Raw genomic sequence first — 72,089 nt, 5'->3', positions numbered from 1 at the left:
AACGAATGAGTTCATTATTGCTTTCTGCTGGGTTTTGTGTTGACTTGTGAGGAGTTCATTGTTGCATATTTGTTTTTGTTAGTTAAACAAATGTAGGACAACCCACGTAAAACCCCATGCCTAAACGAATGCAAAAGCTATAACAGTGTTTCTGGGTTGAGATTTTAAGCAGGAAAACTCTACTATGGAAATTCCCGGTTTGGGTGAACTAGAAAATGAATTTTCAAATATCAAGGTGGAATTTTAGCCGGGATTTGTGTGCTCCAAATCCTAGTTAAAAATTACACCTAATGGGGAGTCTACATGAACAAAGGTATTAGATTATGAGGAGTTTATTTTAAAATAAATACGACGTGACAAGGGATTTCAAGCACAAGGTGGTTATGTAGTGTAATTCACAAAGCAAAAAAAAAAACGGTGGTTATGTAGTGTAGATAACTCGCACCAAGTTCAAACTCCTCTAAGTTCTCTCTATTTTGGTCTCTACAAGAGAAAAAGATAAAGACTAGAGAAATTATAAATTTTGTTCGAGTGGAAACAATGAGTACTTAAAAAATGACAATTCTTTAGTGTCATTTCTTTAGCTCTCGTTTGGGAGGAGAGAATTGAATGAAATGGAATTTGAAGTATAGAATTTATTAGAGTTCTATAGACAAGAAGGTGTTCCAAGATTCGTGAGATCATGAGGAGGAGGCTCATAAGACAAGCTAAAGATCAGGTTTGTGGGCAATGTAATTGTGCAAGATATATAGAACCTAACCTCCATTTAATAGAATTGATGTTATAAAAAAATTGTGAAAATTATTGTCCCTAACATTGCCCAAAAACATATGCATAAAGACATTATTTCTTATTTTAAATGTAAAGCCACTAACCTAGATTGACAAGTACTTTTCTTTTACCCTAGCTCCTTCCTAACCTACAAAACTCTTTTTATTAAAACTTCTCACTGTAACAATTAAGCATCTTCAATTTCTTCTAAACATTTGGGCGAGTCAACTGACTCACCCTAAGTACAACCATTGTGCTATTGAAGTTCCTTCCTACCCACTATTCCCCCCAATTCGCACATCTAACTATTGTACAATCATCAGCTTTAGCATCACTCCTATGGACAAGAATTTCTCTAAGCCCATCTTATCTTTATTCATCCTGAAGAGATAATTGGTAATGTACTAATGACCCTTTTGTAGAAAGCAAAGTGCCACCGCAAGACAAATATAAAATTTCTTTTAAAAAATTAGGTTACTTTATTAAAGTTGGTCAATTAATAATCACTATCAAATCCCTTTGACAAGTAAATCTCACACTTATACATTGTCAAGACATAAAATACAAACTGCTATAAAAGGGCTATAAACCTATAATCCCTTTTGTAGAGATCATGGAATGTAAACTTGTTCAAGTGTTGTTATAATTTTGAGTGTGTGAGTGCCTGAAAATTTTGTAATTGGTATAAGAGCCTATATACTTCCCTTATCTGATAAAAATTCATAGGTCTATTAGTAATCTTAGGCTTAGGTTTCAAATTAAAAGGCTTTAATATTGAATGCTACATTTTAGAATGCCCCAAGTTAGAGTTCCATTGTTTTTAAGTAGTAATAAAATTACAATAACATCTCTATTCGGTCAATGGGTTCTAGTTAGCTCAACTAGTAAAGACTTTGATGATTGAATAAGAGATCTGGAGTTCAATCCCCACTTACACAAAAAAAAAAAAACGATTAGTGTCTTGGTCTAATGATAAAGAGCTATTATTAGGAGCAGATGCCAATAAGTTGAAACTCTCTAAAAGAAAAACATCTCTATTCGGTCACCATCATTTTTGTCGGAGCAGTTCCAACAATTCTCTCTAGCTATAAAATTTAGTTTGCAAGGGGGAAAAATACACTTTAATTTTATTCATTCTAACCAAATAGCTTATATAGATTAGAAAAGCCATCTTCACATAGATGAATGAAAATAACAATTTTTTTTTTTTTTTTTTTTTTGAAAATACGAAGTATTTTAACACATAAAATACTTGTCTGCCTATGATAGCTAAAACAAAAAATTGAATATTTTTTAGAAAACTCAAAATAAATGCTCTGACTTTTTGGACAAAATAACACATTAATCTTTTGAATTGAAGGGAATTTTCGTTCAAAATCATGGGCTCTATTTGCTGGACTTTAAAATCATCTTGGTTAGGCTTTTGCATCAAATTGGGCTGGCTGAAGCTTGCGCCACTCCGATGTCAAGGAGGCAAAGATTTGAGACAGGGGAACCCATTCTCACCCTATCCTTTTGTCATTGCCATGCAATTCTTCGCTAGAATATTGCAAGAGAAGATCAAGGAGCCCAATCAATCCATATTTCATTTCCATTGCAAGGAGTTGAAAATAACACCCCTAAGCTTTATTGATGATCTTTTAGTTTTCGTTGCTGTTGATTTTTCCTCAATTAAATTGGTAAAATAAGGCCCTGAAGAATTCAAGCACATGCCTGGGTTTTCTATTAATCCCAGCAAGAGTGGAGTGTTTTTATCTGCTATTCCTCAGCATCTAATGAAACAAATTCTTGAGCAACTTATGGGCTTCAAAGAAAATTAACACTAAAGGACTGCTATCCATTAATAAAGTTCAAGGTAGAATCAACTTATGTGCTTCAAAGAAACTCACATCTTAGGGAGATTGCAACTCCTAAAATGCGGGCTCATTATGGGTAGCTTGGGTTCATTTGAACCTTTTGGAGGCTTTCCGGTCTAAGAAAAATGAATATACATAGGTGCACGCACACAAAACGTGTTTTGGAGGCTATTGGACTCTGATACCGTTAAGGTTTAATCGATGATTATAGACTTTTCTTGGCTCATTGATACAGCATCAGATGCACCATTATTTTTCATGAAATAAATGAATTACGAATTTGGTTGTAAATGAACCAAGCTGTTTGTAAATAGTTCGAACTTAGGTCAGGAAAAAGCTTCTTTATTTTTGTTTGTTTAGAAAACAAGCAAAGTTCAAGTTTTGAGTTTAGGCTCATTTATTAAACGAGCTAAGCTCAAACATAATAATGTGTTTGTGAACAAGCTCAAGAACACAATGGCTCAATTTAACTATATATAGTATTATATTTTATATGTAAACTTGTCTGAAAATATATTAATATAGACTTAAAATTGAATTATACAATTTTGTTAATAGGTACATATGATAATAAATTATTATTTGTAATTTATTGATAATATAAATAGTCTATTCGTAGTAACTTATTGATGATATAAATAGTTTATTTGTAGTAAAAATTCATGGAATTGTGAAGAAGTAAAAAGATTTTAGTCATGATTTCACAATATATAGGATAAAATAAATTAATCATGTAGCTAGTAAACAAGCTCGAACTTGCTTGACAAGAGAATGAGCCAAGTTTGAATATAAAATCTTGTTTGATAATGAGCTCAAGCTCGGTTCGTGTAAGAAAAAAAAAAGAACAAGTTTGAATTTTTAATACTTGACTCGACTCATCTCGTTTATAGCCCTAGTAGTGAATTCATAAAGAAAAATAAAGAATAAAAAAAGGTGTTGCCGATACATTGGCACATGTCACTGCACAAACCATAGACTTTTTTTTAATTTAAGAAAAAGAAAAGTACAAATCTTTAATTTTCAAAAGTCATAATTTCGTGATTATTGGTGTCTTTTTTTAGATTTTTAAATTGAAAATGGAAAATTATATTTTAAACCAAATAATTAATTTATGGTTGGATTTAAATTTAATCCACATTTTCATAAATTTTAAACTATATTCTACACTTAAAAAAAAAGTTTTAATTCAAATCATATGTACATCTATTTACAATGACATCATTATTGGACATTAGTTCATTCTAAGCCACACGATTTCTTTTTTCTTCGGGTAAATTGCAAATTACACTCCTAAATTTTGGGGGGTATCTAGATTTTACATCATAAAATTTCAGAATTTAGATTTTACCTTTTAAAGTTTGGGAGTGTTTAGATTTTACACTCTCAAATTTTGAAACTTCAAAGTGAAAAATCCAAACACCCCCAACTTTAAGGAGTAAAATCTAAATACTTCTAAAATTTAGGGAGTAAAATCCAAAATTTGAAAATTAGGGTTTAAAATCCAAACAACCTCAAACTTCAGGGAGCAAAATCCAAATTCTGAAATTTCAAGGTGCATAATCCAAAACCCCCCCAAATTTTAGGGGTATAATATGCAATTTACCCTTTTTCTTTTATAGAGCCACGTATTATGGGTTTATCACTAGCAGAATGCATATTGCTATGCTAGAATAAGATAAAAAGATAGGTCACAAGAGAGGTTGAAGATGAAGCTAATACAAGGGACACCATGAGTTGAGTGATGAGATACATGGAAAAGACGAATATCAATGGAGTTTTGAGGAAAGAAACTAATGCGAGATAGTGAAAGTGACCGTAATAGTGAACAAAAGAAAGATAGGAGTAAAAAAAAAAAAACTCGTTATTTCAATTCTACCATGAATCAAAATCTTCTGTCCTATAGATTGTTGTTTAGAGAAATTACACTTTACCATCCTAAACTATACCACATATTATATTTTACACTCTAAAATTTTCAAATACACGTTTTGTACCTCGAACTATGAACTTTGTTATACTTTGCACCTTGACGTTAAGTTTGCTGTTAACTTGGATGAAAATTCAAAGTTTAGGATGCAAAATGTAATTAGGAATATAGTTTAAGGTGGTAAAGTATAATTTCTCTTTTATATTTAAGAGATTAGGAAGTGAGGCAATTAAGTCTTTTCATACTTTTCCATCTAAATTAACAGCAAACTTGATATCGGAGTGCAAAGTGTAACAATGATCATAGTTTAAGATGTAAAATCGTCCATTTGAAAAGTTTAGGTGTGCAAAGTGTAATTGGGTATATAGTTTATGGTAGTAAAGTATAATTTCTTCGTTGTTCCATTCCAAGTATCACTAATACAAAAAAAATAAATAAATGACACTTGGCTTTTTTCCCTTCTCAACTTAAAAAAAAAAAAAAAAAAAAAAAAAAAAAAAAAAAAAACCTTAATAGGAGAAGCAAACGTTAATGCCTCAAGTTAGCACGTTAATACGTAAGTCATAGATAGTTCTCCCTCTCTCTTCTATATATATATATATATATATATATATATATAAACTCTCCCTCTCTCTATTTCTCGGCTCCTCCACTTAGCTGAAGCGTTTGAGAGCATCTCTAGCAAATTAGACAAATTTTTGTACTGTTTAGAGAATGATCAATGACTTTTACCTTTTAGCTACCCACTTTTTCAAATACACTTTCTTACAGATTTTTTATCTCATTTAAATATTATTTCTTCATTCATTATTTATTCTTTTTGTAACAACTACACATTTTCCAAAAAAAATTTATTCAATACCTTATTATTATAATTAAAAAAAAATTTGAAGAATGAACAGTAGCCCATCAGACTTGATGAGCTATTGTTCATGAGCCAAAAAAAATTCAGGATATAGAGAGTTCATTGGAGAATGAACAGTAACCTATTTTGTGGGTTTACTCTCTAAAGTAGAGAGCATTTTGTGTATAGCTTTCTTATTGGAGACGCTCTGATAGATGCTAATTTTGGGGTTTGTTATGGATTAATCTCTTTTGGGGATAACTCATTTTGATTTTTGTTCAATTAGGTATAGGGTTGGAGAGAAAAAGGTTTATCTTTGTTGGGAAAATTTTTGTTCCTAACCATGTGCAAAGCAAGAATGAGTTCATATTCATTCCTGGGTAACCAAATCTGAGACTTTGGAATTTGAAATTTTCAACGATTTCTCAAACAACAACTTTATCTAATTCAACAAAATTCAGGTAAAAAGGTTTAAGATGCGGAGTTGTATACCAATTTCAACCAAATTTAACTTGGAAGCTTTAAATAAATTTCAAATAGATTTTTTCTTTTTTTTGGGTTAAACAAGATCACGATATTAAGAAACAGCCAGTCTATTACAAAAAAGCTCAGTTTTATTAAAAGTCAGTAAACTTTCCCACAGAGGATAGACTGAATAGCATATAAACAAGTACTCCTGCATCCAATTCTAAATTAATGTTCTCAAGGTTCAATTGCCGAGCCAGAGAAAATGCCATCTTTAAGGCCCATAGCTCAGCCATAGTACCGGAGATACTTCCAAGTTCCAAGTTTCCTTTCAAAACTAGAGATCCATTCCTCATTACTACTGTGCAGTACCCTACGTCCACCTGCCTTCTTAGGTTTCCCAAAAATAGATTCATCCATGTTGAGCTTAACCCAGCCTGGAATGGGTTTTTTTCCATTTAACTTGGACCTGGGCTCTATTTGGTTTGTTGGAGTCATCAGGAACAATAGCAAAGAATTCGGCTCCTTTCTTGATACAGTGAGAGTATGTGTTTGGGTCAATTCTTCCAGATTGGAAAATAAACTTATTTCGTTGGAGCCAGATTAGTCATATAGCTTTGGGGGTACGCAATCTTCCAATGCAAACGACTATACGAGGCTGCGAGAGAAATGAGACTCGTAGTTATTTTTTAAACAATCCAACAGCGGGATCCCAAAAAAATCCTGCCTTGCATCACTGATGCCCAAGTTCCTACAAACATGGCTAATTGACTCAGCATACATACCACACAATTCACAAGTAGTATCAAGGTTAAAACCCCTTGAACCTAAAACTTCTCTAGTAGGGATGCTATAGTGAGAGCATAACCAAAGAAATTTTTTTATCTTGACATAGTTTTAGAGTTCCAGATCCAAATTTTAAAAGTATCCAGGTTCAAAGGGTTTAAGCCTTCAGCAATTAGATAGACCGATTTGAGAGAGAAATTTCCATCCTTAGAAAAAGTCCATATGTGTAAATCTTCCTGCAATGGATTTGAAGCAAGGAGAATCCCTTTAATTTCCTGCATGATGTAATCCGGTAAAACAAAGGAAATCCTTAACAGAGATGTTCCCTTCCCCATCCATTAGAGGCACTTCAATTTGTTTCCTAAGAGGGCCTAAAGCCAACCAGAAATCATCCCAAACACTCACAGCTTCCCAATTGGAAATTGACCATTTTAATCCTTGGTTAAGCACTACACCCCCTTCCTTACAAGCTGCCCATATTCGAGATGCAGGTAATCCCCTTCCCCTTTCACTAATTCTGGAAGGCGTAAGATATTATTTAATAAGCATTTGAGCCCAAGATGCATTTGAGTTCATAATATTTGCGTGAATGGAATCCTTAAATTAGGCCATATAAAATTGCAGAAGGGATTATCTTTTTTGTTTGAGAGATGGTTGACATATTAGCTGCAATAAGAAGTTAGGAATTTTTTTTTTTTTTTTTTTTTTTTTTTTGAGTTAAGGAAAAAAATTTGATCTAAACAAATAGTCACTTGAGGGAGAGTTACACAGTTTACCAAAGTTATCTTTGGATGAAACATGGACGTTATTTAGAAGTGTTCACCAAACCGCATAAACCGTAAAAACTATACCAAAACTGTCTGCAAAATAGCATAACTGCATCGCACTGCAAATAATAGTGCACTGCACCGCATGGTGCAGTGTGGTTTGCGATTTTATAATAAGAAAACTGCACAAACCGCACCATACCCTTTCTATATATTAATATATTTATTTATTTTTAATATTAAATATATTATTAATAGTCTAATAACCCTAGTTTCAAAAAAAAAAAAAATGATAACCCTAGCAAGTGTTGACCAGGAAAGCTAGCCCAAAATAAAGAAAAACTACCTCAATTGTTTAAAACTTGGCCCAAAATAAAGGCAAAAATTAGTTTTGGGCTGGGTAAAAAAATGCCAAAATTTGAAAAATATATTGACTTTAAACAATTCAAACCACATCTTATATACCACATCGCACATGTGATCACAAAAATGAAGTGCGATGCAGTTATGGTTTTGGCTAAACTCTAAATTGCACCGCATTGCACATGTGACCGCAAAAATAAGGTGCGGTGCAGTTATGATTTTAGCTAAACCACACCGCAAAGTGCAGTGCTAAAAATAGCCCAAAACCGCACTGCACTGCACTGCAAATACCCCTAACGTTATCTAAGGCTTCCCCTATTTGGAATTTTCAATTTCGATGTCCAAAATACCCTCAAATTTACCAGTTTGTAAAGCTTAAATAGTAAGATTAGACATGTAAAATTAATATTTTAAAAACTCCTAAATTTTAGACAAATTTGAAAAAAAAAACATTGCCTACAAAATGAGAACACTCCCACTAAGCCACTTATTCTAAACAACCGTACCCTTTTTTTTTGTCATTTAAAAGAAAATTAGAAAAACAAGTTAAATAACACATGTTTCTAATATTTTATTTTTTATTTTTTAAAAAAACTCATCTAAATAGATATACACATTTGATTTCCACTCACCCACATTTAACTCCTATAAAACTCATACAATTTAAACTACTCTTAAATTCAAATTTCACTTTTTTGTTGGTTTTTAAATTCAATCTAAATTTTAAATTAATTCAGTTAACAATTTTAAAATCTTTATTTTTTATTTTTTACAATTTGTTTAGCATAGGATTCTAATAGCTCACTGCCCACTAACCAAAACCTCTCTAAACTCTAATTACGATTTTTCTTTTTTTCTAAAAAAACACCCCCACGTTTTTTATACCATTCGTTTAGTATAGGATTGTAATAGCCCACTAAGCACAACTTCCCCTAAACTCACTATCTCTAATTTATACTAGCCTTTGAGCGTGTGCTCAAAGGCTCTTAATTTTTTTTTTTTTTTTTTGGGTAAAGATTAGTTTTCATTTATCATAATTTGGGATTGTTACATTTTTCAATCACAAAAATTCTTAGGGATGTTATGAGTGTTATGCATGTGTATCTATACTACTATTAAAGGAGCTTTCTTGTTTGGACTGGACATTTTTTTTTGTTCCAAAATACCCATACACCCTAAGTTTATGTAAAGGCAAAACTTTAGGATAACACTGTAAAAATATATCTCTAACTTGCACTAAACATTTCCTTCAAAATAGGATCACTTTCCCATTAATTCACTTCTTCAAAGCAACTATATGTTACTATTTTTTTTTAAAAAAAAGAAAAAGAAAAAGAAAAACAAGTTATTAGCCTTTATCAAAAAAATAAAAGAGACTCTTAGCACGTGCTCTCAACTAAGTGTGTGTTTAGAGGCCAGTCTCACCAAGGTTTTGAGCAGACTAACATTCTTCAGCCTTTTTATGTAGTAAGTTAGACAACGTTTGAAACAATTTTAGAAAATAGCATCTCGAGTTTTAGAAAATCAAGATCCACTTAAAAACTCGACCATTAAATACTCGCTTTCCATTATTTTCTTCTGACTGACGTGGACAAAGTTGCCACCTAGATCTCAAGTCTTTGAGACTCGAAATCCTTGTATTTTTAAACAAATTTTATTTAACCAAATTTATTTTGTGCAGGTGAAGCTGTGTAATTTTATTTGGTGGATCTCGAGTCTTAAAGTCTCGAGATCCACTAAATAAAACTACACAACTTCACCTGCACTAAATAAATTTGGTTAAAAATACAAAAGACTCGAGATCCTAAAAAAAAAATTACCACCTAAAGCTACAGCACTTCACGTGCACAAAATAAGTGGGCTTAAAAATACAAGTAACTCGAGTCTTATAGACTCGAGTTCTACTGGGGAAAATTATTAAAACAGAACACTCTTAACACTCAGCCCGTATAACACACTTTCTAACACTCTACACAACCTTCTCACCCAAAAACAGAGTATCCTCACTGAGTCTCTCAGCCTCACTAACTCTTACCCTTACTAACTCTCACTCACCCATAACTCCTACACCACATTGCCTCTCACTCTCACTCATCACACTGCCTCTCTCACTGCTCTTCCCTCTCAACAAATTGATATCTCAGGTAAGGGTTTGCATAATTTGATTGTCATTGTAGTTGGGTATTAGTTGTCTATGGGTGTGGGTTAAAGAGTTTGACTAATTATTTTGTACATAGTTGACATAACTTAGTTAATTTACCAATATTGTGTGTTATAGAAGTTTGTTTTGTTAGTGTTAATTTTTTGAGTATTTATTTGCCCATTTTGTGTGTTACAAGTTTTTTTGACTTTATTCATCATTATTTTGGGTATGAAATGGGTAGTGATTGAATGGAATGAATGGGTATCATATCATAATCATGACTGTATAAGGAATTGATCATTATTAAAATAAAAAAAGTATAAGAATTGGTCATTTTGGAAACGATTTGGTATTTGGAAATGACATTTGAGAATTATTTGATCTTTTTATGTTGATCATGTTAGTGGAAAACTAAGGCTTGTTTGAAAGCTAAGAAATATAAGTTTTATTTAGAATTGTACGGACTATGGTAAAGGAATTAGGTGATATCATTTGTTTTCTGCCTTCGATGAAAATCTTAACATTGGAATTGTTATCATGACTGAGCCTTATGAATAATCATAAACAGTTTAGAGTAATGCTCATACCATGTTTTTAACTTGTATTATGGTATATTACTTGCCAAGCGATGGTCTAAGGTTTTGAGTGTGGTAACTTATATTTCTGTTCTAGAGTCTGGATCAGAACCATATGTTTACATAAGATCTACCTTAATTAGTTTGTTGAGTATCAATAGGCGACTCCAATGTTTTGCAACTAAGGTTGGGTGGTTATTGCTGTTGTCTAGACCTGTGGGCATGTACTGGTGAAATAACTGGATGGTTCGTTAGCTTTAATTGTCTGTGTGTGTTAGTTGATTAAATTGTGTTCTTGTTATCAAAAGGTACTCTGGTCTTGTTAATTTAATATGTTTTGTTAATGCTACATCATCTTTGTAAAGTCTTCTCTCGTTCTATGTATTCTTTAAATATATATATTTTTCTTACCTTTTATTTTTTGGGGTTGCTCCACTAGATATGTTTCAAATTTGCTTCTGAAGCCAAACTTAGAACCATGGATACCACAAGTTACATAATGGCTATAAAACTAGTAATTACCTATGAAAATTCTGGCTTGAATATGTTCAGCCTTAAGATCGCATTACTTTTTTTCCCCCACTTTACGACTATGTGATTTAACTAACTAACATAGTAACTTGACTTGAACAAGTTCACAATGCCTGAAATTGATATAATCCTATACCACGGTGGTCCGCTTAAGAATGTCAATGCGAACAAGGGATTGCCATTTGAAGGGCCGGGTATAAAGACCTATTATACCCAAATTGATCGTAGGTTGAAGACCCTTGACAAATTGAAGAAGATTATCATGGAAGAGTTGTGTGAGAATCCTGCTATACACAACATACAAATTACTTATCGTATGCCAAACGAAATCTTGAAGCATCGGATTAATTACAAGTATATGGTGATAGAAACAGACAAACATGTAAAGATCATGTTTGACAAGTTGGAAAGAATAGCTGAAGTAACTAACATTGAGTTGTACATACAATTGGAGCCGCGTGCAGTTTGGGAAGAGGATATCCAACAAACGACTACAAGCTTACAGGTTACGGTTCCAGATGCTCAATATGAGTATTCTACACATGTAGAGGATGATTATGTTCATGCCGATGGTGATGTTCATGTTGATGGTAATGATGATGATGATGATGATGATGACTATGTTGATGAGACTACTGCCATTAACAATGATGATGACGATGATGACGACGACTATGTTGATGAGAATATTGCCATTAACGGTGAAGATTTTGTGGATAGAGATGAGTATGAAGACACGATTGGCAGAGACCTTGGGACTTTGAGAGGGACATTGATGACGATCAGACATTGGATGGTAGTGGACCTTATGTAGACAATGTCATTAGTGTCCAAAACATTACAAATACAATCCCTGCCTACGCACCTCCTGCATTGTCATTCTCTGCAAATACTTGGGAAAGTATGGTTGATCCTTCACATATTGATATGCCATTTGTTTCTACTTGGAGAGAGGGGATGAATTTGTGCAAAGGGTTGACTTTTGCCAATAAAGAGGAGGTGAAGCACGTATTAACAATTTGTGCCCTCAAGGAAAACAAACATTTTACGATCATTAGGTCGACAACGAAAAAACTTTGTGCGAAATGCGTGCATGAGTCATGCAAGTGGTATGTATGCGCAGTTATGAAGCCCGATCTCCACCAACTATGGATGGTCACCGTGTATGTGGGTCCTCACACGTGTATACCGATTGGGGTGTGAAATGATGGTAGAATGATGAGTTGTAATTTTATTGCATCAGACATCCATAAGTAGTTATGTGAGGATCACACTACCCCAGTTAAGCATCTCAGATCTATGATAGAGACGAAATATAGTGGGCAGAAGCCTTCTTACTACAAGGTATGGGATGCGAAACAAAAGGCGATTGCGAAGATGTTTGGGAATTGGGAAGAGTCTTACCAAAGGTTGCAAAAATTGCTAATGGCATATATTGATCAGGACCCGACTACGCAAGTGTTCTATCGTATCACATCCACCGATGAAGATGACGCCGTATTGTTGCATTATGTGTTTTGGTCTTTCAGTCCATGCATATCAGGATTCAAATACTGCAAGCCGGTTATCAATATTGATGGGACCCATCTGTATGGTAAATATCAAGGAAAGTTGTTGGTCGCAATGGCAACTGACGCTAACAACAAGGTATTCCCTCTCGCGTTTGCTGTTATGGATTGTGAGTCAGGGTCCAGTTGGAGGTGGTTTTTACAGTGCCTCCGAGATACGATTGGCCACGTGATACCTAAGGAAGGCATTTGCATAATTTCTAACCGACATCTCAGTATCAAAAACGCCATTGCAAACTAGCCTAGAAGGGAAGATGGAAGTACACCAGTATTTCACAGATATTGCCTTTGACATGTTGTTAGCAACTTCAACACCCATTTTCAGAACTCAACTCTAAAGTCAACGGCGTTGAAAGCGGGATATGCTACTCAGGTAGTGAAATTTGATGCCATAATGAAGTCCATTAAGCAGGTGGAAATTAAGGCCATTAGGAATAAGAAGAAGGTGACGGGGAAGGATGGCAAGGAAAAGAATCAAGATTATCTTCCATACACATACCTAATGGGCGAGTCTGTGGATATGTGGAGCCAGTCACATGATGGTGGGAGACGTTTTGGGGCAATGACAACCAATATATCAGAGTGTTTCAATGGTGTACTGAAAGGTGCACGAGGTCTTCCTATTGCCGCATTAGTTGAGTTCACTTGGAACAAACTTGTTCAATATTTCCATGACCAACGCAAAGAATATCATTTTGAGTTCTCAGAGGGTAAGAAATAGAGTGAATATGCCTTCTCCACGTGGGATGGAAATAAGCGTAAATCTCAGAAACATTATCTCAAGCCATTTAGCAATGAAGAGCTGATATTTCAAGTAGTTATCCAACTCAACACATGTAGCGCAGGAGGGGGAAACCACAGTTATGAAGTTCGGTTATAGGAACATAGGGATCCCCTGTTCACATGCAATTAGAGTATGTGACTATTTACATATTGATTCGACCACATATATTCACCCATGTTATGGTTTGAACAATGCCCTTAACACTTATGAGCATGCATTTGTGATTCCAAAGTCGCAGTCGTTGTGGCGGGATCCCATAGGGCCAAAGTCGTTGCCTAATCCAGCATTGTTGCGGGCTAAAGGTCGACCAGTGAAGTCAAGAATAAGGAATGAGATGGATGGGGTGAGGAATAAGGATCGAGAACCGGGATGGCGGAGGGAGGATGCAGATTTGATAGAGAGTCAACCCAAGCAGACATGTGGACTGTGTCATGTTTCCGGGCATAACCGCTAAAAATGTCCGCAGTCCCGTGATGCTTCCACCAGCGGTCATGTTCCAAACTAGGTAGGTAGATGGCAAAAAGTTATGCATCGGTTAAATAATTGTTGTTCATTCCATGTTTACCTATTGTTTACTATATTGTCTCCTAACGTGATTACTCTATGTTTTTCAGGCATGCTTCCATGGATGACATTTTTGTCATGCGGACCAACGATCTTAGGAAAAGTGACTACGTTGAATTGGCTATGTGAACTTTTTGGTTTTTGTTGAATGTACTTGTAATTCTTAATCCAATGTACCTTTATGAAGATTGTGATTTGAGTAGTATGGTTAGAACTGCAAATTAAGCGTGGTTGGGCATGTTTAGAATGTTGATATTAAGAATGCCCTTTTGCTGCGATGCAGGTGCATTTCCATTGTAAAACCCTGTTTATGCAGAGATTGTAAAATTTTCTATAGTTTGGTGCCTATTGAGAGCACGTTTTGATGTAATTTATGTGCATTTACATTCTCGGCTTCTCTGCCTCTCAATGACTGTTTATAGATCACATTCTCAGCAATTTCCCCGTTTCTGCTTTACCTATCAGCAGTTTTGTATGTCCAGGGGAGTGAAAAAAAAAAAAAATTCCCCAGTGAAACTCGAGTCTCTGAAACTCGAGTTCCATTGGGGAAACTTTTTCCCCAAAATACTCTGTTTAGGCCGAGAGCCTACAAAAACAGAGGATTTGGAGAAAAAAAATTTCCCAGCTGGAACTCGAGTCACGTGAAAATAGATATTTTCATAAATTCTGGTTTAGCATTTTGAAAAATGATGCCTATGATGGAGAATGGATAAAATATCCTTCCACAGAACATCCAAGATTTACAAGCAAGATTACTTCAGCAACTTTGATTGTTAAGCTTAACTCCAAAAATGATGTTTGTACAGAAGGACTTTTCTACCTTGCAGAAATACAGTGGCTTACCAATCCAGATGGCACTTTACACACACATCAAGACCCATCTTGGGTATCCTGTTACTATGCTCTCACACTGACAGAATCTCTAAATAAAGGGATCTTATCTCAAGCAGTACCCATGGACCCAGAAACCTGTAGAAAGCAATTACCACATGCAGACCATTGGGAAATTTCATACAAGTAATCTAACCTATTTGCAGTGGCTTTTCGAAGGGAAAGATCAAAAGCAGGTTTGGTATCAATGACTTCTGAAGATGAACTTGCCATGATAGTTTCTTTCAGATAGAACTGTTTACCAAAGACCTAACAGGACTAAGATGCCAATTTTAGGCTGAAACGTCCGCAAGGTTACTATTGGAGAAGCAGATTCTTTAAAATCTTTAAGAGCAAACCCCTTAGTGTTCTATTTGATTATCAAATCCAGTGTTCTGATGTGATTAATACAGAGGATCCACAAATTGTGGCAACTGTAAATCACAGAGCATACTAATCAGGACAATAATCAAATATACTAATCAAAGGAGAGTGAAACTGATCACAGGCTTTGATACCAGCTATTAGGTCAAAAGAACGAAAACGAAACAGAAGCTAGAGGGAAGATTGAAAAAGGGTGTAAGAAGATTATGAAAATTGGTTTACAAAGTATACAACTAAGAAGAGATAAAAGATCACACGAAAATAAGGAATGGAACACAGAACTAAATACAGCAAACTTAAGGATATTATTAGGCTTAACAATTTTTTTACATTGGATATGCTGGTGGACATCTTACAGGGATTCTTTTTTCTTTTCTTCACTCTACTCTTTTACAAAGCCCTTTAGGGGCTATTTATAAGGAACTCTTACAGAAATATCTTACAATCAGAGTACAATAATGCTTGAAGAGAGAGTAGGGGCTGGCTCCATGTTGACACCTGGCTAAAGGGGCAGAAGCATACCTTCCTCAATCTCCTACTCTTCTTCATCTTCTCTCTCTCTCTCTGACTCTATTTTTCTAGACTCTTCTTCTATTTACAGATGTGGTGGAGTCTCTCAGCTCTGCTTCTCTTTCAATTTTCTTCACAACACAACCAACACATATGATTAAATCTAAGTTAATCAACCAACTAACCAAGCATTAGAGATTCAAATATGAGAGAGGGAAATTAGGGAGAGGCATGGATTTAAGGTTTTTAATTGTAGCGTTGTTGATGTGCGTAAATGGAGTGAGGGGTTCGATCCACGAATACAGAAACGAAGGGTTTATTCCACAGTCAAATGACTCAAATGCTTTCTTCTTCCATGGCGGCAATGAAGGCCTTTACACTTCTAAGGTCCTCCACTCCTCCATTTCCCAAGATACTAGCAACAACAATAACCCTACCCTTAAGGGCAAGTCCTTCATCAGGTTTGAAACTGTTACTTTTGTGAGGACGGAAGAGTCTGCTAGTAAGCAGCCTGAGATGCAACAGAACACGGGGTTGGTGGAAGCTATCATACTTGAGGTAAAAGACAAGAAAAGGATTGGAGGTTCTTTCCTAAACTCCAATTTGATATGCTGCAACCCGAGGCTTGCAGATGCTGGATCCTGCAAATTAGGAGAGGTTATTATACAAAAAAATAAGGATAATCCTGACTGGCCTAAACGCATTAAAACCTTCTTTGCAGGAAATAATAGAGAAACTAAAGTAGATACCACAGATGTTGAAATAAATAGTACTGGAATGTACTACCTTTATTTTATGTTTTGTGATCCGAATCTTAAGGGCACATTAATCAAAGGAAGGACTGTGTGGAGGAACCCAGATGGTTATTTACCTGGGAAGATGGCTCCATTGATGACATTCTATGGTTTCATGTCTTTAGCTTACCTTGTACTTGGTCTACTCTGGTTTCTAAGGTTTGTTCAATTCTGGAGGGATATTACACAATTGCACTACCACATTACAGCTGTAATTGCTCTAGGAATGTGTGAAATGGCCGTCTGGTACTTTGAATATGTCAATGTCAATTCAACTGGACGTCGACCTATGGGCATTACTTTGTGGGCTGTAACTTTTAGCTCTGTAAAGAAGACTTTGTCTCGCCTTCTTCTTTTGGTCGTATCAATGGGCTATGGTGTGGTGAAGCCAACTCTCGGTGGTTTAACCTCTAGAGTACTTCTTCTTGGTGCAGTATATTTTTTTGCAACGGAGGCACTTGAGCTAGTTGAACACTTGGGGAACATTAATGATTTTTCTGGAAAGACAAAGTTATTTTGGGTCCTACCTGTCGCTTTCCTGGATTCCTGCTTTATTCTATGGATTTTCTCATCATTATCAAGAACTCTAGAAAAACTTCAGGTAAGGAGAAACACGGCTAAACTGGAACTCTATCGCAAATTTACTAGTTCTCTTGTAGCGTCTGTGCTGCTCTCTATTGCTTGGATTGGCTTTGAGCTATACTTCAATGCAACTGACCCTTTGAGTGAGCTGTGGCAAATTGCCTGGATCATTCCAGCATTCTGGATTCTACTTGCGTACTTTCTCTTGGTGGTAATATGTATCCTCTGCATGGATTTGGGCTTGTTCAAGAAGTTTGGCCGCTTTCTCCTTCTTTGGGCAGTTTTTTGCAAAATGTCCCGGTTTTCTGCATACAAAGCAGACTTTTGAAGTTTTTCCTTTAAACTGCTTTCGTCGAAGAAACTTCCAATTTTTCTTTTTTGAAAATCTTTTCTTGGGACTTGCATAATGTTTTTTCTTCCAGGAATATTTCTTGAAATGATCTCTTCTCTTTGTTGAACAGGAACAATTCTTGTCATAACACTTTATCTGCAAATCCTTTCTTTTGCAATTATCTCTGAGCTTGCTATGAACCTTGTCTATTTCTGAAAGGAATTTTCTCTGGTTGCAGAGTTTTTCAAGGGCTATGAGAGCATGCTGGTAAATTTCTCCCAAGGAGGCTTGTTACAGAGTTATTTTCTGAAGATTCATCATGCGAAGTGTCTCATCCCCTAATGGTTCTGGGAGGGAATTGAGGAAGGTATGCTTGGCATTGACATCATCCATACCATTGAAAGAGTAATATCTTCTAGACATCTTGTCAAAATGTTTCTCCAAATCTTTTCTTTGAAATGAGCAACATTTCATCAGCAAAAATTCTTCTCGTGCTACCTCCTTATAATGAGTTGGTGCCCCCAAAAATTCATTATGGACAATTGTAAAGAAATCCTCCAATGTATTACATTGGGTTGCTTGTCTCTATCTGTATTCTCCCAAATTGATCCACCATTCTCGTAATCTTCCTATAATTCTTGCAACAAACTTGGCAATAATCTGTGAAACAGTGGCATTTGGAGTTTGAAGTTCAGCTATGCACCAGGAGTACATATTAAAAAACTCATCATGCCATTTAGAGGGAGGAACATTATCAAGAGTAAACAAATGTTTTGAATCTGTAGTTGGTGAGTAAGACAATCTGGTTTGGTGATCTGGGACAAAAGGTGGTGGAGAAAAGATTGGTGGCGGAGATGGAGGCCTTTGGGGACAGAGAACATCATCCTCCTCTTCTTCTTTTGGATCAGTCATGAAGATTTCCTCCAAACCAAGATCAGACAAGTCCAAGTCTGAGTCTTCTATTATAGGAAGCACAAAAGGTTTTTTATGATCTTCAAGAGTGAGAGTTCTGAGAAATGAACAGATTGGGTTTGGGGGATCAGGATTTATGGCTAACATATTTATGTCTGGAGGTCTTGAAGAGGCTCCTATGGTTGGATCTGGAGATCATTTCAAGAAATATTCCTAGAAGAAAAAACATTATGCAAGTCCCAAGAAAAGATTTTCAAAAAAGAAAAATTGGAAGTTTCTTCGACGGAAGTAGTTTAAAGGAAAAACTTCAAAAGTCTGCTTTGTATGCAGAAAACCGGGACATTTTGCAAAAAACTGCCCAAAGAAGGAGAAAGCGGCCAAGCTTCTTGAACAAGCCCAAATCCATGCAGAGGATACATATTACCACCAAGAGAAAGTACGCAAGTAGAATCCAGAATGCTGGAATGATCCAGGCAATTTGCCACAGCTCACTCAAAGGGTCAGTTGCATTGAAGTATAGCTCAAAGCCAATCCAAGCAATAGAGAGCAGCACAGACGCTACAAGAGAACTAGTAAATTTGCGATAGAGTTCCAGTTTAGCCGTGTTTCTCCTTACCTGAAGTTTTTCTAGAGTTCTTGATAATGATGAGAAAATCCATAGAATAAAGCAGGAATCCAGGAAAGCGACAGGTAGGACCCAAAATAACTTTGTCTTTCCAGAAAAATCATTAATGTTCCCCAAGTGTTCAACTAGCTCAAGTGCCTCCGTTGCAAAAAAATATACTGCACCAAGAAGAAGTACTCTAGAGGTTAAACCACCGAGAGTTGGCTTCACCACACCATAGCCCATTGATACGACCAAAAGAAGAAGGCGAGACAAAGTCTTCTTTACAGAGCTAAAAGTTACAGCCCACAAAGTAATGCCCATAGGTCGACGTCCAGTTGAATTGACATTGACATATTCAAAGTACCAGACGGCCATTTCACACATTCCTAGAGCAATTACAGCTGTAATGTGGTAGTGCAATTTTGTAATATCCCTCCAGAATTGAACAAACCTTAGAAACCAGAGTAGACCAAGTACAAGGTAAGCTAAAGACATGAAACCATAGAATGTCATCAAAGGAGCCATCTTCCCAGGTAAATAACCATCTGGGTTCCTCCACACAGTCCTTCCTTTGATTAATGTGCCCTTAAGATTCGGATCACAAAACATAAAATAAAGGTAGTACATTCCAGTACTATTTATTTCAACATCTGTGGTATCTACTTTAGTTTCTCTATTATTTCCTGCAAAGAAGGTTTTAATGCGTTTAGGCCAGTCAGGATTATCCTTATTTTTTTGTATAATAACCTCTCCTAATTTGCAGGATCCAGCATCTGCAAGCCTCGGGTTGCAGCATATCAAATTGGAGTTTAGGAAAGAACCTCCAATCCTTTTCTTGTCTTTTACCTCAAGTATGATAGCTTCCACCAACCCCGTGTTCTGTTGCATCTCAGGCTGCTTACTAGCAGACTCTTCCGTCCTCACAAAAGTAACAGTTTCAAACCTGATGAAGAACTTGCCCTTAAGGGTAGGGTTATTGTTGTTGCCAGTCTCTTGGGAAATGGAGGAGTGGAGGAGCTTAGAAGCATAAAGGCCTTCACTGCCGCCATGGAAGAAGAAAGCATTTGAGTCATTTGACTGTGGAATAAACCCTTCGTTTCTGTATTCGTGGATCGAACCCCTCACTCCATTTACGCACATCAACAACGCTACAATCAAAAACCTTAAATCCATGCCTCTCCCTAATTTCCCTCTCTCATATCTGAATCTCTAATGCTTGGTTAGTTGGTTGATTAACTTAGATTTAATCATATGTGTTGGCTGTGTTGTGAAGAAAATTGAAAGAGAAGCAGAGCTGAGAGACTCCACCACATCCGTAAATAGAAGAAGAGTCTAGAAAAATAGAGTCAGAGAGAGAGAGAGAAGATGAAGAAGAGTAGGAGATTGAGGAAGGTATGCTTCTGCCCCTTTAGCCAGGTGTCAACATGGAGCCAGCCCCTACTCTCTCTTCAAGCATTATTGTACTCTGATTGTAAGATATCTCTGTAAGAGTTTTCCTTATAAATAGCCCCCAAAGGGCTTTGTAAAAGAGTAGAGTGAAGAAAAGAAAAAAGAATCCCTGTAAGATGTTCGCCAGCATATCCAATGTAAAAAAGTTGTTAAGCCTAATAATATCCTTAAGTTTGCTGTATTTAGTTCTGTGTTCCATTCCTTATTTTCGTGTGATCTTTTATCTCTTCTTAGTTGTATACTTTGTAAACCAATTTTCATAATCTTCTTACACCCTCTTTCAATCTTCCCTCTAGCTTTTGTTTCGTTTTCATTCTTTTGACCTAATAGCTGGTATCAAGACTCAAGTTCCAGCTGGGAAATTTTTTTTTCCCCAAATACTCTGTTTAGGCTGAGAGCCTACAAAAACAGAGGAATTGGGGAAAAAAAGAATTTCCCAGTGGAACTCGAGTCTTAAAGACTTGAGTTCCAGCTAGGAAATTTTTTTCAACCAAATACTCTGTTTAGGCCGAGAGCCTACAAAAACAAAGGAATTGGGGAAAAAAAAATTTCCCAGTGGAACTCAAGTCTTAAAGACTCGAGTTCCAAGGGAAATTTTTTTTTCCCAAGTTCCTCTGTTTTTGTAGGCTCTAGGCCTAAACAGAGTATTTGGCTGAAAAAAATTTCCCCAAAGGAACTCGAGTTTCAAAGACTCGAGTTCCACTGGGGAAATTTTTTTCCCCCAAATGCTCTGTTTTTGTAGGCTCTCGGCCTAAACAGAGTATTTGGGGTAAAAAAAAAAAAAAAAAATTCCCTTATACACTCGAGTTCCTATTGGGAAATTCCCCCCCCCCCCCCCAAATGCTCTGTTTTTGTAGGCTCTCAGCATAAACAAAGCATTTGGGGGGAAAAAAATTTCCCACTAGGAAAAGACTTGGGTTCCTACTGGGAAATTTTTTTTTCCCCAAATGCTCTGTTTAGGCCTATATTATCGGCCTACACAAAGCATTTGGGGGAAAAAAATTTCCCCAGTAGGAACTCAAGTTTTAAACCCTAGCAAAAACCCTAGCTCGCCTCATCTGCTATAACGTTTCTATTTGAAGGTGGCTTGGTTCCGGGTTCTCGGGTAGGGCAAAGAAACAAGCTTGTATTCTGGGCAAAAACAAGATATTAAATTTTTTTTCCCAACTCTTGTAATTTATAAAAAAAATATTTCATTGGTCCAAAAAAGGAATCGCAAGTGTGTTTATTGCACCGAACCTACTTAAACTCAACTCATCATAGTATTGGGTCATCCGCACAACAATGAGGCTTGTCACTAGTCGAATTTATAACTCTCGACCTTACAAGTATGATGAGTCACAAGAACTTTTTACCACTAAGTTAATCTTACAAAGAATTTTGTAATTTTTTTATTTGCCATGAATTTCACTTTTTTATAATTTTCTTAGATTTTGCATCAAATGAATGTTTTATAACTCCTAAGTCATTACAAACTTTGTTAATGAACCCTACTTGAAATGGCATTTTTTGTTCTTTTTTTAACATAAAGGGTGAAATTGTGGATTCAAATCAACTAAGTATGAAAATGATATATTAATTAGAGCAAATATCTTAACATGTATTATTAAAAAATCTTTTGGGTGGCAATCGCGACTTCTTGGAGAAAAGTGCAACATTCTTGAAAGTGGTTGGGGGCATCAGGGGTGTGGCTAGTGACCTAGCCACACCGCTGAAGTTGAGAGGGTTTTCGAGCATTTCATCACCCCAAGAGATGCAGCCGTTGTGGATGCCAACATAGAAGCCACTTATGGTTTGTCAGATCAATGCTTTGATAGTGGCAGGGCTGGGGTGAAAGTAAGTGACAACGAGGGTTGGGGAGAGCAATGTGGTTAGTGTGATGAGGAAGAAGAGGGAGAGCGTGAGAGTGCAGGAGAAAGAAAGAGGTCGAGAAACAATTATCAATTGAAAACACATTAAAGAATTTTTTGTGTTTTGGTATTTGCATAATAAAAATAAAGTGAGCATTTCTAAGTTTGCGTAATTGAAATGACCTGGCCAAACTTTTTATTTTTTTTTATCTGCCTACGTATAAGAAAATAATCTTTCACTCTATAGATGAGTTCGGATGATTATGTCCTGCAATACTCTCCACACATAACCCATAAGAATGTCCATGTGCAAAGGAATGAAAGGATACATACTATCTCATTCACCATCAAAACCAAATTATTAGTTTTTCCTTCTTTCATAATTTCAGGAAACCCACGTTTGATGTTGAAATTGGACTTATATAGTAATGGTCTAACAACTCGAGCAATATATATATATATATATATATACATATATATATATATATATATCTTCCAATTTACCCTTGATCACTATCTCTTCAAGTAGCATGTGAAGCACAGGAGTCAGGAAGCAAATATAAAGCCAACAATCATCTTCCATGCTGTAAATAAAGCTCACACAGATTCGCATAAAAATTGGTAAATAAATTAAAGAATTAGTGATCATCACATAACTGGGTTAGTAATTTTCCAGGGTAAATATGAAGTGTATTTGAAAGCTTAGTTCCATACACCAATGCATTCATTAACAGAATGGTGCAACAACTAGAGTTTCACCACTTGCATTGCTGCTGACAGCATAACCATGACACTACTCATGTGACAAATACAAATTTCCCGTAGCTTGGAACACTTCTGAAACATTTCGCCTTTACACACATTAATTATCAACGAAGCCAAAGTCTTTAACCAAAAGCTCCTGCTCTTTCAAAACCCACGACAGAGAAGCTAACCGAACCTAAATAATGCTACTTCCAAATCCAGAGTACCTTTGACATATGAGTCCCTCTGCATGAAAACAGATTCATATTCAGAAATTTTTACCTTGACTCATAACTAGCTGTTTATATCAAGCATTAATCTGATTTTTTTTTTAAATTGTCAGTTTTTATCTTGAGACATGACTAGCTATTTACATCAAGCACTACACATTGCACACGCAAACCTTGTGCACCAAAGCCACCACTAAAATATTAACTTTGCTTTAAAGGGAGAAGAATGTTTAATGCCAAATGAAATGGACCAGGATATATTTAGAAAGAATGTTGATGATACCATTAACTTCCCAGCAGCCTATTTCAGTCTAACCAGGCATAAATATCAAAAGGAGATTGTTTGGCACAATAACTCAAGCATATATCATTCAACCAATATATCAGCTATGTTGAAGGTATAGCCAGTAACACATTGAAATTGAACACTTAATATAAGTTCAAATAACTTACGGATATCTGGCATCTCCAACCTTCCCTGTGTACTGAACCTGCTGGCGTGTTCTCCTCATGACCAAGATTAAAAGCGGTGTATTTGTATTTAATAATGGACAACACCTTGATTTCCATATCCTGCAGATGAAAATTATGAATAATCAGAATGTATAAGCTTAAACTCATGGGGGAACCAACAGCACAATGCTGCACTGGTTAGTTCAATCCTCAAACCAATAACGTACCAAGCACCACGTCTAGGAGAAAGCAAATAATTTTGAATTATTGCTATGAAGGCCCAAGTCAGTTGACTGGCTTACTAGAGCAAACAATCATGCACCTATCGCCTTCAGCTAGGCACATGGCTACCCTCATTTTCTCAAAATTACATTAAGTATTATCCAATGTCACACAAAAGTTACAGATATTCAGCAACTAAGTGTACTTATTAATATAGCATAACAACTCAAGTGCACTCTTATACAATATGCAAATGTTAAATCAGCATATGGAAATTATCATACAGAACCTAAGGTATGATAAGCAGGATAGCTATAGCATCAACAAGAATGTCAAGCACTTGTCAAAATGAAATGGGAAAAACTGTACTAATTCAATTAAAAATTTAGATTTATTGACCTGAACATCGATATTCACTTTCATCCTTGCTGAGTATGAAGTTTTCTTTAGCTTTATCAATAACTGACCATCACAAAACATTCTGGATGCACCTCCATACTTTATTGATCCCACTCTTATACCATAAACACTGGGAATATTTTCAAACTCTCAATTCTTATGGAAAGATCAATCGAAGGTAGTGTAAAGAAACAAATCCTGAGATCAATGTATCTATGGGTCATTTAATACTAATATTGTCACCTCATTTCTAATTTTTGATTTAATAAAGCTATATTTACCAATACGCTATCTTACTCTTGCTTATCCATTTTTTTTTTTTTTTTTTTAATTACATAGATGGGGAAGGGGAGATTTGAACCCTTGATGTCTCTGCTGGAAACACTAAGCACCTGACATGTTAATGCTAGGTCTCAGACTCTCAGCAAGCCAATGATTGTCATTTTAATGAAATCAATTGATAATATCAGGGGAAGTAAAGTTTAAGCATGTAGAGAAACAGAAAAAGAGAGTATTTAAGTCAGACTCACACCTTTTGCATCAAAGAGAAGAGCTTCAAATCACTCCTTGGGACTCCATATGCCAAATAAGCCTGTCCAAAGATTGCTTTTAGAGCAGCATTTTAACTTTGTATATGAAACTTCACATTTTATTAAAATAGCTTTACAGTGCCTTGTGTATCATTTTTTATAATTCACATGTAAATGTAATAGAATAATGCAACCCACATGCATGATCAGAGCATTATATAAGTTGATCCAGAAAGCAAGCTTCTCATCGCAGCTCAAATGGATGGTGTTCACTTTGGCCAGTTGCTCAACAAGCGTTCTGTTCTCAAAACAATTAAACAAAACAGCAGTGATCAACTCTAGGTCGAAAGAAAAATTCAAGCATTCAAAAGCAAGACTTCAAGCTTATCTAAGTATTCAAATTAATTACATTTATTCAACCTGCACAACATCAGAAGACACAAAGAATTAAATGCAGGACCAGGGGCATTTTAAAGTAAAGATCCACTTTCGATGGTAACAGCTTCAGCAGCACATTGGGTATGCCTTCTATATTAATACACATTCTCTCACCATGAAAAGAAGATTGAACTGATGAAACACATAATTGGAATGTGTGAAGGGGAAGAAGGCATGTAAGTGGTGGGTATACCAACAATGCGGAAGTCAATGCAAACATAAAGATGACAAGAAGGTACATGAAAATAAGATCAGAAGTAGATCAAAAAGTAAAACAGCCACATAGTGAACACAAATTCCAATACATATTCTAAATTAGTGCTTTTAATGTTTCTCTAAATTTTTATAATAGCAATTTCTTGGTATTTTGAATCTTCATATAAGAATAGTCTACCCTACCCAAGAGACTAAAAGAAAAATCCAAAACACAAGGATTGAATGAAATTTTACCTGAACCTTCTCAGTGCCCCTGCAGCATATTCTAACTGCTTCTTCCCAACTGACATCCAAGAAACTTCAGTTGCTAATCCATAGTTTCCAACGTCTGCCCAACTTAGTTTTCCACGCACCCTATAGGGATCACATGCATTCTCTGAAGCCAACACTTCAGAGTTACTCTTTACATCAACTTGCGGGCTCTGCACCCATGATGAAATCATTGACCTCTCAGATGATGACCACCAAGATAAATTGGAAAGATGCCCACGTGGTGATAGAGGTGAGCAGTGGCTCTCTGACACAGATGATTTGGATGGTATAGCAGAATCCGCCAAAGAAATGAATATATTTTTCATACATTTCATCATCTCTTCCGATAATTGATTAGGATGATCCCAAAGGCCCTTTGTTGGCATCCCTTTAGGAAGCTTCCTGAACTCTACAGCTTGAACAGATTTGGAATCTATTTTCATAGACATTTTCTTGTTGTGGTAAAGTACAACAGCATCTACTCCATTCTGATGCAAAGTATCACATGTTAAGTTCCTACTATCATTGATTATCAAATTGAAAGTTGTAATCAATATTTCCATATTTTTATTGAAAAAATTACAAGGACCAAGTTCCGACAAGGAATATGTAATACATATGCGTTTGGGACAAACATAATTCTCATGGATTTCACCAAAGGCATCAAGTTATAAAGAAGTTAATGCTATCTGTAAGAGGAACTCTAGACAGGTACCTCTATCATTGACTCTTCATATTTGTCAGTAGATTCCAATGGTTGATCTTGCAGCTCCTGGCTGGAGTTATCTTCGCGGGCATCACCCACTATAGAAATGGAATGCTTTGAACACCTCAAAGATGGTGAAATCTGGGTAATGAAAGAATGAGTTGATTACATTGCACAAAATTGAACACATACAGGATGACCATATGTGTTCAATTTGACATATAGGAGACAACCATGTGAGTTATCAAATCCTTATTCACACAGCTAGTTAAGGATGGCTACATAAATCCTTTTCCAAATTATTGAGGTCAGCTACAACTATCTTTCTAATCCACTTTACCCTAGCTAAGGCCAAACTCTTCTCACTTCTAGATTTATCAAATCCTTCTTCACAGCTTCAACAAGTTTAGGCTTCTTCCTAGCCCTTTTCAACTGCAAAATGATTTGACCTTTGAGATTATTTCTTGATTCTAATGGCTTTGACAATTTTCATCTATTTTAAATAAATAATCATCCAATATTTGTGTAGACAAAACTGAGAGGCTGAAAGTGAATAATATATTTAATTCTAGAATCTGTTTCCAAATTAAAACATGCGTAGCTTTTAGAATTAGGCCAAGGCCCAGTTTCTTCATGCCAGTGCATGGATATTATCTGACAATTTATATTTCTTTTTGGTTGTATCACTGGGCTATAGAATAGGAGGGCAGCCTTCCCCCTTCCTTAAACACCTATGCCTGTTGTGAGCAAGATTTAATCCTGGAAATTGGTACCAGGCTTTACCAGCTAGACAAGATGCCACCCACTGTCTAAATCTTGTAGGAGGAAACAAATAGGAATTTTTTATTCTTAAAAAAAGGCTAAGGTTGAAGTCGTCTAAATCTTTATTTAAAAAAAAAAAAAATTGATACATGCATGAAGGAATTACTATTTAGTTGGGAATAAAAGCAAAGAGCATACCAATTTATTAAGAATATCAGAGGAGCAACGGGGTATTGATGGAAAAGATGAATGCCTCAATCGATATTCTGCAAGCCTCCGTTCATTTCTTTCTTGGCTAAGTTGGAAATGCAAAGACACCATGTCTTGTTCGAGTTTTGAAACTGTGACCTCCAATAATGCAATATTAGACAGGAGCTCTTGAGCCTGTATTAATATGAAAAAAGGACATCACAATATTAAATCCCTACTAAAGTACAAGAATGAAAAACTGGTAATTGAGCCATTAGAGAATGATGTATGTATGTCTGTTTGAGAATAGCTTATTTAGCTTTTTGTTGAAAGTATGCTAAAATATACTTGTACATCGAAAAAGTAAGAAAAAGTGAAGTTTTAAAAAGCCGTACATCAATCTAAAAAGCAAAAAGCTAGCTTATAATCTAGACCCAAACACACGTCTATCCGTTTGGGAACAACTTATTTAGCTTTTTGTTGAATTTTTTTTGTTAAAAGTATACTAAAGTATACGTGTACTTTGAAAAAGTAAGAAAAAGTAACGTTTTAAAAAACTGTACATAAAAGTTAAAAAGCAAAAGGCAAGCTTATAAGCTAGCGCAACAATACATGCAAGATTAGTTAATCACGTAACCCATGATTCAATGTTTCAGCCTGGTACAACTTGAAAGAAACGAGGGACAGAATGATGCACTTAAATCTGATTCTCAGTTTATGATGTCCATTGGAATGTAAAAAGTGAAAATGTATGGTATAGGTAAATTCCTCCAAAGTTTTATCAAGCTGTTAATTGTTTATTTTTTTTACAAACGCCTCTTAGAAATTTCTGCAGTCCCCAGGACTCTGTTCTGCTACAAAAGGCATTCTATGGAGTGGACCAATTATTATAAAAAAAATTGATAATAATTTGCGCAACAATCAAACTGGCCTAGAGTTTGAGCAACAACAGAGTTTAACTAAAGATATAACAGAGACTTACACTGAGCATGCCCAAGTTTATCAGTAAAAAGATAAGACAAGCAATATTAATGACAAGACCAAAAGGCTTCAACAACTGTATCTTCATTAAAGAAGGGGGAGTCTGGGAATTTAAACCATGATGACAAGTTATTCCACGCACCTACATCCCCTTTTTCTTCTGATAAAAACATAAATTAAACACAATAAACAACAATAGCAGACGTATACAAGGTAAATGTAACATGCATCTGAAGCAGCTGGCACTCAAAATTTGCTTAGACAAGGTGAATTCTTCAAAAACTTGAATTTTAGGATGGTTTCACCGAAATCGCTGATGCAAATTGCATACGCATATTACAAAATGCAAAATATAAACACACACACACACACACACACACACACATATATATAGATAAACAAACCTGGTGAGGGAGATGTGATTGACTTGACAATTTCATAGCATTTTTCTCAATAGCCTTTTCCAGAACAGCATGCAATTCCATCTCTTCTTGCAACTGCTGTTGCAATCTGTTTACCTATCCAAAAGGTCCATACATTAGGATAGGGTAAGCTACTAAGGTAAAGCTATTAAGGTCTGCGAGACTATCAAAGAGATCTGAACATAAAGATGACTGCTAGCAGCAATGCTGGTAAAATATTACAACTTTTTTTATAAGTAAAAAAATCTTTATTTATAAGAGATAACTATAATACACAGGAAGGCATCAAAACTACTGTTAAAGGTGTCTGGATAAGTTATTATGTGAAAGATATCTAATATAAATGGTTCCAACATAATACTTCCTTTGTTACATAGTGCCTTCATAAGCTAGGTTATAAAAATGTAAATCTGCATTATTAAAGACAAAGACAAATATATTCTACACTATATTATAATAATCTTGAAACCCCTACCATGTCTATCACCAATATGATCCTACCACAATCACTTTACTATTTTTTTTTTTTTTTTTTTTGGGGTTTGGTAGGGGGGAAGGTAATAAAAACACAAAATTGATAAGAAAAGTACAATGAGTTTATGATAGTAAACTCACTGCAAAAAGCACAACCACTTTACTATTAAAGGCCCAAACATGAATGCCACTGCAAAATCAATATAGGGTGTCTTGCTTATAGAAGCCTACTGCACTACCCCATTCACATGCAAATTACACAGTAAAGCACAATTGCACAGTTTCATAATGGCGCATCAACAAAAAGGGAAAGGAAGCTTACATCCTGTTCAAGCTGGAACCTGGAAGAATAAGTATTGCTTTCAGTGCACAATCCAAAATTTCCAGTCTCATCTCCAAGATTGCACTCCTAAAAGATTAAAAGAAAAAACACCATTTTCACTTACAATACAATTTGATTTTGAGAAACAATCATATCAAGATGAGGTAACAGATGGCTGCTGATGCTACTAGCTAGTATTCTGCTGCAGAACCAGTCCAATCTTTCAGATCACGGAGAAAGAGTTGAAATGGATTTACAACCTAAAGGGAAGAGAAAAATTAAAATCTTTTTGCCCGTTCCATTAAGCATACATGCCAATTTGATCCATACGGTTCGGCAAGAAGTAAAAGGATAAAACCTTGTTCACAATTCCATTCAGCAATCTATGCTAGTAGGCAACATATATGGTAAAAACTTCCTTCAAAAACCACAGCCTAATTTTGAAGTTGTAAAATTGAAGAACAATTTCAAGAGATAAAAATCCGTAAGAAGACAAACCCCACCAAAGCTTACCTTAAAGGATGATTTATCACTCTGAAGTTCATCCACTGTATCCAACTGTATTTCTGAGTCGCAAGAATTCCTGCCAGAGTGTGATGGCTTAGTTTCCAGAATCACTTCTGGAAAAGTGCAATCAGAAAGAAGTAGAAAGCCATTAGAAGGGCAATAGGCTAGAGCTCCATATTTAAAACAAAGAACAAAAAATGCTACATCCTTACTGGGTTAAGACAGAATGCACAACCGGTGAGCTACGCATCTTGTGAGTAGAAGATTTGGCGTTTATCACATAAAGCACAACCTGAAACTCCCCAGATAGCTTGGCTTCTACCAGAAACTATAATGCCCATGTGCAAACAAGCATCATAAACCCTGTAAATGCACTTCAAATATCAAATTTCGGGCTTTGTTTGCATTATTAATGGGGAAGATAAAAATAAAAAACAATCAACTTGAAAGATAGGGCAGAATGAGATTTAGAACTAGATGGAAAACACTGTGACACCTGTGACCATATAATAAGACAAACAGAGTCATTTCTGCACAGCTACCAGTCATTTTCAACAAAAGCATACAAAAATTACCAACACAAACTTCAAACTTGTGAGACACAGGCAACAAACCTTCTGAGGAGTTTCAAAAAGAAGACGGAAAGGAAAACATAGACAGAATAACATTGTGCACGATGAGAATCATTCATTAACCAGTCACATTTTGCAGCTTCATGAAATTCCAAGCTGAGCTAAAAGCGGTCAATATCAAGAGCTTATGAGGAAATGATTGTCACCCACATGGAAAAAAAAGGTGAAATGACCAAATTAAGATAAGAGCAAAGGGCTTTAGTTTTGTGCCATATTGATAGGTAAGGTAGGGCACTCAAATCAAATGCAAAGAAGGAAAAGAAATAATGGGGGTAACTAAGTCTATCTCCCTACCCATGAATATCATGGAAGTCAAAAGTTGTTTCCACTGTGTGATTTCGCAAACATACCCCTTCATCAAAGTCATTCAGAGAGGGGTTTAATTAATTAATTAAATAAATGAGAGTTGGCCCAAAAGAACGAAAGTGAGCTTTCACTTTCACTTTCACTCACCTCATACATAGAATCTCAGAAAAGAAAGAAAGCATGAAGCTTTGTTTGTCCATTGAAAAGTGTATAGGGGTGAACAACATAAATATAAGTCAAGAAAAGCAACGGGGTTTGGTTTACAAAAGCATCCACTTCCAATCTATAGTACATGATGAAGCAAATTACTCATAAAGAAGAAGCAATAGATGTTTTTTACCTTCATTGCCACAAAACCAATATCTGGATTATTTTCCCAAGATGTATACAACTTTTGCAATCTAGCCCCCTAGAAACCAAAGACAACTCATTAAAAGACAGATAAAACAACACAAACCCATATAACAAAATCAAAGAATATAAATTTTAGCCACTAGGGAGAAAAACAATAAGTCTACTTGCACAATAAAGTCCACAACTTTTTTTCACAACAGTTGAGTTTGCAAGTTGTAACGTAAAAATCATAATTTGCCACCTCAACAAGTTGTGAATTTAGTTGTCTCTAGCTTTAGTCAGAGCAAACTCAAGCCATATAACTATGCATAATAATAGTTGTAAGTTTAAACACCATAAAAACAATAACCCAAGTAAGGTTTTCAATTGAACCAATTGGAGGGTGTATAACAACACAGATACAGAGAATTATACAATTGGAGTAAACCCAATTACACATAATGATTCTCAACCAAAGGCCATAAAAACAAAGACCCAGAAAACAAATCTTTCAAAGGAACCAATCTTACAAATTGGGTACCAACCCAATAGCCAAAAACACAAACACACATAGAGTATCTAGTAAAAAAAAACACACCATTGCAGTACTAAGACAATTGAGCACAGAAGGCCTGTTCAGAATTGCTGTTCTAGACCAAGCTTTGCCCTCAACCAATACCTGCAGAGAGAGACACAGAGAGAAAGAGAGTTAGTGTGTAGGGGGTTAAAGAAAAAGAACAGACAAAAGGGTATTCTTGAAAGTTGAAACTGACTTGGTTGTCAAGTTCATCGGTAATAGCAGTGTCCGGAAGAGAACAAAGATTCCTTGTGTGGTATTGGTTGAGGAAACGAAGACTGTGAATGTGAAGATTGTTGCGCCTCTGCAACAAGGCTGCCTTAAACCTCTGCATCATTTAGCTCACCCACCCTTTCAAATTCTGCTCCAACACAACACAACCCAAGCTCTCTACTCTCTAGTGATAAATTGATAATAAACAATTCTGAGAAAAAAAATTAAAAAACTATGAGAAGAATAACAAAAGAAGAAGAAAAATGCTAAAATATTATGACTTTAGCACTTACTCAAGGTTCGCCAATTTTGCGTTTTTTAACCCTTGTGTAATGTTTGGGCGGGGGAGGAGGCTGCGGGGCATCATCCTTAGGCTCATCATCATGCTGCAAATTCCATTAGATGCATGCAATCAAGATTCTAATTAATGTTATCATTAGAATAAAGTGATAATCAAAATATGTGCATTTGAATTCTAATTAATGTTATCATACCATAGAGCTACCTCGATGTCCTATTTTGTGTCCACTTGTCCCACAAGTGGGTGCTCTTCTAGTGCGCTGTGATCTACCTCGTGGAGGTGAGGGCTGATGAGGGGGATGCTCGTTTGGTACATCAGTATGTGGCTATACAGTGTCAATCCCAACCGGAGGTCCCAGAGGGTCAGATGAGGATGCAGTAGGTGGGTAATGATGCTCTAAGTAGAGGCCAGGAGTGGGTGCAGTAGAGCTGGTAGGTGGGTAAGAGGGTGTCTTAGGGAGTATAGGAAGGGTCACATTGTCATCAATACTGAGATCAAAATCGGGCTGCGAAGGTGGGCTGGGTGAACGGACCTTGGGCTGAGGAGATGCATCTGGGATGTGTGGAAGGACCTCAAGCTGAGGAGATGAGTGCGGGATGGGTGCAAGCATCTCAAGACTAGTTACAACCCGAGGGGTTGTTGCACGCCGACCACGGCCCCTGGCTGCACTTGTGCTTGGGCTTGCTGTAGCAGGCATACCACGGCCCCTGATTGCACTTGTGCTTGGGCTTGGGCTTGCTGTAGCAGGCCGACCATGGCCCCTAGCTGCGCTTGTGCTTGGGCTTGCAATAGCACACTGAGCACGGGTCCGTGTACTTACGGGTGTTGCGCTTGTGCTTGGGATTTCAGTAGCTGTTGGTTAAGTCTCATGCCCATTGTCTGCCTCCTCATTTACTGCAGGATCACGACCAAGGCCAGCCACATTATTTAGGACATGCCGAACATGGTTGTGAGCTTCGCTGCCTTCAAGAAGCATCTCCAACAGCGCTAAATGGCTTTGAATCTGAAACGGAGAAAGAACCAGTACAATCATATTTGAGACAGTTATGTATAAATTAAAGAATGGATAATATAGTACTTACTAATCTACTCAAATACTCAACTAGAAACTAACAGTTTTATTAGAATACTATATGTAACAGAAACTCTTTAATCAGATATGTTTTTATAATTCATAGAAACTGATTCTACATTCATACATGTACTCAAGTAAAATGAAATAGGCAATAAAATCTAATTAGAACACATTACCATTATATCTAATTTAGCGCTATTGCGGTCGACATACTTTCGAGTGACCGAACGGTACCAGACGTAATAGGCATGATCGCGGGGCATCTCACCAATCTGAGGAGGTGCATGACAAAGTTGTTGTCGTCTCATTTCCCATAAAATGATATACGGTCCATGCTCCTCCCTCCAATTCTTTTCCACCTTCCCACGTAAGTCAATTTTATGCAGTCTATCATCGTAGACAGCATCGTCAGGCTGCTGCTGCGCCAACCCAAACTGTCGAAAGACACGGTCCGGGTAGTGTCTCTCTACTATGCAAAAACACACAAGCGACACCCTGGCTGTCCACGTATCCCTCCCTGCAACGCAGAACTCAGGAAGGTGGCCGAAGTCTACCTCGTATGGCTGCCACACAATCTACAATAGAAACAAAAAACAATTATCATAGCATCTTAAAAGGTGAAACAAGGGAGAATACATAGATAAAGGGAAAAACAAAATTTTTAACAAAAGATATGTTAAAGGATGAAGCAATCATATTCTTAAGGGAAATTATTATAACCAAACCGAATTTTTGAATATTATTACCTGGTTTGGCTGCATTGTCACTAATTGCTCGCGATAGCAGACCAAGGCTGTGCCGGATGGCCTACTCTTCGAGCTTAGCACCCACACCCACCTACAATTACGAGCAAATAACATAAGAACGATAATACAATTTAGTTATTAAGAAGAGTACATTGCATAACACACTAAATATTAGGAAAACACTTACTTAAATGCAAGTGGAGCATATGGCCATGGGCCATAATCACATCCAGGTGGGGGCTCTATCCTCGGGCACAAGAATGGCAACCTTGCCCATGCCCAATACTAGACCAAGGTGCACGCCCCACCAATCTGCGATGTGCCTTTCTCACTTGCCCGACACAAGTCCCTGTACAACCAGGCCAAGCAACCACTACCCCAACTATACTGCCGCGGATCACGAAGGTTGCACATGAACTCCAAGAACATCAGATGCACCCTATCTCCTAACTTGTCCATGAAAAGTTTATCCCCTACTAACGCTAAAATATAGCGCCGGGCATACTGGTGTATCTGAATCTCTGTTGCGTCCTGAGGCAGTGGTGTTGCAATGGCCTCAACAAGTCGGCTGATGAGAATTCTTTAGCCCACCAAAGTTTTATTGTCATTCGGTGGAGTAAATCCAAGCAACTCCCCGCACACTTGCCTCCAAGTCCCATCCTCCACAGCAGTCGGCCCAACCAAGACCTCACCGTCTATAGGAAGTCCGAAAATCACCTCCACATCTTGTAGGATGATTGACATCTCATCATGTGGAAGATGAAACGTATGAGTCTCCGGCCGCCATCGCTCAACTAGGGCCGATATTAGGCAATGATCGATCTCTTTGGAAGGGGCTCTAAACAATCCTTCCAACCTTAGCAATTTGATAATGTCAATCACCCGATTATCTTCCATCTGAACGTTTGCCATCTCCTTAGTGCGACCACGGCACACAAGTGGGCCCGGGTCCTACAAATTCAATAAAAATTTTAGCGGTTGTTAGAACTAGAAATACAACTTTGAAAGAACTTGCTAACTAAAAGTCAAAGTCAACGTAAAAATTAAAGCGGTTGTTAGAACTAGAAATTTCACCTCGCCATTCCAAATGGCCTCTGATCGATGATATGGTTGTCGCGTCAACACTGAACGCTAAAGCGGACCGGGGTGCAAGATCTCTAGCTCCTCATCGATCTGAGGCTCCATACTGCAAAGAATATAGACAATTAAAAAGGTTATGAAAACCCCAATTTCTCTGTGCCAATGTTTGATAAGAGTTCATATATTTTCATTCCATCACCTTCAAAATTATATATATATATATATAGAAGATTCAAATGACAGTTAAACATTACAAGTGCATACAAACTAGATAAGAACAGAATTTTTTTTCTAAATAATAATAAATATTAAAAAATTTAGTTAGTTGTCACGTTTCAAAACAATGTTGAAAACTAGCATCTCGAGTGTTCCTCCACTCGAGTTCCAAGATAAAAGTCGAGTTTTTAAGTCTCGATTTATAAGAGGATGGGTTTAAAGTGAGAAAAAATTGACGTAAAAATCAAGTTTTAAAGACTCGATTTCCATAAATTGCAGAAAAACGCCGCTATTGGGCTTTAAAACGTCACTATAGGACTTAAAAACGCCACTATAGGGCTCCCTAAACCTAATACTTATAAAAAAAATTTTGCAGGAAAATGCCACTATAGGGCTTTAAAATGTCACTGTAAGGCTTAAACAGAGGGTATGTGAACCACTTACAATTCGCCCCAACAGAGGGTAACCTCATGTAATTTCCCGAGAATTTGAGTTTGTGAACTTACTTTTTTACTTTTGGTTAGTTTATTATGTTCTAATATGTTCAACAATTTGGCCGAGAGAAAAGAACCCAGAAACCCAAAACCTAAACTTAGACAATAGCTATAGCAAATCATGCAAAACCACTAAATCATCTTGTAGAACAAACCAACAAATTCAAACATGATGCAAAACCAATTACATCAAATTCAATCATTTTTTAAAAAACACAATTAATAAAAAAAAAATAAAAAATAAAAAATAAAAAAAAACCCAAAAAGATCCAAACCCTAGGTCAAATCATGAAATTCATAAATCTAAAATTGGAGAGAGAGAGAGAGGAGTCTAAGAAGCAAAAACGAGAAAGCACTCAGAAGAAAGAGAGAGTACCTTCGGACAAGACTATACAAGTACACAACGCAGAGCCATCACACAACTTATAATCTAAGCAAACCAACAACACAACAGTAATAATCAAAGCTAACAAGAACCCACTTTGCACTATGGAAATCTCATGGTCCCTAATTCACATATATCCTGCTCAATGAATTACCAAATGCACAGAGTCAGTAAAAAACTATAGGAATTCCAGACAACCCATTGGTCAAAATGGAAAACATTTTTCTTATTAGTAACCAACTCTTTTTGATGTATGGGCCTGCTCCATCTAAGGGTGATGATTTCAGCTAAGCTAAACATAAAATTTTTCATTCCAATTCCCAAAATTTTAACCCTTCTTATTCTCTCAACAAGCTATGAGCAACTAAAAGGTGAAAAAACCTATACAACATTAGTCCTACAATAACTCACCCATAATGTTCCAAAACTTTTTAGCATTTCCAATTAAACATTTTTCAATTACCCCATATTTAATAACATAAACAAACACACAAAAAACTTTAAAAACTATCACAATAGATGAACCAAAATTGGAAATAGCATACCCAATAAAGTAAAAAGAAACAAGCATAAAAAAATGCATATATGAATCAAGCTTGCAGATAGACATACCTGGCGCTTGGTAAGCTTTCTCCGAATGGCCCTTGTCTTCTTGGGATGCAGATCGAGTGGCAGGTACTTCTTCTTGTTGTAAGCTTCTCTCAGAGCCCCCTATTGCTTCTGTGAAATCACAATCAAAACCGGCGCAATAAACAGCCTCACAACCTTTCTGCATAAAGAAAAACGAAAACCCAAATCAGATACAAATGGTAGTAAAAGAAACAGAAGAAGAAATTAGAGGAGAAAGTGAGAAAAGATTATTAGGTGCAGTGAATCTCTATTTCTTTCATGAGATGTGCTACCACTAACACTGAGCTACAAAAACTCAAAATTTCAAGAACCCAAAACAGAAAACAACTCAAATTTACAATACCCATCACACAGATCAAAAAATCGCATAAAGAAAAATAAGAAGAAGAGAACCCAGAACCTGAAAAGAGAGAGCACGAACGGCGGGCTACGAATGGCAGACGAACGGCAGGCTACGAACGGCAGGCTACGAACAGCTTGAGAGTGAGTTTAAGAGTGAGAGAGGGCGGAGTTTTAGAGTGAGTTTGAGTGAGTGAGGTTGAAAGGGTTCTGTCACGAGGTTTTGTGCAGAAGAGATTCAAATGGTGATTCAAAATAGTAAGTTAGGAACGGTTTGGTAGAATTTAGAAAAGTAGCGTCTCAAGTTTTTAAAACTCGAGATCCATTTTAGAACTCGAGTGCTAAAGACTCGCGTTCTGAGTGAGAAAATGCCACATAGATCTCGAGTCTTTAAGACTCGAGTTTTATGCAAAAAATTTTACCTATAGTGGCGTTTTTAAGTATTACAGTGACATTTTAAAGCCTTATAGCGGCGTTTTCCTGCAAAAATTTTTGTAAGTACCAGGTTTAGGGTGCCCTATAGTGGCGTTTTTAATCCCTATAGTGACGTTTTAAAGCCATATAGCGGTGTTTTTTGCAATTTATGGAAATCGAGTCTTTAAAACTCGATTTTCAGCGCAATTTTTTTTCTCCAAATCGAGACTTAAAAATTCGAGTTCCATCTTGGAACTCGAGTTTTAGATACTCGAGATGTTAGTTTTCAAAATTGTTTTGAAATATGACAATTAACTAATTTTTTTAATATTTATTGTTATTTTAAAAAAAAATTCGTTCTGTCACTTTCAAATGTGCCGTTTGAAAGTGCTTCTGATTTTTGTGTTGCTGGTTGCCAGAAATCGTGTCTTATAGACTCGATTTCCCGTGGCTCCACGTGGAATTTTTGTCCACATAGGGAAGAATGGAAACAACGAACTCGAGTTTTAGAAACTCGAGATGCTATTATTACATATTGTTCCGAATCCGGCCAACTAACAAAATTGTTGCCGTACTGAGTTTATTTAGCAAGGGTGTTCATAAATCTGCCTAATCAGTTTCTTTTTGTTTTCCTTTTTCTTTTTGGTTAGTCTTTTTTTCGCCCCCTAAGTAGGTTCGTGGTGCCCCTCAAACCAAACCCACTAACCCAGTGTTCTTTTATTTAAATTAAATACTATCTAAGATTTTGATCCACAGGCATTTTTGCTAATGTTTATAAGGGGAAAATTAAAAAGAAGCCATGTATATTTTTTTATTAGTGGTACGTTGAGGAAATTGGGAACGAAAAAAAAAAAAAAAATTCTACCATTATCATGTAAATGAGTAATATTGTTCAGCTTGTTGGATAAGGATTGCCTTTGCATGATTAATGTTGAATAGTTACTCTACATAAAACAAAAGCAATCAATTCACTTTGTGACCTATACAGACTACAAAGCCACTTCACCAAAAAAAAACGTTACCCCACAATGATAATATCTCCTTGTATCCTTGTCCAGCTGCGAATGGAACCGAAAAGCAAGTCCACGTGATTCCTTCCTCATCTTCTTCAATTATTATGCTACATTATTACTTTTACTCTAATTTCTTCCAAAAGATTAGCATTTAGCAAGAAGGGTTGCTTTGTTGTTATCTTCTTAGCTTGATCTGTGTGTTTTCGTTTTCATCTAGATTTCTTCTTGTATGTTATCAAGTTACTTGGAGCAACAGCATGTCTAACAGCCAATCAATCTATATATGTATCTAAAGTTATCCTTTAATTTCTAAACAGTTGTTGCTAATTTGTAGATTTGGCTTTCTTTTCGAGAGAGAGATAGAGGACTGGTAAGATCTTTGACTGGATTGTGCGTCTGAATTTATGTTTTTTTTTTTTTAACTAAAAAAGAAAGATTTTTAGTATTTTGGGAGGAACTCTACCATTTCTTTCTACGGCTATTTATTTGTTTCTTTTAAAGCTAGTTATCTTTCTCTTCCACGTGATTTTCCTTTTAAAGTAGTAATTTATTATCCCTTTCATACAATACAACTTTCCCATATTCGTATCTTTGTTCATATTGGGCTTTAAAAGACACCCAGGAGCTTGTCGTTCTCTAATTGCGTTGCTAACTAGCTATATGTCCTTCGCTTTCAGGTTATTCTACAATATATCTGATCAAGGTCGTGAATGATAGAGAACTATCGAACTCTGAGGCTTTGTCTGTTTGATTTGTTTCTTTATTTGCGTCATATGATCACCAGTGTTTTGTGCTCCCGAAGTGTGATTGTTGCTGAATAGTGCCGTCGACTCGGCCGAAGTGCATGTGTTCTCCGCATTTTAAAAGACTCTTCTGTAGCTCACTGATTTGCTTATAGATAGTATAAAGGTACCCCCATTCTCTTCGCTTTTATATCTCTTTCTGAATAGTTTTTATCGTCTCGGCCACTTATTCAAGGCCCAAATATGCCTTCGCTCTTTTGCCTTAGGCGGTTACCAAGTTTTTGAATGCCATGTATACGGTTGAAATTGGAAAGATTTAGGGACAGTATACTATGACATTTTAATAACAGTTTTCAATTTTTAAATAATATTATATGTATTTTTATACATTTTTCATCCACATATATTCAAAAAATTTACTAAAAAAACGTTATCAAACATGTCGTTATTTTTTCAAATTTTATTATTATTATTACATAGATTTAATAAATTATCACACCTATGGATTTGAAATTTCCATAGGCCGATTTGAGAGAGATTTCCATCCTCAGAAAAATCCCATACGTGTAAATCTTCCTGCAAGGATTTGAAGCAAGGAGAATCCCTTTAATTTCCTGTATGATATAAACCGGCAAAAAAAAGGAAATCCCAATATCATTAGAAAGGAAATCCTTAACAGAGATGTTCCCTTCCCCATCCATTAGAGGGACTTCAATTTGTTTCCTAAGAGGGCCTGAAGCCAACCAGAAATCATCCCAAACACTCACAGCTTCCCAATTGGAAATTGAACATTTTAATCCTTTGTTAAACACTACACCCCTTCCTTACAAGCTGCCCAGATTCCAGATGCAGGTAATCCCCTTCTCCTTTCACTAATTAATTCTGGAAGGTGTAAGATATTATTTAATAAGCATTTGACCCCAGATGCATTTGAGTTCATAACATTTGCGTGAATGGAATCCTTAAATTAGGCTATATAAAATTGCAGAAGGGAATTCTCTTTTTTGTTTGAGAGATGGTTGACATATTAACTACAATAAGAAGCTAGGAAAAAAAAAAATTGATCTAAACAAAAAGTCACTTGAGTGAGAGTTTACACAGTTTACCAACGTTATCTTTGGATGAAACATGGACGTTATCTCACCTAATGTTGATAAAAGAAAAATTAGAAAGAAGCCCGTTGTCATTTTATTATTAGTAGTACATGAAATGGAACACAGCTCATAGGACAGAAATAGGGAATCAATAGAAGATATGAGTAAAAAAAAGATGGAAAATCTCATGTTATTTCAATTCTACGGTTCTACCAACCATTACCGTGTAATCTTGTTCCGGTGCATTCACATATTTTAGCACCAAAAATACTAAAAAACACACTGCATCAAATGTGTCAAAACTCAAATTATTTATGGCACTTTACTACTAAACACCAGAAAATATTATTTAAATGAAAGTTAAAGAGGTAGACTTAAGTAGTAAAAAAGTAAATAAATAAATAATATTTAAATAAATTGATAAAAAAAAATATCTGATATTACATGTATAGTAAAGTAAAAGGTTAAAATAAACAAAATAGCTTTTTAAGTTGGAAAAAAGTTTTTTTTTTTTTTTTTTAGCAGCTCTTAGATAAAGATTCCCTTTGCATGATTAATGTTGAATAATTGCTTGAATAAAATAAAAGCAATACCATCCTTAAGAATAAGAGCATCCACAGCAGATGTTCCATAAAAAATGTCATTTTGACACATCAAAAGCCTACTTTATTATTTTACCATATCATTTTACAACATCTCATTTATCAGATGTTTTATCATTCAATTTTATACACTAGAATAATATTTACTACACATTAAAATAATATATTAACTCCTCCCACCAAACACCAAGAAAGAGAGAGAAGAGAGAAAATCAAAAAGGATGAGAGAGAAATGAATAAAAAACTTTTTTTTTTTTAGCATTCTTGTCTGTACCATTCCAAAATGGAACGGTACTGTTCACATGTGGTAAAAATTATGAGATTTGGAACATCTCATAAAGGGGATTTTTTGGTATTTGGTGTGCCAAATGTGTCAAATATTTGGCATTTGGCACATTTGTTGTGAATGCTCTTACCCTTCTTCACTTATGCTATATTGATACCTTCGCTTGTTTTTATATTTCTCAAGAAGTGTTGCTTTGTTGTTATCTTCTTAGCTTGATCTGTGTGTTTTCTTTATCATCTAGATTTTTTCTTGTATGTTATCAAGTTACTTTGAGCAACAGCTAGCTAGCATGACAACAGCCAATCAATCTATATATGTATCTAAACTTATCCTCTAATTTCTAAACAGTTGTTGCTAATTTGTAGATTTGGCTTTCTTTTTGAGAGACAGAGGACTGGTAAGATCTTTGTCTGGATTCTGCGACTGAATTTCTGTTTTGTTTTTTTTTTTTTTTCGATGTTTATAAAAAAATTTTATTTAAAAAAAATATTTAAGTATTTTAGGAGGAACTCTACCATTTCTTTCTACGGCTATTTATTTGTTTCTTTTAAAGCCAATTATATCTTTCTTTCCCACGTGATTTTCCTTTTAAAGTAGTAATTTATTCTCCCTTACATACAACTTTCTCATATTCGTATCTTTGTTCATATTGGGCTTAAAAAGACACCTATGAGCTTGTCGTTCTCTAATTGCGATGCTGACTTGCTATATGTCCTTCGCTTTCAGGTTCTTCTACAATATATCTGATCCAGGTCGTCAATAAGGGAGAGAACTATCAAACTCTGTAGCTTTGTCTATTTGATTTGTTTCTTTATTTGCGTCATATGATCACCAGTGGTTTGTGCTCCCAAAGTGTGATTGTTTCTGAATATATAGTAGCCATCGTCTCGGCCGAAGTGTGTTCTCCGCAGTTTAGAAGACTCTTCTGTAGCTCACTGATTTGCTTATAGTACAAAGGTACTCCATTCTCTTGGCTTTTATATCTCTTTCTGAATAGTTTTTTTTATCGTCTCGGCCACTAATCCAAGGCCCAGATATGCCTTCGCTCTTTTGCCTTTGGCGGTTACCAAGTTTTTGAATGCCATGGATACTGTTGGAATCGGAAAGATTTTTTTAAAAAAATTATTATTATTTTACATAGATTTTAAATATTATTGCACCTATGACTACAGCTAATTGAATATGGTATTTGTTCCGAAATGATTATTCTTTATTTTTATGTTAAGATATCAATTAATTTTTTATGTAAACAGGATTAAATCTCATTATTTTATTTTATTTTTTATAAATCCTCATAACTTTTGTTTGACGACAAAATTTTTTACCAATTGATTTAACAGAATGAGTTGAATTACTTATCCCTCTGTCTATTAGTGAACTATCTCTCCAAGGATTGTGAAAGACATTCCACTAGAAATATTCTTGTTATGAATTTCAACTCATATTCCCCAAAAAGTAGATCCCACTCTAATAGATTCGAATAAATTAAATACATGCATTAAGATACGAAAGCTTCTTACTCCACAACAACGAAAGCATTTTTTCACTCTTTCATATACTAGGGGGTTTCACTTGGAAAAGAAAATGTTTCATACTAATGCTAATAGATTCGGGTCCATAACCATGGGTTCCAATGTATGAGATCTTGTAGCACTTACCAATGAGGTCCTATCAATTAGTATTACACAGAAGAAATTAATTATAGACACTAACATAATTAAATCTACTCTTCAAAGATATTTTATATGTATAACTAAATACATAATAATATAATATTGAATCGAAAAGCCATAATAATATAATACACATAACTGGGGTTGTCCATGGGTTGGGGTGTGTAGCCAACTCGCCAAAACCGACCCGACCCAACCCAACCCACTGGGTTGGGTCGGTATTTAGGCCTTGGTGGGTTGGGTTGGGTAACAAAAATATTTTTGATAGCGGGTTGGGTTGGGTTTGGGTCATAAAATTTAAAACCCGCCAAACCCAATCTGACCCACCCATATATTTAATATAAATATATCAAATATATTATATAATTAATAAAATTTTTAAAATAACTAACTCTTCCTATCCTATATAAAAACCAATTAGTTCACACAAACCCTAATAAATTACTATTGTTGTTTAGTCATTAGTGTTGTTTGCCTTTAAGGAGTTAAATTGGTACTAATCTTTGGGTTTTTTTAAATATATTAATATTTATATTTTTTTCTACTCAATTTAATAATAATAATAATTTTTCAAACCCATAGATTTAACCCAATCCAACCCGACCCATGTGGGTTGGGTTGGGTTGAATTTTTTTTGACCCACCATGGTGGGTTGTGTCAAAAAATCATCTCAACCCGGCCTAACTCGACCCATGCACACCCCTATCCACGGGTCAGGTTTATACCCAACCCAGAACCAATCCAACTCCTTTGGGTGGCAGATCAAAGGACCTGTCGTCTACCAAAATAGTGATCAAATCTATTTGAGTCGAGCTTTGCACTAGTCGAGTCGGTTTTGGTTGGAATCGAGAAGGCAGAGGTGCTAGAAGGATCTCATCGAAACTTTCAAATTTCCTTAAGATCTTCGGCAAGATTGTGGGATTTCTACAAGATCTGGGTGGAGATCATGAGATCTCCACCAAATCTCGCTAGAGATCGTAAGATCTCTACTAGATCTTGCCAAAGATGGTTGTATTTTCTCCGAATCTAGGTGGAATCTTGAATGATGATGTGATTTTAGGTCAAATTTTTGGCGGAGATGGAGGATCCGACGAGATTACTAAGATCTTTGCATGGAGGATCAGTTGGGTTGGTTTAAATCGGGTTTTAGAGGGAACACCTACCACTCGACCCGCTCTTGTCGAGTTTTGGAGGAGATCACCTAGCGTTGACTACCATAGGCATTGGTTCGGGCAATGCTCAGATCGGTTTTAGACGAGTGTGGTGGGTGACCAAATATGCTAGGCACCAATACATATAACTAAATACATAATAATATAATTTGATGTACACATTTGGCGTGATAGTCACTCCACAAATATAAGTACTTGTGGGGTAGAGGGGCAAGGGTCGGAATTCAAGTTTTTAAGAGGGAGTTTTATACACATACACTTAGATTAAGTTAAAGTAAAGAAATCCAAATGGTTAAAAAAGGAAAAGTTTTAATGTATACAAGTATGCAACAATTGTTGCATAGTGGGTTATGTGACAGCAAGAAAAAAGTGACAAGTGCCTAAGGGTCCATCTAATCATGTGCATTGCACATAACCCTTAGACACGTGTTTTCTTTTTGCTACCACATAGTTTATTATGCAGCAATATGAAGCAAAACCTTTCCCGGTTAAAAGATACTATATCCATGTCGTCCTATTTTTTTCAGGAGAATCCATTGTTAAATACTCATTATTATAATATTTTCTTTAATAAGTAAAAATACTTCTTATTTGCTTTCCACCTCATTTTTTCTAATTAATGCTTGTTTTTCCCCTCTACCTCATTTAGTACATTTACAACTATCTCTAGATTGAGAGAGAGAATAAGATGGCAGTAACATTTACGCAAAACAGCTGAATTTTGTTGTCCAAAAAACCGAAATTTTTGCTGCAAAACGAAAACAATGGGAAAAGATTTGCTTTACCTCAGCTCCGAGAATTGAATTAGCTCGTTTTAATTTGTTTCTTTACGCAATTCAAAATTTTTTAGTGTTCATGTCGGCGATTTCTAATGTGAATTTGGTGGTTGTCCCCCCTTCTTCTGGGTTCTACTGACTTACTGACACACCAACCACACCCCCTTTCTCCTATCATAAAGCGCCCCTTAACCCTTTTCTAAATATATGGTGGATACACAAATCAGTAATATGTGTCCCTTTTGTCAAAACCTATAACATTCATATGTGAAAACATCTAATAATTATCAAAATTAATAAATAAATAAAAAGATTTTTCCTTCATTTGAGGTTTGAGGTGAAGAAGATAAATATAACAAAAAATATATATCATAATTAAATGGCACTTTTATTTTCGATTACAAATGTTAATTATATTATTATTACCATATTTTAAATTTATACAATTAAATATGAGACTTAAATGATTCCCCAAAAATGATTCTAAAAAAATTTCTCCAAAAATTTATACACGTATGATATGACCTTTAAATGTCATACATGCCCGTTGGCTACCCAATAATTTAAGGGGGGGAAACTTCCAAAACAAGGGAATGGCTATTTTTTTATTATGCAAGATAGAATTTTTCCTCTAGTCTAATTTAAGTGTATGTATGTGTGAAACTCCCTCGTGGAAACTTGAACCCCTATACAAGAGAGAATGGCTATTAAACAACTACTAATTAAACAAAAAACTATCAAAAATATATAGTGTCATTACATTACATGGTCATTGGTGTGATGATCACCACCACCACATGCCATTGGTGTGATGATCACTCCACAAGTATAAGTACTTGTGGAGTGTAGGGGGCAAGGGCCAGAGTTCAAGTCTCCAAAAGAGAACTTCACATACATATACACTTAAATTAGGTTAGAATAGAATTTCTATCTTGTATGGGAAAAAAAAATTAAATCAATTTTTTTTCTTTTTTTTGAGAATCAGTTACGTCAAATTATTATCTAATTATGTACCTTTCTAAAAAAATTGATTATTAGGAAGTTAGCCACTTTACAACTTCCAAGTTCCAACCATTACCCACAACTTCAATTCATTTTTCCTTTAAAATCAAACCTTAGCTTAGTTTTCAAATTCGATACCCTCTAAACCTAACCCACTTTGTTATTGGAATGGAGTATATGCTAAGAGAAGTAAGGAGCCTTTGGCATATAAATTGATAGGTACTCCTTTTATCAAGAGTGCTAAGTGATTTGATTTGATTTGATTTTTTTTTTTTTTTTTGTCGTTTTGTTTTAAGTGGGCTTATTAGGTTGTGAGAAAATGTAAGAGTGGAATTGGGGTATTGGGTTCTAAATTGGGTTGTACTTACTTTCCCATTCAGCACAATGTAGGGGTGGTAATTTGTGTTCGCGTGTTGGGTTCATGTCGTGTGGACTTATAAGTATTCGACTATATGGGTCAACCCTAACCCATCATGTTTATTAAACGGATCATGATTCCTCAACCCTAACACATCCCATTTATTAAATGGATCAGTTGTGTCGACCTATTTATTAAATTTTATCAAAGTGAAAAAAAAAAACTAATTTTATTATTAACCAAATTGATATGAATTATGAAAACCAAACAAATAAATATTTTTAGTATAAAATTCAGCACTAACAAGTAACTGTATCACAAATAATTATTCAAAACTAAAACATATCTCAATATCATAAATAATCAATCATAATATATTAAAGAAAATAAATCACAACAACTAATAAGTTTATATACTTAGGGTTTGAATGGTATATTGGTAAAATGTCATTTAATTAAACAAGTCAAACATGTTAAACGGGTTCCATGTGATGGACACTAACCCAACCCGTTTATTAAATGGGTCAATCATGTTAATCCGAATATGATACAAACCTATTAAGCCTCAACGCATAACTTATTAATTTCGTGTCAAGTCAAGTTCGCGGGTCATGTCCAATTTTGCCACCCTAGCACAATGGAAATATGGAATGGTCAATCAAATATTCTCTATTTTTTTTCTTCTGTTTTGGTTGCAAAGTTTGATTTAGTGAGTTGATTTATTTATTTATTTTTAATTTGTTACTGAATTTTTTTGGCAATGGAAAATGAGAGAGGAGTTAGGGGGTTTCAAGCTGTGGCCAAAGAAGAAAAAAATTAGGACCCAATTTGACTACAAACTTGGTTATAGCCTAAGGCTACAATTCCCACTAAAAAAAATTATCAATCTTTAGAATGAGTAAGGACAAATAATTACACCAAAAAGAGTAGTTTATTTTGTGGATACATATTTTGAAAATCTAACTATTAGATTGCATGTTTTTTTTATATTATTAACACACATGTCATATTTCATGCCAATTAGATGTTATTTACCATTCGAACCATTAAAAAAAAAAGCATTTAATTCATAACATAGCTATTGATCTTTCATTTTCTAGAAATTTTGTAAGCATGGAGGATAAAAGAATAAAATGTCATCCAATAAAAAGATATTAAGTAGAGTTGTAGTATTAGACTACAAACAAAATTGTAGCCAAATTTTGTCCAAAAAATTAATATGATGTTAATAACTATTGTTTTATCGGTATATGACAGGAATTGAGATGTTAGTAATTTACCTATTGTTTTATTGAGATCTATTTATGATAGGAATTGAGATGTTAGTAATTTACAACATAGAAAAAAATGTAGCATTATTGCGCATTAACGATTTCAAACCTTGAATGAAAAAAAAATATTGTTATTCCAAATACAAAGATATGCAAAGCCTATAATTGTTTATAGTAACTTACTTTTGAAAATAATTTAAAACACATGAACGAATCCGTGAATTAATCTAATATACAATAGTTTCTCAAAAAAAAAAAAAAAAAAAATCTAATATACAATAGTTTTATATAATACATGTCCTATACCCTATAGTACTACACTTCAAGTGGGATAGTTACACACATCTTAAAAAAAGAAAAATCCTCTTTCCAAAAAAAAATCTCACGGCTAAATTATCAACTATATATACAAGTGTATATATATACTTCTAATCAGATTCAACCACAAATTAAAAATAGCAAAATTTAAAATTAAAAAAAAAAAAAAACATAAAACTTCATTACATTATAATAAATAATACTCCCTCCATCCCACTTTTTTTGTCCTATTTGAAAAGTCAAACTTTTTAAGGGAACATCATTTATTGTCTTGTCTACCTTTTAAAAATGTATAAGTTTTCAAAACTACCCTTGAAAAATTTTATCAAAAAATTGAATTAGTAAATTAATAGGGGTATAATAGAAACATTAGTAAATTAATGATTTTTATTTTTAGAAATAAGATAATATTTTGGGACATCTCAAAATGGAATAGATGATAAAAAAAAGTGAGATGGAGGGAGTACTTCTTATTAAGAATGCCAAAGCATATAGCTAGTGGATGCGACGCATGTCTAGTAGCAATTAATGTGTCAAACAATGGCACGTGTCATCTTATGTAACATTCTTCATCTATTTGACATGATATGGAAAAATAATGCCAAGTGGCAAATAATTATATGTACATATCAATAATTTTGTCAAATGCCAAAATAGATTAAAAAAAAAAAATCCCTTGAATGCACAATCCACCATTATAATAAATCCTTTAATTGTGGTTGATTGAGTCAAACTGTGATCCCCTAACAATTCCTCTCTCACAATGACACTCCCGTAACTCAAACTCATGACCTTAGCTTTGATTCCATTTGTTAAACCGTGAGCTGTACCATTCTACCTCAAAACCAATTGGTGAAGAGGAAGACACACTCAAATCTTTTATGGCCTTCAACATCACACTTTGCGGGCCTGTTTTTAGAGTGGTTGTAAAGTGTCAAATTGTGGTCCCCCCAACAGATTTTAAATTAGAGTCCAATTTTGCGCCACGTGTCCCATCTAATTTTTAATTTTTATGTCAAAAGAATTATTAGGTGTAAAAATTGAACATTCTAAATCAAATTAGATTCTAAATTGGAGTTAAATTTTGTGTTATGTGTTTTATCTAATTTTTTAATTTTTATGGCAAGTAAATTATTGGATGCAAAAACCGAAAAGTCCAATCCAATTATATTCTAAATTATATATATATGGATTAGGTTCAAGTTACACCTGGTGTAACTTTAAACAATATTACAACACTCAATATTTTTTAATTGAATGCGAATTTTTTATAAATCAATCATTAGATTATATTATCTTTGTGCATTCTTCATGTTTGCAAAATTTCAAGATGATTAAATATCAATATTCATGTCATCAATTAATTGTTTAAATTCAAGTTTTTGTAATTTAAAATAATGGATAAAAGACGAGTTTATGAATTCAATGATAAATAACAACCGATTGGCATGAATATTGGTATGCATGTTAAGAACATATATCCAACGATGAAAATTTTAAAATACGAATTCAATAACGAGTTAGATATATTATCTTTGTGCATTCTCCATGCTTGCAAAATTTTAAGATGATTAAATATCAATATTCATATCATCAATTAATTATTTAAATTCAAGTTTTCGTAATTTAAAATAATGCATAAAAGATGAGTTTAAAATATGAATTCATTAACGAATTATTGGATAGTGTAACATTTTTTAAAGAAGAAGTATTGTGTTAATGTTGCCCTAATCTAATGTTACTTCTAATCCAACATGAGAAAATCAATAGATAAATAAATAATTTTAAGCACAAAATTGAATATGTTTTCTTAAAAGTCTCAAAGAATACACTAATAAGATAAGGAAAATGAAAAACAATACAAAATATTCACAAACACTTAAAACAATTACTCAAGAATCAAAGAACATCATATAACAAAGACATAATAATTCACTACTAATTTGTTAAACAAAATATTTACAAACAATGAAAGTAAACTGCAGAAAGACCATTGTCTTCAATTGCACTAACTTTTCCTCATTAGTTTGTCCAAACTATTTTGTTGTTTTTCAACTAAATTAAAACCTGAAAACAACACAAAATTTGGCATATTATAATATGATATTCGCTAAATAAGATCAACAACAAACACCACTTATTAAAAGTATTTAGTGTTGTAAAGAAAATGATAAAAAAAAAAAAAATACTTGCATCAAGGAACATATATGAATTAATCAATAATATTCATCAGTCTAAGGTAGAGATGCAAGAAAAATAAAAATAAAATTCAACAAAAAAAATGAAAAAAATTGAGAGAGAGAGAGAGAGAGAGAGCATTTTTTTGTATTGGAAAAATATGCAACGAATGGGAGAGAGTGGCAAATCTATAATAAAAGGTTGGGAATAAGAAGAGTTAAAATAAACGAAGATAAATTTCAAAATAATATTTCAAGTTAAAACCGCCCAAGAGATAGACAACATTTTTGTTTTGATTTTCCATTGATTTATTATTTAGTTATAACATCAAAATTAAAGTAGATAAATATGAAAGTTAAAACCACTTAAAATGAATTTGTAAAGTCAATATTATTTTATATTTAATATTGTAAAAAAATTAGAGGTAAAAATTAATATGAAAAAGACTAATAGTGTGGTTGCTGACATGGTGGATGAAGTGGCTTAACAGGAACGTAACAAAAATAAATGTTACGCTTTAACTTTTAGATATACTAGTCGCAGACCCACGCGATGCGTGGAAATATATAAATATTATGTAATGAAGTGTAATTTATAAAAAGTAACAATTACTTCAGGTATTATCTATTTTTAAAATTTTTAAAAAATATATTTCTACAAGTATTTTTTATCTCTACAAATATATCATAATATTATTTTTTGTATGTTTGATTAATATTTTTTTTAAGGTGAATCATATTCTTCTAACTTCTATTGTAGTGTGTTATATTTGCCTAATATACAACTAAACTTTATAAGTTTCAAATTTATTATTCAAATTTCTCATCTCTTAAAGAATAAGGAGATTATCAATATAATAAAAACTTATCACAAAATTACAATTTATGTTAACCAAAATTAAAATGAAATCAAAGGAATAAAAGATAGACTTTATAATAAATTACTCAAACAAATGGTAGGCATATTCAAATTTATAGCCATGTAGATTTTGTTTTTATATAAACTCAAATTTCTATTTCCAAAAAAAATTAGTATTAACCCAAACCAAAATTCAACCAAACCTACAAAAGAAAGAGTGGACTTTGTGATGGGAAATTTAAAAAACACAATACCATAACACGTATTTAAAAAAAAAAAAAACCATCAAACTTAATCAAAGTTATAAGAAAGAACAAAAATCTAGAGAGAGAGAGAGAGAGACAGAGAGAGAGTACTCACAGTTTTTTCATGGGAAAAATATGGATTGAATGGGAGAAATGATATCAAATTTATACAAAAAATTAAAATGAGGAGAAGAAGAGTAAAAATATAAGAAAGAAAAAATGATGAAGTGTAACGATAAAGTAGAGAGTAGTGGGGAGATGAAGAGGCAAAAAGGGAGGGGAAAGGTTGGAGGAAGTGGAAAGGTTGGGGAAAGTGTAACAGTAAATGTGGACTAATAGAGAGAAGAGGTGTTTTTTTTTTTTTTTTTTTTTTTTTTTTAAAGAATAGGGAGAATAAAAGTTTTAAAAGAGAAAAAAAATAAATAGAAAATAAGTGGATGATATGGCCGCTAATGTGGCTCAACGGAAGTGTAGCAACAATAATTGCTATACTTCAGCTTTTAAATAAATATATACATACATACATATATATATATAAGAGATTTTACTATTTGAGCTAATGGATGCAACCTAAAGAGTATTATATTATGTTGATTCTTTCCCCATACATGGCACAAGGTATGCTTAGTGAAAAATAAAAATAAGGAACTATAGCAAATCTTATTCAATTGTGTACTAGTTTGGATAAAACTTGTAAAGGACAAAAGTTCATCACCAAATCTTAAAGTAGAAAAGTTCATCACCCTCAAACTTAAAGTATATTCCAATTACATGTTACATTTTGATAGTAGAATTGATGTCAGGATACTTCAACTTCCAAATTTATACTTTGTGGTAGAAAGTCTCAAATCTTCGGTCACAAGTCGCACTAAAGATCTGCACTCCTTTACTCAAGTCACAACATTTTGGAATAAACCCAATTGAATCATTGAGGTACTTCATACAGTCTAAGCTTGAAAGGTCTCTAGGGCATTGAACTAACCCTTGGTTTGTAATTGTCTCCAACATCGAAGTCTCCGGTTGAAAACATTGGTGCATTCACAGAAGCTTGCCCTGCGAGTTGGGCCAACCACTCTCCTTTCTTTTGTCTAATCAATTGGTTAGTATTCATGTTTTTTGGGGTATTTGCGAAGAACAATGTGTCACGGTCAATTTGGCCAAAGAAATCCAAATTATGATACTTCAATGTGCAGTAATAGTACCATATTATTGCACCTTTATTATTGGGACAATGTGACTGAATTTCGTTGGTTACATTAACAAATACAACTCTTGCAATCTTTCTCTAAGATATCACCACGTCAAATGGCAAGCCCATAAACTGTGTTTGCACCTTGACCCTTTGTGCCTATTGCAAAACCAGTGGAAGGGATTTTGTAGGGAAGATAAGGTAAAAGCTCATTCAAATTTGTATCATAATTGTCATTGATTGTGGAATTTAGCAAACCTACTTTTTTTAAGGTAAACCGTCTTCTTCTAATTTTTGTTGTAGTGTTATATATGCCTAATATGCAACTAAAATTTATAAGTTTCAAATTTATTATTCAAATTTCTCATCTCTTAAGGAATAAAGAGATTATCAATATAATAAAAATTCATCACAAAATTACAATGTTATTTTAACCAAAATTAAAATGAAACCAAAGAAATAAAAAATAGACTTTATAATAATTTATTACTCAAAAAATTGATAAGCATATTCAAACTCATAGCCATGTAGATTGTTTTTATATAAATGCAAATTCCTATTTCCAAAAAAACTAAGTAATAACCCAAACCAAAATTCAACCAAAGCTACAAAAGAGAGAGAGAAGACTTTGTGATGTAAAATTTGAAAAATACAATACCAAAACATATATTTAAAAAAACCATCAACCTTAATCAAAGTTATAAGAAAGAACAAAAATCCCCCGAGAGAGAGAGAGAGAGAGAGAGAGAGAGAGAGAGAGAGAGAGAGAGAGAGAGCACTCACAATGTTTTTTCGTAGGAAAAATATGGATTGAATGAGAGAAATGATATTGAATTTATACAAAAATAAAATGGGGGAAAAGAAGAGTCAAAATATAAGAAAATAAAAATGATGAAGTGAAACGGTAAAATAAAGGGTAGTGGGGAGATGAAGAGGCAAAAAGGGAGGGGAAAGGTTGGAGGAAGTGGAAAGGTTGGGGAAAGTGTAACAGTAAATGTGGACTAATAAGGAGAAGAAGAGGTGTTTTTTTATTTTATTTTTAAGAATAGGGAGAATAAAAGTTTTAAAAGAGAAAAAAAAATAAATAGAAAATAAGTGGATGATGTGGCCGCTGATGTGGCTCAACGAGAGCGTAGCAACAATAATTACTACGCTTCAGCTTTTAGATATATATAGATATATAGATATAGATATATAGATTACAAAGTAATTATATATTTTCACGCATAGCGTGGGTATGCAACTAGTAAGATTTAGTGTCAACTTATGGTACCATGAACATCTTTAGATTATGAAGAAATTAAATTTTTACTGTGAAATGAATCATTTCCATTTGAAAGCAAACAGAGAGAACTATTTCTTTCTGAGGCAATTTGTTTCTTTAAAAGCTTTCTTTCTTTTACTTCTATGTGTTTTTCCTTGTATTGGAACTTTTATCCCTCTTTTTCATATATTCTCATATTGGTATGTTAGTTTTATCTACTTCACATTGGGCTTAGAAAGACAGCAGTGAGTTTGTCGTGCTCTTATCTCATTGCTATGTGTCCACTTTCAGGTTCTTCTATGATATATCATATCAAAATCGTGAATGACAACAATCAAACTCTGAGACTTGTTTGTTTAATTTGCTTCTTTGCATTATATGATCAATTTGGACACATTTTGCGCTGCCAAAGTGTGTTCTTGACAGTTTAAAAGACATCTGTCACTGATGTCTTATGGTTAAGGGTAATTGGTCCTCCTGACTTTTATTTCTCTTTCTGAATTATAACCATTGCCTATGCCATTTAATCCAATGCCCACATATGCCGTGGCTCTTAGGCCAGTACCAAGATTTTGACTGCCATGGAGGTGAATGATGTCTACAAGCAGATATTTAGGACAATTTGGACATAAAAATCATATTTACCCAGTTGCAAGACGGACCCAAATTTTGAGTAAAAGACGACAGATATATCATAAACAATATTCAGGAAACTATACAAGAGTTTGGGGGCCAGGAGGGTATTCCTCTAACCACACTTGAGGACCCTCATTGACTAGTGCATGCCAAGCTAATTCTGTAGCTGTGCACTGTCACAAGATTTTGCATTGAAATTAAAAGACACAGAAAAAGGCTACCACTTTTGTTTTCTTAAGCTTTTTTTCGCATGGCACAATTGTGCGACTTGTGTCTTGCTTAGACTCCTTACCTATCATTCAGTTTTGTAACAAGTGATGCTTCTAGATGTTATTGATTCTTTGACTACAAACTTCGCTTTTCTCACATGCACATTTTGCAGAACGGTCTGTGGCCTCTTATTATCTCTGCTTCAATTGGAGTGTTTCTCCTCCATTGAATCAGAGTCTATCTAGAAGTGTATGCTTTTCAGACCAGGTATATACTTTTTCCTTTGCAGCTGTTATGTTGTAGTTTAGTTTCTTGCGTGGAATAAAATCTATGATTCTCATGTTAAACCAAATGTCTATCAAAAATTTCTACATGCTCAATTTCATATCAAAGAATTGGGCCTTCTAACATACTTCTTGGGGATAATTGTCCTTCGCTGTTCACATGGTATGTTGTTCTCTCAAAGAAAATACATAATGGAAATTCTTTAGGATGGGGGTATGTGAGCAACCAACTCTCCCCTTTTCCTATGGAGCATAATCCCAAATTGACAAATATTGATGGTCAGCTCCTTGAGGGTCCAACACTTTATCGCCAACTCATTGGCTACCTTATGTATTTAGCAATCGCTAGACCTGACATAATTTATGCTATCAATATTCTTAGTCAATTCATGGCTAAACCTCATAAACCTCATCTTGATGCGGCCAGTGACTGCCACTCATCTTTGTTACCTCAAAGGTTCCCCAGCTCAAGGCATTTTATTGTGGAAATATCATCTCATTGTGACTCAGGTGGGCTAGTTCTCCTATGAGTCACCATTCTACCACCAGTTATGGCATTTATACTGGTGACTGCCCCATTTCTTGGAAAACCAAGAAACAACCACTATTTCTCATTCTTTCTTCAAATCCAAATATAGAGTCATCCCATGGCTTGTTGTGAGTTGACTCGAGTGGCTTTCCTCACTGTAAGCCTACGAAACTTTACTGTGCAACAACCATGCAAATTCAGATTGTAGCCAATCTAGATTTTCGTGGAAATAATAATCTACCTCAAATGTCATCTCCTCTGTGAAAAATACAACAACGTTACATTGAAACCACCTATATCCCCTCTAAACATCAACGTGCAGATAAATTCACAAAGGCATTGGGCATAGATCAATTTCAATTTTCACTTAAAAAGTTGGCATTCTTAATGTACATGCTCCAACTTGAGGGTAAGTGTCAAGAAAATTTCTAGAAACAATTCAAATTAATCTTAAGTTAGTTACAAAATCAAAGCTGTAATTAAAATGTCATGAATAATTTTGATAACAACTCTAATCAATTTAAATTGTGAACAAACTGCAACACTTAAGTGCTCCCTTATAGGAAATCATTAGAATTAATTGTATAATGTAATTATGGAATCTGTACCATACTTCCCTCCTATCAAATTCTTCATAGGGTTTGACTCCAATGGGTCAAGAGACAAAAAAAGGAGTAGTGAACGTTGGTGGTACATATGAGAGTATGACTTATAATTCCTGGATTTGTTTGTTGCCGAGTTCAAAATCATCAATTTCTAATTTCAGTGTCATGGCTTGTTTCTTCCATCCTTATATTTTTCCATGTCAGTTGTTCTTTTTTTTTTTTGTTCTAAAATTTTACCTTTAAAGAAATGTAATTATAACCATATTACTTATTTGACTGTTAATTTCTCTGTCAAGAATTAAAGAGCTATTAGTAACTACGAAACAAAATCTGGAGGTACATATTAACTCCATATCAAAAGTTGGGGACTAAAATGTATTCATCCCCTCTTTGTTTGTTTGTTTGTTATTCTTCTCTCTCTTTTCCCCCAACACATGGCCAATATGCCTGATCTACATCTTGGGTGCATCTATCATGCAGGGTCTTTCCAATGGAGATATTAGCTTCGATTGTTGGAAACATTGTTCCTACAATAGTAGTCGAATATTGGAATTATTACAGAGAGGCTGATCAACATGTGAAGAATCTGCACAGAAAATGGGAATTACTGGAAGGCCGGAAGAATGACATAAAAAAAATATTGGATTCAAAACTTCGTCAAGGAAAAAAACCAAAGGACGAAGTTGAAACTTGGCTTCAAAATGTGGAAACAATTAAGGGTGACATAGACATTGGACAAGAACCTGCCAGATGGATGTTTCTCTCACGTATGCAGAAGGGAGAATTTGCTTTTAAGAAGACAAAAGAGGTGGAGGAACTTTATCAAGCGGGTGATTTCACTGATGGTTTGGTTCTTGATCTACCTGAACGCATTGGTCACATGATGCCACCATCGACCTTAGTGGGAGAAAGCACTGCTCAAAGAACAAAGAAAGAGATTATAGCATGCTTGTTAGATAATAATGTTAGAAAGATTGGTGTTTATGGCATGGGCGGCATTGGCAAAACGACTGTCATGAAAGAAGTTAATAATTTCTTATTAAATGAGTCAAACAGATTTGAAAGTGTAATTTGGGTGACTGTAGCAAAGGCTAATGATATTATCAACCTACAAAATGAAATTGCCGGCAAGTTGAAATTAGGACTCCCAAAATTTGAGGATGAAATAACAGGGGCAGCGGAGTTATACACAGCATTGAAAGATAGGAGGTATGTGCTAATCCTAGATGATTTGTGGGAAACATTTGCTCTTGAGAAAGTAGGAATTCCAGAGCCTACTTCAGCAAATGAATGCAAAATAGTGTTGGCAACTCGAGATCTTAATGTTTGTAAAAAAATGAGTTGTCAAAAGAATATCAAAATGGAGTTGCTATCAGAAAAGGAGGCACGAGAGTTATTTTTGCATAAAATAGAAAAAGATGTTTTTAATTCTCCAGATTTGAAAGCAATTGCGGAAGAGGTTCTTCAAACATGTGCTCGGTTGCCTCTTGCAATTGTCGTGACAGCTGCAAGCTTCAAAGGCTTAGATTATGAGTATCAGTGGACAGATGCATTGGACCAGTTGAGTACATCATTAACGGGGTTTGACGATATAGTGGAGAAGGTGCGTGCGGTGCTTAAATTCAGTTATGTACGATTGAAAGAAGAGAAACTTAAACAGTGTCTCTTACATTGTGCATTATACCCCGAAGACTTCATGATTGACAAAGAAGAGTTGATAGATCATTTGATTGATGAGGGAATTTTTGAAAGAAGAAAGAGTAGGCAATTAGAGTTTTGTGGGGGCTATTCTATATTGAAAAGACTTGAAAATGCCTCCTTATTAGAAGGTGGAATTGATGCACAGGAAAAGTTTGTGAAGATGCATGATTTGATAAGAGACATGGTGCTCCAGGTTGCAAGTCCTGAGTTTATGGTAGGTCACTTGGGACGGGAGGATTTTTCAGACGAAGGTAATTGGAATGAGGATCTTGTAAAGGCTTCTTTGATGTACAAGGACATATCAACAATCCCTTCTAATATATCACCAAGGTGTCCTAACTTGTCAACCTTGTTGCTGCGAGGTAACCGTTCATTAAAAAATGTCCCAGATTCTTTGTTTGAGCATTTGCATGGGCTCAAGGTTCTTGATCTATCAGATACTGGTATTGAATCTTTGCCGAATTCAGTCTTTAGCTTGGAGAATCTTACCGCATTAAGGCTTAGATGGTGTAGAAAATTAAAACATGTGGCTTCGTTAGCAAAGCTCACAACATTGTGGAAGTTAGACCTTGGGAGAACTGGAATTAAAGAAGTACCTGATGGTTTAGAAATGTTGGTCAACTTGACATACCTTGATCTGGACGCAGAGGACCTAAAAATCATGCCACTTGGGATTTTACCTAAACTTTCACGTCTCCAGTATCTTAGATTTTCTCACAAAGTAACAGTGAAAGGAGAGGAGATAGAAAGGTTGAAGAAATTGGAGAATGTTTGGGTCCGTTTTGATGACTTGTACGAGTTCTGTAGTTTTATAAGGTCCTTAAAGAAAGGGGCACTTGCACGTTACAAAATTCAAGTGGGAAAGTCAGAGAATGGGTTCGCCTCCTATATAAAATATGATGACGTAGAAAAAAGTGTAGTGTTAGAAGAGTGCAATTTAAGAAGAAGAGGACATGGGTCCCTTGTGCTACCGGAAGACTTGCAATTCCTAAATCTTAAAACATGTGAGGATTTTCGAAGTCTGTGCGATGTTCCATCTTTGAAGCACGTAAGGGAGTTGAAGGATATACAAATTGGTTCAACCTTCCAACACTAAGAATTCTCTGGAGTGGGACTGCCCCGACACTAAGAATGCCCTTCAACCTTTGGTTCAACCTCCTTGTCGTATTCGTCTTCTGTAAGCAGGTATCTTCACTCTTAAATTCTTGTGATTTATCTATTACGCAAATTAATCCAATTGGTTGCTTACCTATTTGTTCTCTAATTTTGTTTTCCTTTTTCCTCTTATATGCCCTTTTAATTACCCAGTGACTAGAACCCGAATGCTTGCACGATTTGTTGATGTGCTGAGCAGTGAGCATATTCAACACAGCCTCTCTGTAAGTAAACTACAAATGCATATGCTTAACCTCAGTATCCATGTAAATTGTTTTCATGATTGGTTCCTTTTTCTGTTTCCGCCTCATATAGGATATATCAGTATCACCAAGCCAAAGCTGACATGGAATATATCCGTGGTGTACCAGCGAGGAGAACTTCAGTCTCAATATTGCAACTCTGTGTGTGTTCTTAATTAATTACATAGTCTAAACTCTTTTGTGTTATGAACATGTGTTCCTCTTTAGCCAAGTGGGAAAATCTTGTGTAATGATGATCCTCTGTGTAATTTGTTTTAATGAACGTACAATGCATCAATCATTCTCTGTAATTTTTTTTTTTTCTGTGACCAGTAGAGAAGAGTAGAAGAATTTTTTATGGTGTTGGTGTTTACATCATGGTCCTAGTTAATCCTTTGATGCTTGCTTTTGCAGAGATTATAATTTCCAAGAGATCTAAGTTAAAATTTTATAGCAGAATGTTATATATTGGATTCCTCTGTCCCTGGATAAACGTGGTCCATAACTAGTGCACAATATGGAAAGTTGGTAACCCTATCTTGGTGTTAGTACAGTTAGTGCTGTTAGCTTTGCTCAACAAACATTTCCTTCAGTGTAATTTATCAGTCTAATCAATAATAATCTTTCGTTAGTAGGCTAATCTTTTGACAAGATATTTTATCAAATGTGCATTAAATTTACCAAGCTCTTGAGAGACTCCTTCTCTGTGATAGCAGTAAAGTCATACTTTGTGATTCTCTTGAAACGAACAAGATAGACAGTTGTCCTAATCTTAAGAGACTCCCTCTCTATGTTCCCCTTCTTAATGGACGACTATCTCTTCCCCTTCTCTTAAACGTTGCTTTTTATAAAGATCATATTTCCAATAGACCTAATTTGTAATTTTTATTGTGGAATGGAGTATATATCTTGTGCTCAATGTACAAAATTGGTGCACATCTTGTCAATATCCTTTGTAACTATGATTATCAATTTGTTTTATATCTGTGGTTTGATAATCTGGGAACTAGTGTGCTTATGCATCTTTGATCTTCAATTTGTTTTCCCCGGGGGAGGGGGAGATTGGGTAGATCACTTGAGCTATCTTGGGTGATCCCCTAAAATGTCATCAGGATCTTTTCCTGCCATCTCTATTCTTTTTGTGTTGATAACCAGCCTATATTTTGGATGATTAAATGTCATTGAATTTATATTTATTTCATTTCTTTTCCTTTTCTTTCTAGTCCCTTCTTTCTGTTCTCTCGATTCCTCCCTCAAATACAACTTAGTTCATGCTTTTAAATGATATCAAATTTAATTTCATCACAAGTTTACAGGTGTAAAATAATTCTCAAAACTACTAGTGCAGAACTTTCTCATTTCTACAGTGTGGATATGTGATTATTGCCATAAATAAATGTTATATGAGTTTAGTTCAAGATTAAAATTAATATTTTTTTTACTCAACACAAGAGACAGAGCAGGTTGATCTTGAATTAATCAAAACTCAACTAAATCAACAATCTTTTAGGATCAATGCCTGTCTAGGAGCTGAATCAGTACATGGCAAAAGATGAAGCACAGTCTAAGATCAGTCAATCAGTACACTCCCTCTTTTAATGTCTTGTGATATTTTTTTACTTTTTTGAAACCAAAATCTTTGTATGACCCTAATCCAAATTGGTGTCCAAAATTTACATAGCTTAAATTCCATACTATTAGGTTAGGTATTATAAATCATAAGGACATACATCACTGTAAGTCAGCACTTATCTGGTCATTGAGGAAGGCAGGAACCTCCTTTATCCAGAGCTCAATATCCTCAATAATATTGCATATCAGGCTGAACTTTGAGCTACTTTATTTGCTGATCTTAATACATGACTAAGGCTACAAAGTTTTTTTTTTTTTTTAAGTACTAAGGCTACAAAGTTCAAACTGATTAGTTTGCAAGTGTGCATCAGAAACCAGGTGACCTATTGACACCCAGTCATCCTTGGTTGAGTTCGATGCTGTGATAATATGCAGGGAATCACCTTCTAGAATTACCTTTGTGGATCCCAAGTCAATAGAAAACTGTAGAGCACATGTTGCTGCCTTAAGCTCTGCTGTATTTGCCTATCTAGAGTATGTGTAATTTCTTAAATGGTTAAAAGTATTAGAATGATTATAGGAATGTTAGATTTACGGTTGGTACAATTTATACATTCACTAGGGAATAGTAGGAGTTCTAGTTAAGTATTTGTCTAAACATACTGAAAAGATGGTACAATATTTTCTTTTAGGTAATAAGAAGATTCGTGTAATATGTTCATTACATTTGAACTCTTGGACATTTTACTGTCAATTTTGGAAAAGGTGGAATGGTCTGAGATGAAAGGATATATTGATGAGTCACCTCATTTGAGATGTGTAGCACCATTCATTTCAATAATATTAGTTGAACTATTTTTAATAATTAATAAATTTTATATAAAAAAAAAGGTGAGAGGGAAGAGGATTAAAAAATATGTTTATGTTAGTAAATTTGTGCTTTACTTGTTGATGCATGTATTTTTCTTCCCATATATTCACAAAATTTCTCTCCACTATTTATGTGGAGAATGGGAAGATTTTAGAGGATGCAAATAATAATATTTTTTTTATTTGCATAAATTTAATTCAGAAAGTTTTCTCTTCAAGTTGATAAGACTTTTTACCTATGCTCCATTGTTATACACAAGGCTTTGAAATGTTTTTTTCAATTGACAACTTAAATGTGTTAAGTAGGGATAAAACATTCAAATGAAATATTTTCATCATAAAACATACACTCTATGCAATTAAATTATTTTCCCTATCTTATGATGTAAGGCTCATTACCTTATAACGATGCGAGTATTGTATTGAAGAGAAACATCAATAAAATTGTTATTCTTCCTTGTCTTTTGCTATTTTATTAGTTTTTTGAGCTGCAGGCTTACAGGAAAACCTACTTGAATATACAATAATCTTTCATTATGTTTTGAGTATACTCTTTAGTTCCCTGTAAGTTCAACATTGCTGCTTGGTTCCCATTTCACATGGTGTAGCATATGTAGTGCAGCATTTTGCATATGTTATGAAAATACCTATGGCCAGTTTGGTTGAAGGGGGAGGGAAGGGAAGAAGAGAAGAGTTGGCCGGAAATTATGTGTTAGGGTTAATTTATGTTTTTGTATCTATTTCTGACTTTAGTTTTTAAGGTACAAGGGAGAAAAGTTTATTTTGTTGAATGATTACTTTTAGATTTACTGATTTGTTAAATGTAAAACTATGTATTAGAAATCAATGTAAATGATGACAATAGAATTTAGGGAGTTACTTGGAACCTTGGTTTGTTTACTCTCTCTCTCTCTCTCTCTCTCTCTCTCTCTCTCTCTCTCTCTCTCTCTCACATTTGGTAGTCAAAATATACAAGAGCAACAAAGAAGAACAAAATAGCTGTGCATAACAAAGTCAGCAGAGGACTCAGACCAAATCCAACTACTTCCATATTCATAAAGCTATTGGAAGCCTTGTTGTTGTCTGACCTCAACCAACATCAATTGACTAATGGATCTAAACCAGCAATGTTGTAACTGTATTAATAGGATCCTAATGTCAGCAAGCCTCTAGCATCTAACTGCACCTTCTAATCCCACATAGCAGTTGCATCCCACAAGTAGTCAAAAGAAGCACATAGTGGAAGTTTTCTGGCAAACCCAAAGTTAATGCTTTCCTGACAACCAACATAATGCCAGTCTTGAGTCATTGGTGTTTTCCCCTCTTAAAGCTTTCACATTCTATCCCAAACCTTGGGATCTAACAAAAGCCCACCCTAGCCTCATAATGAACCTAACTTAGTATAAGGCCAGAATATTTCAATAGAGCTTGACAAAGGTGTGTCATACACCGATAATACTAGCTGCTGGTTCCACTACTAGAGGTCTTGTCCATCTGATCAGTCACACAATTAAGTTTCTCAGCCTCTATGTCCTTGTTCTCATCTCGGAACTAGGCCAAAGAAATGGTCAATTGGAATTATGGTTTTAAGCAGTAATAAGTTATATCTAGTTTAAATTTAGAGAAATGTTGCGTCCACAAACATTTTCACAATAAATCTTTAATGACAGATTGTTACGGATTATTATTGGTAGACAAAATAGTAATTTCAGTGGAAGATTCAAATTAGTACCAATAATAACTTACCACCTATAATTTTTTGTGAAAGTGCTATGAAAATGTTGTGAACATAACATTTCTCTTACATTTATGTTCTATTTTCTAAAGCTAGTGAAAATGGCTGATCTCCTCTGGAAAATTTTAGAACATTCCTTTTGTGGAGAACATAATTCCATTCGATCTAATTTGTGTTATTTGTAGTAGAATCACAGATCCAGGATTCCTTTATCCCAATAAAGACATGGTCTATACCTCTGGTGTTTAGTGATTGTAGATATCTTTTGTAGCTATTCCTATCAACATGCTCTGTTTGTATGGTTTGATAATTTGGAAACAAGTATGCTAATGATAAAAGCTTCTCTGATCATCAGTTTGGGTTACATCATTGATTCATGTTTTCAACTCTATTTTGGGTTAATTAGTTAGGAATCATCCACCAAGATGTCAAGATGTCACCACAATTTTCTCCCTACTTCTATGTTCTTTCTGTGTTACTAATCAGTAGGGGTGGCAATTGGACATGTTGGGTCAATTTTGGAAATGATTCAAGTCACAGCTTGTGCCTAGTTAGAGGAAATAGTAGCAAAAGCATGTGATGAATTTGAAGAAGAAGAAAAAGAGGAGGAAGGAATGGACACTACCAAAATCACTCTCCCCAAATTGAGGGTTTTAGAACTATTTGGCCTACCAGAACTGAATACAATCTGTAGTAACAGTAAAGCAATAGTTTGTATTTTCTTGAAATGATTGAGATGGTCCAATGTCCAAAGCTGTAGAGACTCCCTCTCTCTCTGCCCCTTACAGATATCATAGTTCCAACTGATCTAATTTGTGATTTTTTTAATTGCGGAATGTCAAATCCTGTATTTCTCTATCATTGGAAAAATCTGGTATATACCTTATGCTCAATGTACAAAATTGAAGCACATCTTGTCAATGTTCATTGTAACTATGCCTATCAATATGCTTTATATGTGATGTGATAACCTGCAAAAACGTATTCTTATGATGCAAGCATATTTGATCATCAATTATGCATACTTTTTGGCTTCATGTTTTCGCATTTTATGGAGTTGATCAACATGAGAAGTCATGGGTGATCCGCCAACTTTTTTGCTTCATGTTTTCACTTTTTTGGGGTTGACTTTAGAAGTCTTGGGTGATCCACGATCTTCCCCTAGCCTCTCTATTCTTTTTGTGTTGATTACCAGCATTGGCTTTAGGGGTGATTAAATGTCATTGATTTTATATTTATCTCCATTCCTTTTCCTTCTTGCTATATTCTCAATTCCTCCCTTAAATACAACTTAATTCATAAATGATATCAAATTTGGTTTCATCACTAGTTAATAGTTATAAAATCGTTCTCAAATCTACCATTGTAATCTATGTAGATGTTTGGCATTTTTCAATGTGGATATTTGATTATTGCCATAAATAAATGTCATTTGAATTTAGTTCAAGTTTTAAATGAACAATTCATTACTTAACCCAAGAGACAAAACAAATGGATCTTAAATTAATCAAAACTCAACTTGACTAGTCCAGAAGCTAAATCAGTACATGACAGAAGATGAAGCCCAGTCTAAGATTTGGTTTGCCAACAACTTGCCTCTTTTATTGTATTGTGATACATTTACACTTATACTTTCACTTGGGAATCATAGGACTTCTGGTTAAGTATTTGTCTAAGCATATAGAAAAGATGGTCCAATCTTTTTCTTTTAGGTTATAAGAAGAATTGTGTAATATGTTCATTACTTTTGAACTCGTATATTGTAAATAGATGTTATTTTTCACTAGAGTCATTCTCACTTCCTAAAATCTTAGGATTTTGTACTGTCAATTTGGAAATGGTGGAATGGGGGTCTATTTGGTTTGAAATGAAAGGGTATATTGATGAGTCACCTCATTTGAGACCTCTAGCACCGTTCATTTCAAATATATTAGTTGAACTAGTTTTAATAACTAGTCGATGTCCCACGCAATGCGTGGAAACTTTATAGTTTTATTTTGAAATAATTTCTAACTATTCTTTATGCCCTTATAACACTCATCTTATGTTCAATTATAATATACACATCATTAAGAGGAGGAAAATAAAAAGAACCAAAATTATTATGAATATACATAATTAAGAAAGAGAGTGGAAAATTGGGCATATAATTTGTTGGCTTCAAGAGTCTTTACATTAGAAATTAAAACAAAAAACAAATTAAAGGAATTATTGTTTCTATCATATAAACCAATTATTTATTTATTTTTAATAGATTCCACCATATAAATGAAGATGGTGTCCAAATAATCCATTTTTGTGCAAAAATACTATCAACGATAGGAAGAGGAAAGAGCAAATTGATGTGGAACTTAATAATAAAAGTCTTATCAGGAAGATTGTAGAGAAAGTTTTTCAAAGTTTGTGTCCTATTTTATGATGCCAACCCATATTTTGGATAATGTGGGAAAAAGTTAATGTGGAAGGGTCAAGCTTGATTCATAATATGTAAGGTAATAAGTAGGTCTGAGCTTTTCATAAGGTTTGGTCAAATTTTAATTTAATTTTGAATTACAACCCATCTTTTAGATAACAATTAAAAAAAAAAAAAGTTAATGTGATCTTTTTGATAATAGTAGAGAAAAACTTAATGAAAAGAGGTTAAAAATCCTAAATGAAATATTAGAGTGTCGCATAATAGAACCTCATGCACTCTTGCATGAGGTATTTGCTTAATATTTTATGTAAAATGGTTTTGGAGAATGTCGTATATGTATTGTAGCAGAATTGTTATAGAACTTTATTAGTAATGAGTTCATCATAAAAAACAACAATTATAAATTGCACACACATCCATTATAATTATTCAATTGAAAAAAAAAAAAAAAAAACCTTGTAGGAATAATATAGAATAAAAGTTAATATAGAATGTGTCTCTCTTTCTCCTTAATTCTAAAAAAACATACACACCTCAAAAACCCACAATCAATCACATCATTCACAAAACCCACAAATCCACAACATTCGACCTTAACGTCAAAATTGTAATTGTCGTTGTCACTCAATATAAAATGCAAACCCCCCCTTCCTTGGTTGTAACCAACTCATACGGGTTAGGATTAAATGTAACAGCAATGTTAGAGCTAGGTAGGTATTGTTGAGAGATTAAAGGTAAATGACATTGTTTTTAGTCTATGTGTATTTGACATAAGATGGCATGAAAGGCTACAGATGGGTATATATAAAAGAGCAGAATTGCAAGAGGTGAAAATTGTAAATTAAAATGCAAAGAGTTTTGTGTGAATGTGTGACGAATGAAAAGTCTTGAAACATTGAATCAAATGATACAAAGAATACTTATTTTTTAATTCAAAAAGTTTTGAAACATTAAACCAAATAAAACAAAAAGTCAATATTTAATTTGTTCTTATCTCTAATGTGGCACTTGAGAATATTTTAATTCTCTTTATATAGAAGCAAAACCACATATTTTCCCACAAAAGATCTCTACTTATATATATATATATATATATATATATATATTGATATATATTGATTGATAAATTTCATAGAATAGGTGAAAGGGGAAAGAATTAAAAATTACTTTTAGGTTAGTAAATTTTGTCCTTTACTTGATGTTTCAAGTGTTTTTAGTCCCAATATATTCAAAATTTATGTGGAAAATGAGAAGCTTAAAGAGGACACAGATGGTAATTGTCTTGATTTGCATAATTTTATGTAGAAAATTTTCTCTTTAGGTTGATAAGATCATAAGACCTATTTTACTAGAACCCATGCTCCATTGTTGTGCTCAAGATGAGGCTTTGAAAAATATTTTTCATTTGACCGAAGGTCATAAAGAAATTTACAGTGATGTATATCCAAAATGGCCTAACTTTGGGATATGCAGCACAAGCTTTAAACTTTTTTAACTCACACTTATTTTCCAATGTAGGATTAACCTACTGTTTTTTTTTTTTGACAACCTAAATGTGTTAAGTAGGGATAAAACAATCAAATGAAATAATTTCATCATGAAAAATTCTCTGCAATTAAATTCTTTCTCCTATTATATAATTTTAGGCATTTAATTACCTTAGAACGCTGTGAGTATTGAAGAAAAATATCATTATATTGTAAAAATTGTGTCATTTTATGTGGTCTTAGCATTACTTAGAGACACTCTCTCTCTCTCTCTCTCAAAAAAAAAAAAAAAAAGAGGAACTCTTCTTGGCTCACTAATACAACATTAGATGCACAACCATATTTTGGTGAAATAAATGAATTGCGAACTCAGAAAAGGAAAAATATATATTTAAAAAGTGTTGCCAATGCATTGGGGCACGTCACTGCACAGACCATAGATTTTTTTTCATAAAAAAAAAAAAAAAAAAAGGTATGTGAATGCATTAAATCTTTAACTTTCAAAAGTCATATTTTTGTGATTATTGGTGTTTTTTTGAGATTTTTTTAATTGAAAATGGGAAATTATATTTTAAACCACATAATTATTTTATGGGTGAATTTAAATTAAATCCACATTTTCATAAGTTTTAAATTATATTCTACATTAAAAAACAAGTTATAATTCAAACTATATGTACATCTATTTACAATGACATCGTTACTGGACATTAATTCATTTGAAGCCACACGATATCATTTTGTTTAATTGCATTTTTCTTTTATAGAATTATTAATATGGATTTATCACTAACAGAGTGCAGATTGCTATATATGCCAGAAGAAGAGAAAGAAGACGGGTAACAAAAGAGGTTGACGATGAAGCTAATACAAGGAAACCATGATTTGAGTGATGAGATACAAGGAAGAGCCGAACTTCAATGAAGTTATGGGAAAAGAAACTCATGCGAGACAGTGAAACTAATGGTAAATAGGCAATGAATGAAAGAAAGATAGGAATATAAATACAAATCTACATAGGAATATTTAAAAATAAAATAAAAAAATCTAATGTTATTTGACCTCTAAAACTACAAAGCAACTTTATTTGACTTTCTCATCAACATTACCCCACCATGACAATTTGAAAGCAAGTGCTGCAAGTCAACGTGATTCTTCTTCATTTGGATATCACTTATTGCTGAAAATTTAAAACTTAAAAATTAAAAAATTATAGTAAAATAATTTTTAAATGTGTAAATAGTACCGTAGGACCCAATTTAAAAAAAAAAAATTTATTAAAATTCGTACTTGTAAGTTCCTTGAACAGTACACGAGACTCACACAGAAAAAATGCAGACGTGCGCTGTTTACAGAGTAATCCAATCATACACTAACTTATTAATATTATGCTAAATTAATAATACCTTCACTCCCTTTTACTTTTCCTACTTTCTTCCAAAAGATTAGCATTTAGCCACCTAGCAAAGAAGGGTTGCTTTGTGTTATTTTCTTGCCCTCTGTTATTATGATTAACAGCCAATCAGTCTGTGTATCTAAACTTCTCCTCTGATTTCTAAACAGTTGATGCCTAATTTGTAGAATTGGCTTTCTTTGGGAGAGAGAGAGGACTGGTAAGATACTAAGATCTTTGATGCGATTATGCGTATGAAATTATTATTATTATTACTATTTGGTTTTAGATATTTATATGATTAGATGATTGGACATGTTTTTTTTTTTTTTTTTTAATCTAAGAAATTTGTGATTTTTAGGACGAATCTAATACATTTATATTCTCTGTTTATTTTAGCTATCTTTTTTGTCTAAATAATTCATTTATTGAAAAGAAAAAGTGGCCTTTCTTTTATGTGTCGGGTCATTACTTGATTCCCCAACCTGCTTACATTTTTTTTTTTTTTTTAAATGGCAGAAAATTTGTTCTTTCTGAGGGCTAAACATTTTGACACAAAAAAACCAAAGAACCTTTCCATTTATTTTTGAGATGGAGAAGAATCATTCTATAATGAGATTTTTTAATGAATCTATAAGAATATGTGATATTAAAGACATTTAAAATTACTTATTATTTGTTATTTGATAAAATTTTTATATATCTAAAAGTTGAAACATAATATTTATTGTTGCTATGCTCTAACGTTTCTCCCACTTTTACCTTTTTATCTTCCCACTACTCTATACCTTAACCCTACACTTCCTCCATCCCTTCACATTCCTTTTATTATAACTCTTTTTCTCCCTTGTTTTTTTTTTTTTACTATAAATATTTGCTTTTCTCTTTTTCATTCTATCTATATTTAGCCCACACATATAGGTGAATACTCTCTCTCTGAATTTTTAATTATTTGTTGCAAATCTAATTTAGGTTGATGAATTTTTTTGTTAAACTCTACTTTGGGTTAATGCATTTGGTTATATTTTAATTTGTTGTTTTTTTATTTTATTTTTATTGTCAAATGCTATCCAATGATTTAATATAATGACATAATGTTATTCTATTAGGTAGCCTAGTTTGAATAATTTGTTATTTACAATTATGCATTTTCATTTGAATATTTTTCTACTCACCTTATTTTATATAATTTTGCTATTTCTCTCACTTTCTCTCCTAGAATATGTGAATATCTCTCTCTCTCTCTCTCTCTCTCTCTCTCTCTCTCTCTCTCTCTCTCTCTATATATATATATATATATATTCTTTCTTGCAACTTTAATTTAGATACTTTGGGTCGATGCATTTTGGTGGTATGTTTTGTGAGTTTCTCATCATATATACTCTCTCTCCCTCTTATAGTTTTGATTTGAGTTAATTATTAGATATTTTGGAAGTGAATTTAAGTAAAATATTATATGTTTATTTTAAAAAATAAAAAAGAGAGAATATAAATAATTTAATGATATGAAGGATGTGGTTGAATTTAAATGTTGAATAAAAGAGATAATAATAAATATCAAATTATCCAAATCATTTTATGTAATAGAATAATATTATATTCTTATATACCATTTTAATTCTTTGTAATAATAGAATAGGATAACATTTAACAATATTCAAAGAGAACAAAAAAAAAATTTTTATATACTATTTTTAATTTTTTATAATGCAATAGGATAACATTTAACAATCAAAGAGAACAATTATAATATTTGAATGTGCCTATCAATTATTTGAGTAATATCAATTGTAAAGTTGTGATGAGATTTGATTAAAATCACAATCTCCTTAAGAGAATGAGAAATTTAAATAATTAATTTGAAACTTAAAAATATTTAGTTGTAGAAATAAAAAAGGAAAACATAACACTATAACAAAAGTTTGAAGAATATAGATCACTTGAAAAAAGAATAATAGCTCTTCTAAAAAAAAAAAAAGAATAATATCAATTAAACACACCCAATTTTTTCCCCAAAAAAACTCAAAATAATAGAATAATATATTTGTAGAGATAGAAAAATGGAAAATACTTTTAGAAATAATTAAATTTTTAGAGAGAGCAAATTATTTTCAATAAATTTTAGAGAATTAATTATACATTATACCACGTTACGAAGTAATTATATATTCCCATGCATAGCATGGATATGCGATTAGTAAGATTTAACGTCAACTTATAGTACCTTGAACATTTTAGATTTATGAAGAATTAAATTTTTACAGTGAAATGAATCATTTCCATTTGAAAGCAAACAGAGAGAACCATTTCTTTCTGAGGCAATTTGTTTCTTTAAAAGCTTTCTTTCTTTTACTTCTATGTGTTTTTCCTTGTATTGGAACTTTTCTCCCCCTTTTTCATACATTCACATATTGGTATGTTAGTTTTATCTACTTCACATTTGGCTTAGAAAGACAGCAGTGAGCTTGTCGTGCTCTTATCTCATTGCTATGTGTCCACTTTCAGGTTCTTCTATGATATATCGTATCAAAATCGTGAATGACAACAATCAAACTCTGAGACTTGTTTGTTTAATTTGCTTCTTTGCATTATATGATCAACTTGGACACATTTTGTGCTGCCAAAGTGTGTTCTTGAGAGTTTAAAAGACATCTGTCACTGATGTCCTATGGTTAAGGGTAATTGGTCCTCCTGACTATTTTTTCTCTTTCTGAATTATGACCATTGCCTATGCCATTTAATCCAATGCCCGCATATGCCGTAGCTCGTAGGCCAGTACCTAGATTTTGACTGCCATGGATGTGAATGATGTCTAGAAGCAGATATTTAGGACAATTTGGACACAAAAATCAGATTTACCCAGTTGCAAAACGGAGCCAAATTTTGAGTAAAAGACGACAGATATATCATAAACAATATTCAGAAAACTATACAAGAGTTTGGGGGCCAGGAGGGTATTCCTCTAACCACACTGGAGGACCCTCATTGACTAGTGCATGCTTAGCTAATTCTGCAGTTGTGCACTGTCACAAGATTCTGCATTGAAATTAAAAGACATAGAAAAAGGTTACCACTTTTGTTTTCCTAAGCTTTTTTTCGCATGGCACAATTGTGTGACTTGCGTCTTGCTTAGACTCCTTACCTATCATTCAGTTTTGTAACATTTGATGCTTCTAGATGTTATTGATTCTTTGACTACAAACTTCGCTTTTCTCACATACACATTTTGTAGAACGGTCTGTGGCCTCTTATTATCTCTGCTTCAATTGGTGTGTTTCTCCTTCAATGAATCAGAGTCTTATCAAGAAGTGTATGCTTTTCAGACCAGGTATAACTTTTTCCTTTGCAGCTGTTATGTTGTAGTTTAGTTTCTTGAGTGGAATAAAATCTA

General features: G+C 34.2%; 4 protein-coding genes and 1 long non-coding RNA gene across 12 annotated transcripts; 3 read left to right on the top strand and 2 right to left on the bottom strand.

Moving 5' to 3' along the window:
• Positions 1-15,946: 15,946 nt before the first annotated feature.
• On the top strand, positions 15,947-17,757 carry LOC115956540 (uncharacterized membrane protein YHL071W-like). Its single transcript, XM_031074885.1, has 2 exons — positions 15,947-17,364; positions 17,635-17,757. The coding sequence occupies exons 1-2, from the start codon at positions 15,973-15,975 to the stop codon at positions 17,755-17,757; spliced, it is 1,515 nt and encodes a 504-aa protein (XP_030930745.1). The 5' UTR covers positions 15,947-15,972.
• A 243-nt stretch (positions 17,758-18,000) lies between these two features.
• Positions 18,001-20,127, bottom strand: LOC115956539 (uncharacterized membrane protein YHL071W-like). The gene is made up of 2 exons (XM_031074884.1): positions 18,706-20,127; positions 18,001-18,515 (listed from the first exon to the last, which is right to left on the bottom strand). The coding sequence occupies exons 1-2, from the start codon at positions 20,105-20,107 to the stop codon at positions 18,001-18,003; spliced, it is 1,917 nt and encodes a 638-aa protein (XP_030930744.1). The 5' UTR covers positions 20,108-20,127.
• Positions 20,128-22,863: 2,736 nt separating this feature from the next.
• Positions 22,864-37,625, bottom strand: LOC115956086. 8 transcript variants are annotated; one of them, XM_031074550.1, is made up of 22 exons: positions 37,469-37,625; positions 37,051-37,207; positions 35,338-35,449; positions 34,451-35,214; positions 34,264-34,354; positions 33,694-34,092; positions 32,636-33,445; positions 32,435-32,527; positions 32,125-32,352; positions 31,950-32,030; positions 31,359-31,427; positions 30,293-30,443; positions 30,087-30,156; positions 29,574-29,660; positions 28,760-28,865; positions 27,384-27,569; positions 26,433-26,564; positions 25,700-26,205; positions 25,010-25,109; positions 24,814-24,873; positions 23,661-23,780; positions 22,864-23,223 (listed from the first exon to the last, which is right to left on the bottom strand). In XM_031074550.1, the coding sequence occupies exons 13-22, from the start codon at positions 30,116-30,118 to the stop codon at positions 23,164-23,166; spliced, it is 1,389 nt and encodes a 462-aa protein (XP_030930410.1). In that variant the 5' UTR covers positions 30,119-30,156; positions 30,293-30,443; positions 31,359-31,427; positions 31,950-32,030; positions 32,125-32,352; positions 32,435-32,527; positions 32,636-33,445; positions 33,694-34,092; positions 34,264-34,354; positions 34,451-35,214; positions 35,338-35,449; positions 37,051-37,207; positions 37,469-37,625; the 3' UTR covers positions 22,864-23,163. The 8 variants fall into 8 exon arrangements, 7 of the variants coding, with proteins under 7 accessions (XP_030930410.1, XP_030930409.1, XP_030930404.1 ...); XM_031074549.1 differs by having other exon boundaries at positions 30,087-30,193; positions 37,469-37,624; XM_031074544.1 differs by having other exon boundaries at positions 28,760-28,873; positions 37,469-37,622.
• A 1,130-nt stretch (positions 37,626-38,755) lies between these two features.
• LOC115956538 (disease resistance protein SUMM2-like) lies at positions 38,756-58,924 on the top strand. Its single transcript, XM_031074883.1, has 6 exons — positions 38,756-39,204; positions 39,512-39,743; positions 41,908-41,956; positions 42,286-42,516; positions 54,882-54,976; positions 56,608-58,924. Exon 6 carries the CDS (start codon positions 56,618-56,620, stop codon positions 58,922-58,924), a length of 2,307 nt encoding a protein of 768 aa, XP_030930743.1. The 5' UTR covers positions 38,756-39,204; positions 39,512-39,743; positions 41,908-41,956; positions 42,286-42,516; positions 54,882-54,976; positions 56,608-56,617.
• Positions 58,925-59,477, top strand: LOC115954532. The gene is made up of 3 exons (XR_004083920.1): positions 58,925-59,013; positions 59,137-59,207; positions 59,299-59,477. It is a non-coding gene; the product is annotated as an uncharacterized LOC115954532 (long non-coding RNA).
• Positions 59,478-72,089: the final 12,612 nt, after the last annotated feature.

Source organism: Quercus lobata, chromosome 8, assembly GCF_001633185.2.
Source record: "Quercus lobata isolate SW786 chromosome 8, ValleyOak3.0 Primary Assembly, whole genome shotgun sequence".
Classification (NCBI taxonomy): Eukaryota; Viridiplantae; Streptophyta; class Magnoliopsida; order Fagales; family Fagaceae; genus Quercus; species Quercus lobata.
The sequence above is the reverse complement of the archived record's forward strand: the minus strand, read 5'-3'. Positions and strand labels throughout refer to the sequence as shown.

Bases quoted from the DNA above. Each gene is read 5' to 3' on its own strand.
- LOC115956540 (XM_031074885.1), top strand. From the start codon at position 15,973: ATGTGCGTAAATGGAGTGAGGGGTTCGATCCACGAATACAGAAACGAA. The intron at 17,365-17,634 runs GTTTTTTGCAAA...TATTTCTGAAAG, and splicing joins GCTTTCTCCTTCTTTGGGCA to GAATTTTCTCTGGTTGCAGA.
- LOC115956539 (XM_031074884.1), bottom strand. From the start codon at position 20,107: ATGGATTTAAGGTTTTTGATTGTAGCGTTGTTGATGTGCGTAAATGGA. The intron at 18,516-18,705 runs GCCGCTTTCTCC...AATGATCTCCAG, and splicing joins GGGCTTGTTCAAGAAGCTTG to ATCCAACCATAGGAGCCTCT.
- LOC115956086 (XM_031074544.1), bottom strand. From the start codon at position 30,330: ATGCGTAGCTCACCGGTTGTGCATTCTGTCTTAACCCA. The intron at 26,206-26,432 runs GTACCTGTCTAG...ACTTTGCATCAG, and splicing joins ATGAAGAGTCAATGATAGAG to AATGGAGTAGATGCTGTTGT. The intron at 23,224-23,660 runs GTAAGTTATTTG...GTTTTCATGCAG, and splicing joins GTTGGAGATGCCAGATATCC to AGGGACTCATATGTCAAAGG.
- LOC115956538 (XM_031074883.1), top strand. From the start codon at position 56,618: ATGGAGATATTAGCTTCGATTGTTGGAAACATTGTTCCTACAATAGTA.